The sequence below is a fragment of the Ostrinia nubilalis genome, chromosome 11 (assembly GCF_963855985.1).
Source record: "Ostrinia nubilalis chromosome 11, ilOstNubi1.1, whole genome shotgun sequence".
NCBI classification, from domain to species: domain Eukaryota; kingdom Metazoa; phylum Arthropoda; class Insecta; order Lepidoptera; family Crambidae; genus Ostrinia; species Ostrinia nubilalis.
Window position 1 is genome coordinate 15,125,402 of NC_087098.1, and position 70,782 is coordinate 15,196,183.

The following is a 70,782-nucleotide window of genomic DNA, read 5'->3' on the forward strand; positions in this document are numbered from 1 at the left end:
TGATTTTCAAAGTAGCGTACTTACATAAAATTAGGTACTTGCTTATACAGGGTGTCCCAAAAACAATGGATAACCCTTCAGCCATCGATAGGCCTCGCCATGGTCTCCCTAACGTCCAATTTTGACCCCAGTAAAAATATCACCGTTTTCAAGATTTTTAAGTTTTTGTGCATTTTTAGAAAATTGTAATCAAATTATTTAGGTATAATAATAAATAAATACAAATCAAACGAGTCTAAACTCGATGGAATCGTTTAATCCCGGAGTTGCTATGGGGCCACTGGCATTCCAGCTCTACCATCAGATCAGCTCCATGTCATCACAATATTGCATTGTCACCCGAATTACATGTATATCCGAAATTTTAACTCAATCAATTGATGAAGGATTTCTAATAAAAAGACAAATACATTTTCAGTTTATTCTTCATAAGTGACACAGAGAGAATGACAATAGACAAAAGCAGAAACATTTGCTTTTTTAGGCCATAGACAATACTAGGTACTAATGCGTTCCAATAGGGATGATGCAGTCATCACCCAGTGGTAATGAAATCGAAATTCTATTTAGTCCGTCAGACAGATAATTAGAAAATATTAGACTCATATTTTTTAATTTTTTCCATAATCGAATAATTACAGTATTACATTATATTGAGTTGAAATGTCGCGTGACGTCACATTTGAGTAAAAATTCTACTCAAGCGTGGCGTATCGCGCCATTTCAACTCGATGTAGCACTGTTATTATTTAATTATGAAAGAAAATAAAAAATACGAGTCTAATATTTTCTAATTATCTGTCTAACGGACAAATAATTGAAATTTTGTCATCTAGTCTAGTTGTCGTCGGGAAGTTGGTCTAACTAATTCAGCTTGCAAGATTCATACATTTATGTAATTACCTACTTACATCATAAATTGCAAGCTAAATAAAAGCTTGTAATAAAGTCGGGTTTGTTCAAATTTCGAGAACGACTGAACCGACAAAAGCATTAGAAAATTTACGAAAAATAAAATAAAATTTTATCCCGTACAAAATGTTCATGGATTTTGTTATTTTTATTAAATACCTTTACGCCTGAGTTAAATGACACCGACATCAAGGTTCATCAATTTAAGTTTAAAATAATAGGCAGTAATGTATGAAGAAAGAGCTTCTATTCTGTATCTACCTATGCCCGTGTATTTTTGATCGGTGTCAAATCGGAGTTTTTGGTGCGGGGTACGCGGGTGTTGCTCGCGGCGTGAAGGTCAAACGCCCAAGGTCATTGAGGACTCTAATCGCCTTAAGTACCCTCACAATGTATTTAAAATCTTAATGAGTCAAAAATTAAAAATTAAAACACTAAATGCAAGCATGTTTGTGCCATACACGTTAGATTAATAGCATCCATTTTTTTACCAAATAAAACGTAAATTAGACATACCTAACAAGTTTTATTCATAATTATAAGCTAAGCTATACCCATCCTAACCCTACCTTACAACTCTTCCTGAATTCAATCAAGTACATAAAGAGGAAAGGAACGACACAAATTGATGTACCTAGTTACCTAGGTAGGTACCAGGGGCGTACCTAATGTAATCATTATAACCATTAAAATTACATCGTATCGTATTGCTCTAATAATTCCATATTTGCCAAAGCCAAATTAGACAGGATCGTGCTCCTGCAGTAGAAACTAAGACCGGCTGATGAGATGATTTTCAGATTCAGTGTTTATCAAAGAATTTGGTTAAGATTAAAGTGGACTTACCTGGTATCGATTTGTAGTGGACAGGTTTCACCGGCCTACCACGGGGTCCAGGCTTGCGCGGACCGCCCTGTTTACCTACGGACAACGCATATGTAATGATTTTAGAATTTATATTGTATTTTATACGATTATTGGTTACTTTTAAATAGTTATTGTAACAATTTTAGTATTTTAGAAGAACCCAAAAATCCATTATTAAATTAAAATACTTTATTTGATTACTTCCTAGGCATTTTGCAGACATTAGAATGATTTTAGAACTTATTGTGTATTACATCCAATTATTTCATATTTATTTTAATTATTTTAGATTTTTATTGTATACATTTTATTATTTTAAAAATTAAAAAACAGCTAATTATGAAATAAGTATTGCATTTGACTAGTTCCGGGGCATGCCGTCGATAAGTCGTTTTGAACCGGTCGACTTTCACTGATGGAAGGGGAAGTTACCTTATCGCTGGCATGCCGCTGGACAGTCAGTTCGATTTGAGCGTTCGAAGCGAGAGGTACTATTAGGTTGACGTCATAATGTCGGAATTGTGTAAATCAGTGGTGCTGAAATACAAGTTAAACAACCTACAAGAGTGTTTCATTTCACATATAACTTTCAATATATTAAAAGAGGCCTATCTTAAAATTTTTAGCACCCAACACATGGTCCATCTATATTTTTATACCTTAGTTTTAACATCAACCAATAAACTCTACATTCGTAAGTTCGTTCCAGCCGAAAGACTTCCACTGCTGGACAAAGGCCTCCCCCAAGGTTTTCCACAAAGACCGGTCCTGCGGCGCACCTCTACATTTATAGAAGCAATTATTGAATACAGTCTCCCTCGATTCAAATACAGCAGATACGTACTTAAAACTACGACAAACGGATAGTACCTACCTATCTACTCCCAATTTCCTACCATACCTGAAAATCCTTTTCAAGTAGGCTGAAGTGACAGGATAAAAATTTCAATAGAAGCGTGGTGGATTGAATTTGACGGTAAATTCCAATGTAGGGTAGGTATAATGAGAACTAATTCGATTGCGTGGACTTACCCAGCTGCTTGAAGTCGCCGCTTTGCCCATGGCTGGGTCCAGCTTGAATCGCATCGCCTCTGGGACCTACGGACAACGCAATTAAATAAATTAAATTTCAATATCTCTAAAGCAGTAAAAGTTTTTATCAGATAATATCAGCGTCGAGGTACTTCGTGCCTTGGCATATGCTGAGCGAGGACCTGTTTGGTACAATTTTATTTTTAGTTTTGTTTTAATTTGTAATTTTAATGTGTTGGGCCAAATAATTTTTTTTTAATTTTATAAGCCTACCTATTTGCAAAAAATAAATTAATTTTATGAATTTTTATGCTCTCTTATTTTTCTTTCGTTTTTTATCCTCAATTATTTCTCCCATTTGCTATAGGTTAATTAGAGAGGGTCATACTCCTGCAGTGCTGACTATTACCTGCAGATGAGGTATATTATTTCGAGATTCATTGTTACCAAGAAGTTAGCTATAATTTCGTTTGTGCTCACCTGGTTGCCAGGCGATGATGCTGCTCTGCCGCCGATGGCTGGGTCCTGGCTTGCTAGCATCGTCCTTGGGAGCTACGGACAACGTAATTAATTAATAAATAACTTTCAATTAAGTACTTAAAAGAAGCCTCTACTCTTCTATTTTTGCAGCATCCAACAAGGCCCGTAATAGGACGGTAGGTAAAATTCCATATGGGCAAAATCCCTCATTTGCAAATTAAGTAGAGAGAGTCCTCCTTTTGCAATGGTGACTAAATAACCTGATGTATTTCGAGATTCAGTGTTCAATGAACCTACTCTTATATTTTTGCAGCATCCAACAACGCCCATTATTAGAACAGTAGGCAAAATCCCCCATTGGCCACAAGTAAATTAGAGAGAGTCCTCCTTCTGCAGTGGAGAATAAATTACCGGATGGTGTTATTACGAGCTTCATTCATTCATGCTATACTTAGTTGGTAACTGGGTTTGGGCTTACCTGCTTGCTTGGAGACGCCGCACTGCTTCCCAGAGCTGGTTCCTGGTTGGCTAGTATCGTCCTTGGGATCTAGGGACAACGTAATTAATAAATAAATAACTTTCAATTACTTAGAAGAAGCTGTGGCAGCCGCCACATACAAACCTTGAGCATTACGATTTTGGAGTCCGACTATTATTGAGCACCCATTCCCCGCACAAAGCCTTCTACTCTTCAATTTTTTCAGCATCCAAGGCCCGTAATAGGACGGTAGACGAATTCCGCATTATAGGTAAAATCCCCCATTTGCCACAAGTAAATAAAAAAGAGAGACATCCTCATGTAGTAGAGACTAACGCCCGTATTCACAAACATTACCGAGAGGTCTCACAGTGCGCGTGGACGCACAGAACAATCACAGAGCTCTATTTAAACTGTGCGTCCGGTTTGCTGCTTCACTTATGCAAGCATCGTTTGCGAATACGGGCGTAAATTACCTAATGATCGGGTAGGTATATTTCGAGATTCGGTTTTCAATGTTCATGTTATAGTATTAGTTATTGGGTTTAGGCTCACCTGGCTTCTTGGTGACGCCGTTCTGCTTCCCAGAGCTGGTTCCTGGTTGGCTAGCATCGTCCTTGGGATCTAGGGACAACGTAATTAATAAATAAATAACTTTCAATTATTAGTTAATTTATTTAAGTTACTGCGCCATTATTACTTAAGGTTCGGACAAACCAACACGATCACACGCGATCAACCGGCGTGCAGCGATGGCGATCAATGCATTTAGGTCTGGTCGCCATCGCTGCACGCCGGCTGATCGCGGTGTGATCGCGTTAGTTTGGCCGAACCCTTAGTTAGTTATTGGGTCTGACAGAATAATAATAAGTACTGGTTTAGACTCACCTGGTTGCCAGGAGATACTCTGCTTCCCAGTGCTGGGTCCAGGTAGGCTTAGATCATCATCGGCATCTACGGACAAATCAATTAATAAATAACTTTCAATAATACAAACATAAAATGATAAAATGAATAGTCCACAGCAAATAATATATTTCAAGATAGTGTTCAATGTTCATGTTGAATTACGTGTTACCATCTGATTCGATCAAGTTCGCGCATACTGTAACTGCGCCATTAGTTTATTGGGTTTATATTGGGCTCACCTGGTTGCCGGGAGATACTCTGCTTCCCAGTGCTGGGTCCAGGTTGGCTTAGATCATCCTTGGGATCTACGGACAAGGCAACTAATAAATAACTTTCAATAACATTTCGAGATTAGTGTTCAATGTCTATGTTATGGTTACCATCTGATTCGATCAAGTTCGCGCATAGGTAGGTACTGTAACTGGGCCATTATATTTAATTATTGGGTTTGGGCTCACCTGGTTGCCAGGAGATACTTTGCGTCCCAGAGCTGGTTCTAGGTTGGCTTAGATCATCCCTGGGATCTAAGGACATCGCAATTAATTAATATACTTGTTTCGAGATTAAGTGCTCAATGTCCATGTTATAGTGTGATATTAAATTACGTGTTTACCATCTGATTCGATCAAGTTCGCGCATACTGTAACTGCGCCATTAGTTATTGGGTTTATATTGGGCTCACCTGGTTGCCGGTATATACTCTGCTTCCCAGTGCTGGGTCCAGGTTGGCTTAGATCATCCTTGGGATCTACGGACAAGGCAACTAATAAATAACTTTCAATAACATTTCGAGATTAAGTAAGTGTTCAATGTCTATGTTATTGTTGTAAGATCATCACTGGGGTCTACGGACAACGCAATCAATTAATAATATTACTTTCAATGGCTTAAAAGAAGCCTCTTCACTTATTTTTATATCTTCGTCCAATAATAAGGAATTTTGCCTACCCTCCTAAGGACAGGGCAAAATTCCTCATGGGGTGAAAAAATACAAAAAAAATACAAAATATTTTATTCATACAAACAAGTCACATAACAAAGTTTTGGATCTAATCCTTTTAAGTTTTATCAACTTGTGTTAGGATCAGACTGCTCTGTCTAAATACAATAATGAAAACAGACTCGTTGAAATGACGTTAAATGTTACTTAAATAATGTTAAACCAGTTAAACTTGAGTTAATGTTATATGTGAGAAGTAGAATTAAATAGACATATAAGTAAATAGATATATAAGTAATTAAATAATCTATACTAATATTATAAAGAGGTAAAGTTTGTGTGTTTGTATATTTATTAAATTGCAAGGGGCAATCACGGGATCTACTGAACCGATTTTAAAAGTTATTTCACCAATAGAAAGCCACAAAATTGCTGAGTGTCATAGGTTATATAAAAAACCGAAAAATTCCATTTCCGCGGGTGAAGCCGCGGCACAGAATAAGTAATAGTACAGGTACAGAAGGATTACTCCGCAAGACGATTTAAATAAATGCGAGTCTTGCTACGACGCGATACAGTGGAATTCAGCTCGCACAGCACTACGTACCTACAATTTTATTCACCTACAAGTTTTGTCTCTTTCTATCGCGTGCCTCTGAACTCTTCTTACGCTGTTAGGGTTGCTGTCTAGTGAAAAAATAATTAATCTACTTATTTGTAATGAGGTACGTATGTACTTAGGTAAGTACGCATTCATTATGGAAAACCTTGGGAGAAGCCTTTGTCCAGCAGTGGACGTCATTTGGCTGAAACGAACGAACGCATTCTGAGCAGTAGTCATGGTAGGTTAGGTTCCTATACCTACTATCCTAAGAATTATTGATTACCTACATGGCCAACATACCTTTCAGCATCTTTGAGAAGCGAAAAAAAAAGATAAATCCGGTAGATTTATTTTCGAATTTAAACACCCGAACGCCGCACAATATTTCTTTCTCTATAAGTCCATTTTTAAATAATACTTCGATTATAGAACGAAGACTTATCCCCCATTTGAATGAATGAATGACTTATGGCATTAAGCTCGCCTTTTTGTACGGAACATTGTTATGTGTGTGCAATAGTCTTTAAATAAGTAAATTTGCCATGAGTAAAATATAGAATCGTATTTGTGTTCCTGCAGTGGAGACTAAATGACCTGATGGTGAGGTAGGTAGGTGTATAAGTTATAGTTAGTTATTGGTTAGGTTAGTTACAGGGCTCACCTGGTTGCCTGGCGACGATGCTCTGTCGCCCAGGACTGGATCCAGATAGGCTTTCATATTCCCCAGTTTCTAAAAACGCAATTAATAAATAATTTTCTATATCGTAGAAGAAACTTTCCCAATAGGTTTCCTAATTACCTGTCTTATCCTACTGTAATATCAATCTACAATTCTACATACAGACGACAACACGTCAAGTTATGTGGCATTTCAGTTTAGATTAGAATCATAAAAACATGCAACAGAAATCATTAGTGATGATGAGATACAACATTTCAAGATTCAGTGTATCAAAGTCAATTTTATGATTGCATTTGGAATTTTGGACTCACCTGGTAGAAAAGATAGTCTGCTCTGCCTCCCAGAGCCAGGTCCAGTTTGACTAGTGTCGTCGCCGGGATCTATGGACAACGCAATTATAACATTTAAACGTGTTTCATAAATTTAAAAAAAATCCTCTCATTCTCCCTCGCAATTCATTCAAATTATGTGGGTAGGCTATTATTACGTGATCTGTGGGTACTTCGATTTACGTAGGTACTTGTGTCAGTTTGACTCCCGCCGCGATTCGAAACAAACACGATACGACAAAGCGACAAAGTGATCATACTGCCAGTGTTGCCACTTTCTTAATGAATAAAAATGGCCATTAATTCTCCGTTTTCTTGTTTTTGGCAAAAATATAGCAAATTATAAACATCTGTCTTGAATTTTGGATAAATTTTAAAACCCTACTAAAATAAGCCTGCCCCCCTAAACAAAATGCACTTTTTGATCGAATCGAAAATCGAATCCGTCAGAACTACATAAAAAAATGGCTTTTCGACCACTTTTCAAGTGGTTTACGATTACAATGTGCAATTTGTCTAGCTAGACCATAAGCTAGACCCACTGATGCTCTTTCATCACTGATATTATTTGAAGTTTTCGATTTCTGAACGACTATTCTTTGTAGACTGTGGCCGATGTCATTTTGACATTGACTGACAGAAGTAACGCTAACCCTCCTTGGCTAATCGTGTTTGTGTTGAATTTATTTAAAATAATGATATTTAAATAAAGTAAAGTAACTATAATATTGCTAGTGATTTTAAGTAGATAATTAATTGATATTTAAAACCGTTCACAAAAGTATAAGACCATGGCGGACGATGTAATCAAGCATTCAGTTCACACCTTGGTGTTCAGATCTTTGAAGAGGTCTCACGACATGTTCCTATCTAACCAGGGACTTCTACCGCCTATAGACGAAAAAGCGTAAGTATCTGTGTTGTAATAATACACTCACGAGTGTCTTAATTCATCATATTTCCTCATGACGCTTATACAAAATCTCGTCAAAACTAACCTCCGACACATCTATTTTGCTGGTTTATGATAATTATTTTAGACTCATATTACTTCATAAATAAACACTAAATTATTTTTTTCATTTCTAGCCCATTGTGAAGTCGGTTTTGCTCATGATTGTCAATCATTTTAAAATATGAATCATTCTAAAACATGCAATGGTATTTTGCCATACAAATGCATTCCTAATACGTGGTATTAATTTATATAGCAAAGCACTCCCTAATAGTACGACTAATCATCAAATAAAACATTAGTATAAATATAATGGGTCTTGTTTCAGAGAAAAGATACTGAAAACAGTAAAAGCAAGAGACAGTTATGGACAAGTGCTGGCAACTGTGCAGCAGGCACAAGCTGTCAAGCAGCAGGAGGCCATGAGCCGGCCGGAGACTCCACATGACATGACAGGTATGTCACATTTGTTCACATACTAGATTGAAGCTCTATAAGTTAACAATCGCTGTTCTATGTCTTATTCTTAGGCTGAGTTGTTACATTTTACTTTAAGTTTGACAAACATCAAAAATCTGTCAAACTCCATACAAAATTCACCGGTAATCGTTATTGTTACGGTTACAATAAGGTGGTGCAACTCAGCCTTATTGTTTTTTGTGATTAATAATAACAATCATTCAATTTAATATTGGCAAATGAGATTATAACAATATATCTCATTTTCTAATTGCAAATAGAATTAATAACACTCTAAATTCTGTAACCAAAAAGAAGTCTCTTAAAATTGCCACATTGAAACAGCATTCAATGAAATGCTAAAGATACTATCCAATATCTAAGACATAAAAAATCAATGGAAGACTTTTTATGATTTCATCATTCACCATCACTAGAATGCTAATCATCAGCCAAAAACATACATTATTAAATCTAATTCCAACCGTTCCAGAGATGGCAGAATCAGCAGCGCTCGGCTCAGAGACAGCCATGCTTCCCTATACTGGCCCAGCACCATCGCCTGCTCCTCCGGCGGGTGCCCTCACGGCTCTGCCTCGGAAGGCGCCCGCCATGCCCAAGCCCAAGTGGCACGCGCCCTGGAAACTGTTCAGGGTCATATCTGGGCATTTAGGATGGGTGAGATGTGTGGCAGTTGAGCCGGGGAACGAGTGGTTTGCTACCGGTAAGTGTTGGGTTGGATAAAGATGACTAGGGAATTTCAATAGCTTTGATTTAATTACTTTAAATAAAAAGGAGTCGTAAAACTTAAAAAAAAACTTATAAAACTCATTTTATTTTTTAAAGTAGGCTTTTAAAAAGCACTAAGTATTACTGTTACATAAAAAAATAACTTTTTTTATTTAAAAGATAGTGTACAAAAATGGTTGCCTGCTTAATGGTTTTCGTACAGGAAATTCACTTACAGTAGGAGCCATTTCACTAATATTTGGAACACAATTACATAAAATTACACGTCTATCTGCTACCAGTACCGGGGGTGAAGTGAAGTATGTGAGCGGCAGGGAAGTGACGCGTGGCGGACGCGCCGCGCCTCAGGCCGATTGCTATAAACTAGTATAAACCGGTTTAAACCATGCGCGGGACGCGCCGCGCCTCAAGCCGATTGCCACTCTACACTATCGGTGTGCACTCACACAAATGCAATTCTCAGCTTAAGTTGAGAGGACTGTACTTAGTTGTTCAGAAATTAATTCATCAGATAGTTATAACTATCCCATAAAAAACTACACAACAGAAAAGAGAAGACTACCTATCAGTAGAAGAGGAAAGTCTTCTCAGTATTGCACAAAATATTGGCATTGCATGGAATAACTCTTTTTAAAACTGCTTGACAGAATAAAACAATTTAATTTCTTTTTTACCAGGTGCTGCTGACAGAGTTATAAAAATTTGGGACTTAGCTAGTGGAAAACTAAAAGTGTCACTTACAGGACATGTTAGCACAGTCAGAGGTATGTATTTTTTGTTAAAAATTGATTACAATTTGATAAACAAGCTGATAGGTAGTCTAAATAACTGCTTTGTTCTTTTGCAGGGTTGGAAGTATCATCAAGACACCCATATCTTTTCAGTTGTGGAGAAGACAGACAAGTTAAATGCTGGGACTTGGAATATAATAAGGTAAGATTCTAAAACAACAAGATACTATTTGACTACATCGTTCGTGATCGAATCAGAAATGAGGAGATCCACAGGAAACCAAAGTGACCGACATAGCTCGCAGAATTGCTAAAATCAAGTGGCAGTGGGCGGGGCACATAGCTCGTAGAGACGATGGCCGTTGGGGCAGAAAAGTTCTCGAGTGGCGACCACGGGCTGGAAGACGTAGCGTGGGCAGGCCTCCTACTAGGTGGACCGACGATCTGGTAAAGGTCGCGGGAAGAGCCTGGATGCGGGCAGCGCAGGACCGTGCATTGTGGAAAACCTTGGAGGAGGCCTTTGTCCAGCAATGGACGTCATTTGGCTGAAACGAGCGAACGAACATCGTTCTACCGCGTGAAAACTTGCACGTCGTGGGCCGATCGTTGCATTAGCCACATCGTAATATGCCCAGGCAGCCGGGCACATCGTGATGCGCCAATCGATCGCGCCACGACATACGCAATGCGGTAAGCGTGGCTCAGTAATCGATGACGAACTGTCCCCCCGCTGTAAGGCACAAGATGGCCGCTCTACCATTTTTGCGATGTGATGCCGGCAGTACACTGTGATTTGAGTTTGATGAGCGAGAAGAGAAGAGATGGAGTGTAATATTATGTAATTTTAAAACCTGTAAAGTGCCTGGATTCGAAAATATGATGTCATTAAAATAGCGACTGCTGTATAAACCTACATGACTGTAACATTTTGTGGAATATGGTATACTGATTGACTAAATAACACATAATTTTGGTATGTTATATTTTTTTCCGGTATGTAGCTAGCTCCTAATAATTCGTAGAATCCACACAAAATTTTGTGTTGTTTTGAGCACTTAAAATGTTAGGTGCCATCAATACGAATAAAACGAGCCCCTACTCGATGGGTTGTGTCGTTTTATTGCGGAGTTCCTATGGCTACCTTCCAGCTCTATCATCAGATCCTGGTGACCTTATAGGATTAAAGTTCTCGTCAATACAAATCAAACAAGCCCAAACTCGATGGGGTTGTGTCGTTCTATTGCGGAGTTCCTATGGTCACCTTCTAACTCCATCATCATAGCCTGGTGACCTTATAGGATTAAAGTTCTCGTCAATACAAATCAAACAAGCCCAAACTCGATGGGGTTGTGTCGTTTTATTGCGGAGTTCCTATGGCCACCTTCCAGCTCTATCATAATTGACGAGCGCAGACTCAATGGGCTTGTATCGTTTTATAGTAGAGTTCCAATATTGGTCACCTCACCTTCCAGCTACATCATCATATAAGCTTCATTTATCATCATAATATTGCATTGCAACGCAATTTACACATGCATGTAAAATGTCAGCTTAATCGGTAACCGGGAAGTGGATCAAATTTAACTTGAAAGATTTGATTATTTAGCGGGACAGATGAAACTAAATAAACGCTTGTTAAATTTCCTTCTGGCGCAGGGTAAAAAGAACCTGTAAACACTCTAAAAAGGATGTCCAAACGTAGTTCCAGTATTTAATAAACGAAAGTTTCACAATAAAATACATTATTATCAAAATTGGTCTTAAATTCTAGTGAAACGAGATAAATCTAAAATAGGACAAGGTCAGTTGAGCAGTTGTCTCTTTCTCCCGCGTTATAGCATCTGCGAATCCGCTCAATAGGTTGTCCCTTTCCCACGCGCTGCGGTTTTTGCGAACCCGGCTGAGCGGCTGTCCCTTTCCCACGCGCCGTGGTACTAGCGAACCCGACCAAGTTCTTCTCTTCCTCACATGCAGCGCGCATTTGCGAATTCCAGGAACGCATTCAGACAGATATTGATTTGGTTTTCGCAGAATTATATTCAATGTAAATGTAAATAACCTGTTGACGTAGATCTTGTAGAGATGAAACCTCAATTGTGTTCAATGCACGATATTCACTATTACATACATACGAATTCGGAGAACGCAACCGAAAATAGACTTTCACAGTATTCAACTCAATGCGAGAAACAAACCCTCTTACAAATAAAAAGTTACAAGCGTTGAACAATGAACATAGTTTAAAATGTAATTTCCAGCAAAAACGTCACTATAAACAAGTGTTCAACAAGTGTGTAACTATTCCCACTTCTCGTTCTCACTGCTGCAACTCCTGTGTAGCCAGGATCTGCAGCTTGACGAGAGCTTGTGTCACTTTTATTAGCAAGGAGTATTTACCTCGATCTTTCACTGCAACCTCCATCGTCTTCTAATACTCGAGTATATTCGCAGGTGATCCGGCACTACCACGGGCACCTGTCAGCCGTGTATACGCTCGCGCTTCACCCGAGCATCGACGTGCTCGTATCGGCGGGACGGGACGCAACGGCGCGCGTCTGGGACATGCGCAGTAAGGCCAATGTCCACACGCTGGCTGGGCACACGAATACTGTAGCATCTGTTGCGTGCCAGGCGGCCGAGCCCCAGGTAATGCGATGAGTTTTTTTTTTCTAGCAGTAACTGGCCAGGATCACATTTTTTTAGGCTAAGATCAGAAAACATACAGCCTAGTAATAGAATACCGTCGTTTCGGTTGCGTGCCAGTCGGCCAAGCCGCAGGTAATGCGATGAGCTTTTTTCCAGCAGTAACTGGCCAGGATCATAAAAAAGGCTAAGATCAGAAACCATACAGCCTAGTCATTAGATTGGTGGGTTTCTAATTTCAAATCTGCAGCTGTTCCCGAAGTTCTGGAACAGAACACTGATTTTTTTTCTTCTTTAAATATGGCTTTAGTGGACATGCCAGTATCAGTAAGGCCGATGTCCCCAGTCCACACGCTGGCCGGACACACGAATACTGTGGCCTCTGTTGCGTGTCAGGCCGCGGAGCCGCAGGTAATGCGATGAAGAGGAGTATTTATTTGTTTCTTTTTTCCAGCAGTGTGGACAGGATCATATAAGGCTAAGATCAGAAACCATACAGCCTAGTCATTAGTCTTGTGGGTTTCTAATTTGAAATGTGAAGCTGTTCCAGAACTGTCTTTTTTTCCCCTTCTTTATGGCTTTAGAGGACCTGCCAGTATCAGTAAGGCCAATGTCCACACGCTGGCCGGACACACGAATACCGTGGCCTCTGTTGCGTGCCAGGCGGCCGAGCCGCAGGTAATGTGATGAGTTTTTTTTCCAGCAGTAACTGGCCAGGATCATGAAAAAGACTTAAAATCAGAAACCATAGTAACCATACAGCCTAGTGTTTAGTCTGGTGGGTTTTTAATTTCAAATCTGCAGATGTTCCAGAAGTTCTGAAACAGAACACTGTTTTTTTCTTTTCTTCGTGACTTTAGAGGACCTGCCAGTATCAGTAAGGCCAATGTCCACACGCTGGCTGGACACACGAATACTATGGCCTCTGTAGCGTGCCCGGCGGCCGAGCCGCAGGTAATGGGATGAAGAGGAGTTTTTTTAATTTTTTTCCAGCAGTAACTGCCCAGGATCATATAAGTTATGGCTATAGAAGGCATGCCAGTATCAGTAAGGCCAATGTCCACACGCTGGCCGGACACACGAATACTGTGGCCTCTGTAGCGTGCCAGGCCGCGGAGCCGCAGGTAATGGGATGAAGAGGAGTTTTTTTTAATTTTTCTTCCAGCAGTAACTGGCCAGGATCATATAAGTTATGGCTATAGAAGGCATGCCAGTATCAGTAAGACCAATGTCCACACGCTGGCCGGACACACGAATACTGTGGCCTCTGTAGCGTGCCAGGCCGCGGAGCCGCAGGTAATGGGATGAAGAGGAGTTTTTTTTAATTTTTCTTCCAGCAGTAACTGGCCAGGATCATATAAGTTATGGCTATAGAAGGCATGCCAGTATCAGTAAGACCAATGTCCACACGCTGGCCGGACACACGAATACTGTGGCCTCTGTTGCGTGCCAGGCGGCCGAGCCGCAGGTAATGGGATGAAGAGGAGTTTTTTTAATTTTTTCCAGCAGTAACTGGCCAGGATCATCAATGATAAGGCTAAGATCCGAAACCATACAGCCTAGCATTAGTCTGGTGGGTTTCTAATTTAAAATCTGCAGCTGTTCCAGAACACTTTTTTTTTCTTTATGGCTTTAGAGGACAGGACAGGCTAAGGTCAGAATCAGAATCCATGCTGCTTAGTCATATTTTTTCATTTTCCAGCAGTAACAGGGTAAGATGATTGACCTTAACATAGCATAAAAAATAATCTAGCTGCTGGGTTCCAACAGTAACAGGCTATGATCATAATAAAAAAAGGCTAAGGTCAGAGATTATTCTGCCTAGTCATTGGGGAGTTTAGAATTTCAAATCTGCAGTTGTTCCAGAACACGTTCGTTTCAACCGAATGACGTTCACTGCTGGACAAAGGCCTCCAGAACACTGCTTTTTTTCTTCATGTGGTTTTAAACACTAAATATCAGGCTTTTTTATCCGTGGGAGAGCCACGCTTCGGCATGAATGGGCCGGCTCGACCGGAGTGATACCACGGCCTCACAAAAAACCGGCGTGAAGCAGCGCTTGCGCTGTGTTTCGCCGAGTGAGTGAGGATACCGGAGGCCCAATTGGGGGGGAATGGGATTTAAAAGGTTGGCAGCGCACTTGTGACTTCACTGATGTTGCGGGTGTACATGGGCGACGGCAATTGCTTACCATCAGGTGATCCGTCTGCTCGTTTGCCTCCTATCACATAAAAAAAAAAAAAAAAAAAAAAAAGGCTGTAAGAGCACAGGCCCAAGCAAATGAATTGAGCGACCTGCTTCAAGTAATGATAAGTTTCTCTTACCAAAAAGTAAACTTAAAGTGGCATAATATCTTTCTAATTTCCAGATCATAACCGGCTCCCACGACTCAACCATCCGGCTATGGGACCTCGCCGCCGGCAAATCCATGTGTACACTGACCAACCATAAAAAGTCAGTCCGCTCCGTGGTCATCCACCCGTCGTTATACACGTTCGCGTCCGCTTCCCCGGACAACATCAAGCAGTGGAAGTGTCCGGAGGGCAAGTTCATCCAGAACTTGTCCGGACACAACGCGATCGTTAACTGTATGGCTGTGAATCCCGAGGGTGTGTTGGTTAGTGGAGGGGATAACGGGACCATGTACTGCTGGGACTGGCGGACGGGGTATAACTTCCAGAGGTTGCAGGTTTGTTGTTTTTTACTAAATAGAAATGTATAATTAATTATGTAATGTGAAATTTTGTGATAACATTGACCACAAGTAAACCATGTGCATGTGGATTGAGTGATCCTTGCTTCAATCTTAACAAAAATCGAGGAAGTTTTACTTAAAATATGTTAAAACATTGCGATGAAGTTTAAAAATTTGTTAAACCTAAGATAAAAATGTTATGGCCACTAAATAGGAGCACTCATACCGCACGCTTTAAGAAAACGTCAACATGTTATTTTCAGAAAATAAAGCCTTTCCACTTCTTTTTATAGTATTGAAAAATTGTTAAGAATATGTTAAAACTATTAACAAATTCAGAAATTCCTTGCACGTCCCGTTCCAAAGTTATGACGATTATTTAGGATCACTCACACCGCACACGGGCCGTACGAGTGCTCTTCAAAATAATGACTTTTTATTAATAAATACGTTTTATTTCTGTTGGGAAATGTGTGCAAACTGACGAGCGAATTTGTTAAAGAATAAGTGTGACAAAACTTAAAAGCTGAAGGAAGAAATTAACCTTTATTCTTTCCTCCAATATGCCGTGTGAGTGATCCTTACTTTTACCTCTATCTGCTCATATGTAGTTCGTAGGCAGACTGAGATAGTATCTAAAATTGTTAATTGTTTTTAACAATTATTTGGCATATATTTTGCTTTTATTAAGGTCATAATTTAAGAAATATCAGGCTTAGATGATTCCTAAAGGAAAATGTTGATTAGGGTACGTATGATTTTTTATTTTGAGAGACTGTTTCGATTCATCAGAAGTTTTCCTAAGGACGTTTTATCAAAAATAATCCTAAAGGAATTATTTGAAAAAATCTGCTACTAGCAGCATTTTTTAAATTTGGTGGCGCCCGCGGAGACAATAGGAGGTCGCAAAGTTGAAATTCGTAAAGAGCACATCGAAATCTATACATTTCTAGATGCCTGCCGTGTGTAACCTGTACTTATAAACCTACATCCTTAATTTTATATGCAGCCTTTCTACATTGTTTATCATGCCATATAGCATGACATAAAGAAAATTACATCAAAAACATAAAAAGTCATGAAAGTCTAACATGAAATTTGTTTTATTCATTTACATGTGAGATTTAATAATATTATTTTATCGTATTTTATAGTCCAACCATCGACGACGAATCGGAACAGTTTTTAATAAAACGTCCTTAGGAAAACTTCTGATGAATCGAAACAGTCTCTCAAAATAAAAAATCATACGTACCCTAATCAACATTTTCCTTTAGGAATCATCTAAGCCTGATATTTCTTAAATTATGACCTTAATAAAAGCAAAATATATGCCAAATAATTGTTAAAAACAATTAACAATTTTAGATACTATCTCAGTCTGCCTACGAACTACATATGAGCAGATAGAGGTAAAAGTAAGGATCACTCACACGGCATATTGGAGGAAAGAATAAAGGTTAATTTCTTCCTTCAGCTTTTAAGTTTTGTCACACTTATTCTTTAACAAATTCGCTCGTCAGTTTGCACACATTTCCCAACAGAAATAAAACGTATTTATTAATAAAAAGTCATTATTTTGAAGAGCACTCGTACGGCCCGTGTGCGGTGTGAGTGATCCTAAATAATCGTCATAACTTTGGAACGGGACGTGCAAGGAATTTCTGAATTTGTTAATAGTTTTAACATATTCTTAACAATTTTTCTATACTATAAAAAGAAGTGGAAAGGCTTTATTTTCTGAAATAAACATGTTGACGTTTTCTTAAAGCGTGCGGTATGAGTGCTCCTATTTATTGGCCATAACATTTTTATCTTAGGTTTAACAAATTTTTAAACTTCATCGCAATGTTTTAACATATTTTAAGTAAAACTTCCTCGATTTTTGTTAAGATTGAAGCAAGGATCACTCAATCCACATGCACATAGTAAACCAGTGTAGGGCTCTCACTTCAAGGCTTTTATAACCCACTGACCATGGGCTCATGCATTACATGCTTATTAGTGGAGGAGTCTGTCTTCTTACTTACAAATATGTAGGTTATACTTTCCTGTTTTTGTAGGGTAATAATCGTCTTTAACTGTCAAAATGCATCTTTCACATTGCTGTTTACAAAAGAAAGCTGTGACGTCAATACATTCGGAACTCACTCCAATCACAGTTTGACTTTCCCCTGGGGCACACTTGGCCTTCACTGGTTGAGTTGTTGGCGGTCAATCTGTCAATGAGGGTTTTCGCGATTGAAAAATCCGCCAGATAGCAATACGTAGACGCGAGGTCCAAATGCTGCATGATTGGTTATTTTTGACATGATATTGACAGATATGTCAAAATCCACCAATCACGCAGCATTTGGACCTCGCGTCTACGTATTGCCATCTGGCGGATTTTTCCATCGCGAAAACCCTCATTCTGGCTACATAGGAATTGCAGTGATGGGAACGAGAGGGAAGTTAGAAAGAAAGGTAATATAGTCCCAATCAGTGGCGTAACTATAGGGCTCGCAAAATGGCAAAAGCCACGAGCCCCCGACCCAAGGGGGCTTCGGCCCAAGACCCCAAACGCACCCCCCACTCCTGCTTCAAGGCGATGGTCCCGGGGCCCCCCTGAAAAATACCTAGAAAAAACCCCTGGATACGCCAAAGGCCCATTTGCCACGAGCCTCGGATGGTATAGTTACGCCATTGGTCCCAATAACTAACCTTAGGCGGTTATCACACTGCGCCGCGGTCCGCGTGATTTCATATAAAAAATCCCGCGCGCGGACGCGTTATCAGTGTGTTGTGCCGCGCGTGTTTTCTATACAAACTGAGGTACTTGCATACAATGATTAAATAATAAATAAATAAATCTTAGGACAATTTCACACAGCGCCAGCTAGCCCCAAAGTAAGCAACTTAATGCTTGTGTTATGGGTGCTAGCTTAACGGATATACTACTTACATACTTTTTTTTTTTAAATACATAAATATTATACATAGTCACACCCAGACCCGTCACAGAAATTAAAATTCATCATTTCAATTTCTGCCCGACCGGGAATCGAACCCGGGACCTCTCGGCATAGTAGTCCGATCTGAACCACTACACCAAACGGCCGACTTAAATCTGTCGTCCCGCGTACCGCGGCGGAGCGCGGCGCAGTGTGATAATCGCCTTAACCGTTTTATGTTTTGTTTGCAGTCGGCAGTGCAACCAGGCTCCATGGATTCCGAAGCGGGCATCTTCGCGATGTCGTTCGACCGCTCGGGCTCGCGCCTCATCACGGCCGAAGCCGATAAGACCATCAAGATCTACCGCGAGGACGAGGCCGCGTCGGAAGAGACGCACCCCATTAACTGGCGACCAGAGATCTTGAAGAGGCGGAAGTTCTAAATATACGAGTTTATACCAGTCTTGTGTTTTATTTTGGTCAACGTTTCAGACTACCAGTGGCCTGGCCTAATTCACGTATGTATTTTGAAACAGTCAAAATGTCGTTGACGTTTAGAAGTCGTCCTATTGAAAAACAGTCCTAAATCCGTATTCACGTGGCATTTAGATAGAACGATTACTCAATATGATCGCATAAAAACGTAATCGAAAAAAAATCGTGAATACGAAAAGTAATAAAAAACAATCAAATCGCTTGTATGTCGTTGAAGTTTTGATAAGGTGAATTAGGTCACAGGCCTTTCTATAGAAGTGCACGAGACTTATTACCACTCTTGTATTGTTTTGGGATCAGTTGCCATTTCCTTAAGTAGTGGTACAGAGCACGAACTACGACTCCGAGACGTGATCTCCATTTTGGTAACCCTAAAAAATAGGTAAATTATTATAAAAAATCTATCAATTAACACTAAATTGGACCAAAAACTGTTATAAAAATCAGAGTAAAAACCCAAAAAAATAGGCTATTATTCCATTCTAACATGTATGTCATGTGACGGGTCTGGGTGTTACTTTATTATTATTCTGTGGTGTTACTATGTATGTGTATGTAACTACAGTATTTTATAGTTTTAAAGAATGAAAATTCGATAAATGGCTTTTTAAAATTTTAATGTTTTTAAAAAATAATATTTTATTAGACATAATTGAATTTTACAACCTAAATCAAACAAAGCTTGTCACAAAATGAGTATTTTACAATACATATCAGTCACGTGTGGAATGTGCTGTTTGTGTTTTAAAACATGTTATTATAATGCTTGATTTTTTCGTGATATTGCTTCGCAATTCGTGATGTGAATAGAAAAGTACAAAAAATATTTCGACATGATAAGTTTTTATACACATACATTTCCATTATCATGACAAACAATGTCTAAAATACATAAATACTTCCATTCTTCCACAATATCTTACATTCCTTGACTTATTATTTCTCAAATATATTCATTTCTCGCTGGCAAATATTAATTGAATATTTGGTTAGTTACTTTTTACACTAGAGTTTTAGTGCATTACTCTATTTTCTCCTCTTAGATAAAGATGTACCATCTTTCTGAAGAATAAACGTCCAATTATTCTTTAACTAATTACCAGCATCTCCATTCACACAATGCTCTCAATTTTTAAAGCCATACATTAGGATCAACTGTGTGACGCCAACTAAACACCAGCCTGCCAGCAAGCTTGCTTATTATAATAAAGGTTATTGCATTATTTCTGCAAATATATTAACGCTATATTTATTATTCCATGATTTACAAAACAATTACTCTGAGATTTATTTTTATCTCCTATAATTGCATAATTTATTTTCTTTGAAAGTCTATAAAAAATGTTTAGTGTGATACAGCAGCTGAAGCATAAATGCAAAAGACACAGTCTCAATGAGAGTTAAAGCAAAACCTAATCGAGTTCTACTCTATAGTTTTGATTGTCCATAGCAGTTTTGTGATTAATTTAATTATTGATTTCTGCTCAAAGCATTCAAATATTTTTATGTAAAAAATGGTTTTGCACCGCTGAATCTTTTTAAAAAATAATAGAGGCTGCATGATTATGCACAGACTGATTAGTCTGTGCTCAAGACAAAGCTGCTTGAGGTTTTAAAATAGATTAATAGGTGATAAGGTAATGATTCCGTCTGCAAAGGTCTAAGAAACGAGCAATATTTTAGGACAATGTCTTACTGAAAATATTAGGAGACTTTACCTTAATATTTCGAGTCTTGGAGCAATATTATCAAAAAATCGTGCTCGTTCTAAGGTCCTTAGGGGCCGTTGGTGAATTAGCGTGATCAGATCTCGTCGTCCAGGTCGAACTCTTCGACTGGGAAGTCTCCCACGGTCACGTACACGGGCTTGACGAAGCCGCCATATTTGGGCGGGCACGTGAAGTAACGCTTGCCGTTGACACTGAAAAATAATATTTTTTTGAGAAACATTAATTAAAGGAAGCAATGTCTTGCACTGCATACAGGAAGAAATATACTGGCCACCGCCGAGAAATACGATTACCCTCCCGTCATTTATCGCTTTCGCTCTCAGCACGATCAATAAGGTCGCTTTGGAACATTACGAAACAAGTCGTTTCCTCGTTCTTCCCGCGCGGATCTTCGTACTGCACGCCGATTCAGAGCCCTTTAGCGCCATCTAGCAGCCCGTTGTAGCGCAGGGCGGATCATTTAGACCACGGTAAGATGTTATTGTTATGCGTGTCTTAGTTTGGCATATTTTTACAGAAGTACCTGATGCGCTGTCATCAGTACAAATTACTAGGTGTAGATAGACAACAAGACAGTACTCACGAGCTATCGTTCTTGCCTCGCGGCTCGTCATAATCCACGCTGATCCACAACCACTTTGCTCCTTCTAGCGGCCCTTTAGCGCACAGCGACGGGGCTCACTTATACCACAATAACATTTCTGATCGTATTTAGCCCCCTGAGTAGATCGATGTATCGCCGTTTGAACACATGTTTCGCGCGTGTGACGCGCATCCTAACCGTTTATCTCGATGTGTTGCCAAGCAAAGGGCAAGGTACTCACGAGCCATCGTTCTTCCCTCGCGGCTCGTCGTACTCCACGCCGATCCACAGCCCCTTGGCTCCCTCCAGCGGCCCGTTGTATCGCACGGCGGCGCGACTCACTTATACCACAATAAAATTTCTGATAGTATTTAGCCCCCCATGCATTACGAGTTACGACATCTAGATACTAAGGCAGTACTCACGAGCCATCGTTCTTCCCTCGCGGCTCGTCGTACTGCACGCCGATTCAGAGCCCTTTAGCGCCTTCTAGCAGCCCGTTGTAGCGCACGGCGGATCATTTAGACCACGGTACGATGTTATCGTTATGCGCGTCTTAGTTTGGCATATTTTTACAGAAGTACCTGATGCGCTGTCATCAGTACAAATTACTACGTGACACTACGTGTAGATAGACAACAAGACAGTACTCACGAGCCATCGTTCTTCCCTCGCGGCTCGTCGTACTCCACGCCGATCCACAGCCCCTTGGCTCCCTCCAGCGGCCCGTTGTAGCGCACGGTGGCGCGGCGCGGCGGCTAATTTATACCACAGATTTCTTATCTTGATGCGCGTCCTAATCCGGCAGATATCCATAGGAGTACCAAGATACCATTGTTTACTTCGATGTACTGCCAAGCAATTTAAAAGTATAAACACTCACGAGCCATCGTTCTTCCGGCGCGGCACGTCGTACTTCACGCCGATCCACAGCCCCTTGGCTCCCTCCAGCGGCCCGTTGTAGCGCACGGCGGCGCGGCGCGGTAGCTTATTTACACCACAATAAGATTTCTAATCGTGACGCGCGTCCTAATCCGGCAGATATCCATAGGAGTACCAACAAACCATTGTTTACTTCGATGTATTGCCAAGCAATTTAAAAGTATAAACACTCACGAGCCATCGTTCTTGCCTCGCGGCTCGTCGTACTCCACGCCGATCCACAGCCCCTTGGCTCCCTCCAGCGGCCCGTTGTACCGCACGGCGGCGCGGCGCGGCGGCTGCTGCGGCACGCGCACCTCGCATCGCGCGCCAACCACTACTGCTGCTGCCAACCTGAGGAGCACCAGTTCAAATTCAAATTCAAAACGTTTATTGCATGTCACATTACAATTTATATGAATAGAATAGAATAGAATAGAATATATTTATTTGTAATAAATGTGGTACATACATAGGTGTTTTAAGTTTAATTGAGCAAATATGTTGTTGCAAAATAGAGGTAGGTATACATGTGACGCCCTACAAGGGCACAGCAAAACATCAGAGTTCTATTGTCATCATCAGGTCAAAGGGCCTGCGCTAAAGTCTATTAATGCAAGCTTGCGGCATAAACCCGCCTCCCGACGCGCGTGTGGAAACGCCACAGTTGCTTACTCATACTACTTTTCAACACAGAAAAGCGCCCGAGTTTTGGCGTTAGACGATTATCACACTGCACCGCGCTCCGCGTGATTTCATATAAAAAATCCCGCGCACAGACGCGTTGTCAGTGTGTTGTGCCGCGCGTGTTTTCTATACAAACTGAGGTACTTGCATACAATGATTAAATCTGTCGTCCCGCGTACCGCGGCGGAGCGCGGCGCAGTGTGATAATCGCCTTAGTCTTCCAATAGCACCCACTCTGATTTACCAAAGGCAAATAGAGACTTTACTCTGCACTAGGAATGTAATGAATATTCGAATTGTGAATATTTTGTGAATGAATTTTAACAAAAATGGAATTATTCAGATATTTTTTATTATTTTAACTCTACCAGTATTAATATTATTATTGATTTAGTCTAAATTGATATTGTTAATTAAATATAAATAAATAAATATAAATATCCTTGGATATTTTACACTGAAAAATTATTGATATACTATTTGTTTATAAAATAGCAAACCTGGCTTCGTCCTCCAATTCCTTCTGTTGCTGTTCTTTGAGTTTGTTCATCTCTTCCTCATTGTACTTGCCGAGCCGATTGCGCTGCAGGAATGAGCGGAGTGTGTCGCCTTTCTTTTCATACTCTTCTTCTGACAGACGGAACCTGGAACAGTGACAAATTAAATATTACTTACATCAATTTAATCTCAGGTCTAAAAGCCAACTCTTGTTTGTAATGATTTATAAAATGTGTATTTTTGAATGTTTGCCACTTTCCTATTCATTGCCATGCTTTTCAAGGTGCATAAGACACTAAATTACATGTATGCATTTTGTGTACAAATAGCATAAGTGCCAGCAGTGGTCAAAATTGAATAAAATATTTTTGATTTTGATTTGATTTTAAATAAATTGATTACCTCTCAGCACTGTCTGTGCCAGCAAAGTCAGTGACAAGAGTAAATTTGTCAATAACGTGTATCCTCATTCCATCGTCGATGGGGTAGGAGCCCAAAAGAGCGTTGTCATTGTCAATGTCACAGACGAAGTTGTTCTTGCTATCGTAGAGCTTGAGCTTCATTGTGGTCGCTGAGCCTCCAGTCACCAACTCCAGTTTTGTCTGGTAAAGTACGATCACACTGAATTTTGAAATATGTCTCATCAATAACATACAGTAGAATCTCGATTATCCGGACTTTGATTATCCGGATATCCGATTATCCGGACTCATTCTTCACAGTTTCTAATTACCGATTTAGAGTCTGGACCCATAAAAATGGACGGCGCCGCCACCGTAACACGGTATGGACTTCGTCTTAGTTCATTGTTAAAAGAAATGGATTCATCCAATGGTCTAAAATTTACATTTTTAGACTCTAAATGATGTATTGAAAACCCTTTCTATCGTAAAAAGTTAATTATTGTTTGATTTTACTTTGAAATCGATTATCCGGATTTTCGATTATCCGGAACACCCCTGGTTTTAATTGATCCGGATAATCGGGATTCTACTGTAAGTACAGTAGAATCCCGATTCTATAGCCCTCAGAAAGTAGGTACATTCTACATAGGTATAAAACATGATCTCATATTCGCTGCTTCTTGTTTTATAAATATCGAAGGAGTATTAATTGCTTATACCTATAGCAATTTAAAATGATCAAAACACATAAATGATAACAACAATAAGTTAGTCATGTAGGCAACGCAACCTACGCAACAAAAACTACGTCGTAAAAGTTATTTCTTACGTAAAATTATGATAATTTATCATGAAAAGAGCACTTCAATTATTGTATAGTGGTTCTATATTAAATAATAAGTTAAAAAATATGAAATAAATATGCAGATGTGAGTCATCTAACCTTAAACTCGGCCACAGCGATTCCCTTCTTGAACCTCCTCTCAATGGGGGCCGCATCTTCGGCGTCTGACTTCGTGATATGCACATTCACATAATCCTGAGTGATAACTTCAATACCTTCCATAATTTTAGAGTAAATTTTTCGCCGAATACAAAGAAGAAAATGCGACCTCACACAATCACAAAACAATTCTGACAGACAGTGTCACTGTCATAAGAAAATTGACAGTAACGTCTGTCAAATAACGATAGCCATATAACGGGCTACCGTTACCGATTCACAATAACGTTATTTCGTTCCGACTCGAAACCTCGTTTCCACTCTAGATGGCGCTATTTATGATGCTAGTTTTCGCCGATAGATGGCGTATGGTACGATGATAAAAGCTGTACCCCTGGCACGAAAATCTCGTAACTTTGTAAAGCGTTCGACAAATTAATTATTTAATATTAAATGGGATGTAGGTAGGTATATAGCTTTAAGTATGGATCAAACAAAACAGAATGATTCTACAACTCAAAGTAATAACTTTTCCAAAGTCATGGAAGTTCAAATCTTACAAAAATATTTACCTGTATACAGGCTGTCCCAAAATTAGCACGTTACACTGACACCAGAGGTAAATGAGCTTAAGACGCATCTAACAAGTATATTTTATTAAGTCCATCATATTTCAAAACTCATTAAATTTTTCTATGGAAATGAATAAATAAAATCTGGGGGCAATCCCCACCAAGTCGAGCAAAAAAGCGGCACGGCCGTACCATCCTTTTCTCGAAGCAATTCAGGCCATTTTCGACCGCCTGTAACTTCGTTGTGGATAAAACTAGAAGGCTGAATTTTCATTAGCTATGCAGGCATTGTAAAGACACGGTATATTTAAAATTTCATTTAATTTGAACCAGTAGTTTAAGAATTATAACGGGTCAAAGTTACTTAATTTTGTCACTCACTGACTGACTCACTGACTCACCGATCATCAAAACTCTAAGGCACTTCTAGCAGACCTAGAAGCTTCAAATTTGGTACAAAATACAAAAAGAAATGATATTTGGGGGCACGGTAGTGCAACCGCCAAGTCGAGTAAAATTTTTCAATTTCGGTCCAGTTTTCTAGATACATAACTGCTGTCTACAAAATACAAAAAGAAATGAGATCCCATCAAAAACAATACTTGTCAAAAAAACCAAGTCTCGCAACTCAGTTGTTCTACGGTAAAAAGTTGTGAGATCCATGTAATACCAAGTCCAGGCCAGGAAATCTTTAACGTTTTACATAAATATATTGACTTGGCCATCGCATGAAAACACGTGTACCTAAATTAAATTATTTAGTGCGATGGCCAAGTCAATAATTTATGTAAAACGTTAAAGATTTCCTGGCCTGGACTTGGTATTACATGGATCTCACAACTTTTTACCGTAGAACAACTGAGTTGCGAGACTTGGTTTTTTTGACAAGTATTGTTTTTGATGGGATTAGTCATGTCTTAAAAGTTATGAAACTTTTCTATGGACATAAGCTACCTCCAGTGTCTACGTGCTAATTTTGGGACAGCCTGTATAAAAATTGTCATCAACAATGGGGACACGAGAGTAAGTTTGTTAAATCCATTTTTATGTTTTATGCATTTGAGCAGTAGAATCACTTTGTGAGATTCATACATAGCTGTTACAGTCAAAACTCATAAATTGGTCTAGAGGTGTATTTTTTTGCAATATTAATGTAGTGTTTTTCCCTTTGATAAAAGGGAGAGTAGCTGCACTAGGAAACGTTTTAAGTTTTCAGAACTTTTACATCTTTTCAAGATGGTTCCTACAGAATACATGTTCTGAATGGAACATGATACACGATGAGGAGCCATTTTGGTTAAATAAATTAAGTGCAATTTAAATTGTGTAAAACTGTTATGTTAAACTATTTTTCTTTTTTCTAAGTTTTAATTAAATATACTTTTATCAAAATCAGTTCAGCCATTTTAATCTGCAACTTTATGAACATGACAGCAAGGCCAGTAATATAATTAGTAGCATCATTAAAATAATGAACATTTGGGAGAAAATATTAAATTTATAAACTATTGATTTTCGGATTAAAGAACAACGATTTAAATGTTATAGGTGTTAAGAAAAACAATTCAGGCATTTTAATTTAGATGTCATCTCTGAGCGGGTCACACTACGATCGTATTTCTAGTCAGCCGTGTCTAATCTGGCTGGCTCATCTATCCATCCGTGGACTGAGTGGCGCTCCGTGGGTCCCAAGAGCAGCTGCAATTCAAACAATACACAAGCAAAACTAGACAATGTGTGCAAAAGGGACCACGCCGACTGATGCCAACCTTGCCAGTGCTAAAACTCCCTTTACAAATAATAAAAATGTAGATAGACATTTTGAATTTTTTATTGAAGCACAAATATGACAGAACATCGATGCATGCAATTAAATTATAAATTCCTTATCTACACAATATCGTGGGCCACACCTAAAAACTTGTTCAAAATTATGGTATAGGTATGTAATCCCTAACTATAAAATAAAAGCCCCACATATAGTTGAATATTTGTAAAATATGTTACATATTAACATTGAACTGTTTAAATCTAAACAATGTGCAAGTGCACGCGAAGTACTTTCAATGTAAAATATTTTAACTTTATACTCCAACCTATCTCTATGTGATGGGTATTTTGCTAGAATACTAAACTCCTAAACATATAAAACGTGTTAGTAGTGTCTATCATATAGATTAATATAGTGCTATCATTTTTAAATCTCTTCCTACCCTCACCAATTTTACAAGATAAAGCTAAATCAATTCTAATCGATGAATGAATAATGCAATTTATTTAATTTGGAAGCTAATTTCCAAAATTAGCCTAAGATCCATCTAAACTAAAGTTATACAGATATATTAATGAAATTATGATCTAATTGAAGTAAAAAAAAAAAATAGAAACATAACTAAGATGGCCGACGTCGGCTCGACATCGTGTCAAAATGGAGGATTCCGTCGCTTGAGTCTTGCGTTGTTTCCTTGTAGTCATTTCCAGGGCCGATTCGGGTGACGCGCGCCGCGGTGTTTTGCACACATTGCTAGTCATATTATTAGTGTTGAAATGGAGATTTTATTTAATTAATCAACAAAATTTATCCATTTAATTATTTTATCATAAGTACTATTTAATCATTACGAATCTCCATTTCAACATCGGCAAATACAATAGAAAAATACGCACGCCGAGTACAACGGTGCAACTCAAAATTGTAATAGAACTTTGCAACATGTTACTGGAAACGCGATGGAAATCAAACAGGTGTTAAGAGCCGCGTTTACACGAGCAAGATGCCTTGATAACTTTGCTGAAATGACAGACAGTTTTAAGGTTAAGTACAGGCTTGACTTGGGATGCAGGCAAAGTGTCTTATGCTCGTGTAAACGCAGCTTGGTTTTGTTGCGTGCGTGTCGTGCGATTGTTCTCGACGTGCGCGGACGTACCTGGCCCGGGTCGCTCCACTTGAGCGCCCAGGCGCGTTCCTCTTCTGCGGCGCCGGAGCAAACAAAACACCACTTCGGTAACCAATAAGGCACTCGTATATTTCATATTTGATTGCGTATAAAAATCTTTGGCGTCGTCGCGTGCCGCTCCGCCGCGCTCGTGTGGGGCTCCACGTCAACAACAAAATATACATTTCATTCTTATAAAACTCTGCGATATAACATCTATAAGTTTCGTGAGCGGTATATAAATTTAAACATTTATAGTCGCCCCACCCGCCCACAAATTTATAGCGGCCGAGCGGGTGTCACCCGAATCATTTCCACTGGAAATAGTCCACCTTCCACCGGCGCCGGTGTCAGGCGGCTCCCTCGCGGCTCTCCGCGGGCTCGGGCTCCCTGTCCCGCGCCTCGTCGAATATGTCCTTCGAGCTGTCGGCTTCCGTCTCAACGGGCATCGCCTCCGCGACCGGCTTCGGCATCGGGAAACTCGCGACCGCTTCGCTAGTGTCGTACAGATCGCTCAGCGCCGGGTGTTCCTTCGCTTCCTCCCTTTGAACCGGTTCGATATGATTTTGTTCGCTATAATCCTGACTAGCACACGACCGCTCCTCGCTCTCCGGCTGCCGATCCTCCTCGTTGTTAAACGCATCCCTCTCTCTCTCGACGGGCGCGAACGGCTCGCTCGCTTCTTCCCGCTCGGACGGATCGCTTTCTGTTTGTTCCCGACTCGCGTCGACGTTTTCAGCGTTATCACTAGTTATATTTGTCTGGTTCTCGGCGATATCTTGTACTACGTCCTGGCTCTCGGCCGGGATCACGACGTCCTCGGCGGCCCCCCACCTCGACTTTCTGTCTCTCTCTCTTCTGGTGTTTCTCTCCTCCTTCGGCGCCTCCTTGGGGGCCTCTTTAGGGATCTCCTTGGGGGCGTCGTTGGGCGCGTCTTTGTTATCTTTGGAGTTGTCTCGCGCGTCCCGGGGAGGTCGCGGCCGGTCGTCGAAGTTCCTCCTGCGGTCGTTTCGGTCGCGGAACCTGTCGTCGAGCTCCCGCGGCCTGCGGTCCCTGCGGCGGTCGTCCCACTCGTTGTTCCTGCGGTCGCCCCAGTCGCGGTCGCGGTCGCCGTTCCAGCCGCGTTCGTTGAACTGTTCCCGCTCGTCGAATCGTCGGTTGTTTCTGTCGAAGAACTCCGGCGGGCCGTCGAACTGTCGCGGGCCGTCGAAGGGCGGCTTCGGGCCGTCGAACGGAGGCCGCGGGCCGTCGAACGGAGGCCGCGGGCCGTCGAACGGAGGCCGCGGGCCGTCGAACGGAGGCCGCGGGCCGTCGAACGGGGGCCGATTCATCCCGTCGAACGGCATTCGGTTGAACGGCGGACGCTCGAACCTCGGCGGGCCCTCGAATATGGGGCCCCCCTCGAAGGGCGGTCTCTCGAACGGGGGCCTGTTGAAGGGCGGGGGCCCCATGCCGTTGAACCGGGGCCCGAAGCCCGGCCCCGGCCCTCCCGGGCCGCCGGGGCCTACCGGTCCTGGGCCCGGCCCGTCCATCCACGGTCCTGAAAATAGATTCGTGCATGTTAATATCTGCGAGGGCAGCATAACCCCTATATTATGGATCGGTTTCTGTATTCTCCGAAGTGTTGCAATGATTTGATAATGTTTGGTCTATCGGTTTCGGCCACAGTTCGCGAGAGATACCAATAACATGAATTCGTTGCAACACTTGATTTGATACAGAAATGGTGGTAGAGGGTGTAAATTTCGTACCTGCCATTCCCTGTCTAGGAGGCCCTCTCATTCTCAATTCTGCAAATGAAATATTTCTTTATAGAAAAGTGATTTTAATTACGGTATAATAACTAATTTAGGTGTTTTAAATTATTACGAAAGTTTTACCGTAGAGGTACAGGTTGTAATATGTTATTTATGTATTGTAGTTAGACAGGAGAGAAAAATATTAAGGAGAGTAGCCAGTTAAAGATGTAAGACAAGACACTTATACTACCGAGGACCACAACCAAAGAATTAAAGCAGGGTGAAGTTAATCGAAAACGTTAATTTTTAGTTCTATCACAGAGCTATTATGTAGGAGTTAGTACGTAAAATCACCAGCACATCAGAAAATATCTAAAAAAGCTCCCATTACAACCGCTTAAGATGCTTGACGTTAAGTTGCTGGTGTTGATGAGGCCATCAAAACCAGCAACTTAACGTAGTCGGACTGACTGTTTGTGGTAGCTAAGTGTATTCGTTATTTGAATACAGTAGTCTTAGGCTGGGTTGCACCATCTTACTTTAACCTTGACAAACGTAAAAAATCTGTCAAACTCCGTACAAAAAACGCCGGTTATCGATAAAGTTACGGTCAAAGTTAGGTGGTGCAACTCAGCCTTAATCTAGTATTGGTTGTTTGTGTTTTGTATTCAAATATTACATGTACTCATGTTCGCCTCAACTTTCATTGAGCGACCTATACGCGATAGTAGTAGTCTCCGTCTCCAGTACATTCATGAGATAAAACGTTTTTATTGCAAAATAGCCCCTACTAAGGTCGAGTGCTTAACTTGAGTCCGTGCCTGTCTATACCTCAGTCGGTATGGGAGGGGTGAGATTGACATAAATGACGTGACAGAGCATACAAATATGAAGCACATTTGAAGTCTCTCTGTCGTTTGACGTCACAAAAACACTCCCGTGTCGCTTCCATACCTCAAGCGCTGACTCAGTGCGCTAGACCTATACAACAATATAAGCTATAGTCTGGTCCGTGAGCACGTAGAATTTTGTCCAATGACCCCAAGGTACTGTTACGAGGTGGGTCGAGGTCTTTTTAAAAAAAAACTAAAGTTACTACACTTGAAAAATTTAATAAACTAAGAAAGCAAATAATAAAAATTCCCCGAATAAATGTTGCGCGCGCGACGGTCCATCGACGGTCCATTATTGCTCACGCGTAATTATGTTGCTATCGCGCTCGCACACTCACTGCGGGTGCCAGTCGCACAGTCGCGACAGCAATATAATTACGCGCGGGCGATAAGGATGTGCAGCTTGGGGTCATTGGACAAAATTCTACGTGCTCACGGACCAGGCTTTAGCGCTTAACATATTCCGTGCCTGTCTGAGGTATATTACCAGCACGGGAGGGGTGACATTGATATCTGAAGTCTCTCTGTCGTTTGACGTCACAAAAACTCCTTTGCCGCTTCCATACTTCAGGCGCTTACTCAGTTAAGTGCTGACTATCAAGTGTTAGGCCCTTTTCACACGTCCCGGTTGCCGGCTAACCGGCGCCGGGTATCCGGTGGTGAAAAGTATGGGCATGGTACGTAGCTTTCACATGTTCCGGCGTAATTAATCCGGCATGCCCATACACTTTACCACCGGGTACCCGGCGCCGGATAGCCGGCAACCGGGACATGTGAAAAGGGCCTTAGGCTAGCACTCACCAGCTCGGAAGGGCGCGCAGTGCGGCGGCGGCATGCGCGGCAGCTGCGTCCAGCCGGCGCCCGGGCCCGCGGGCCCGCCCGGCCCGTTGTCCGATTCTGCAAAGAATTTAAGGTTAAGCGGTTGTCGCGAGACGATTGGCTCATTCGTTTCAACCAAAACATATCCACTGCTGGACAAAGACAAAGTTTATCAACGATAGCAGCCCGACGCAAAGTACCGTATTTGTGGTGTCAAGCCCCAATAGGGGGAGAATTGACTATGAGAAGGGACATGGATCAGAGAAAATTGTAGGGAGTCAAGCAAAGCGCCCGGGGAAAAGAGCCCAGAACAAGTACCCGCGCGCTCTCCCGAGATTCGGTTCGTACGCCGTGAGGCAGGAAGAACCATGGCTGGTGGTGGGTTATGCTGGACAAAGACATCGCTCAAGGGTTGTCAGTTCACAACGACCGGTCCTGTGCTGCCTGCAATAAACTGCTTTCCGCGACCGATACTAGATCGTCGATCTACCGTGTGGAGTGGCCTGCCTACAATACTACGTCTATAATTTTGATTAACTATTTGGAAATGGGTAGTTCACTACCCCAATAATTACAAGACTAAGTTTCACAGACAAACACTTCATTCTAGCCCTGAAAACAGTGTAGGTTTTCTAGGCGTGAGAACTTAATAAATTGACAGAGCATTTGCATAATTTAGTATGGGTTAGAGCACCCATATCGTTCGTTCGTTTCAGCCAAATGACGTCCACTGCTGGACAAAGGCCTCCCCCAAGGTTTTCCACAATGAACGGTCCTGCGCTGCCGCATCCAGGCTCTTCCCGCGACCTTTACCAGATCGTCGGTCCACCTAGTAGGAGGTCTGGCCACGCCAGTCTTCTAGCCCGTGGCCGCCACTCGAGAGCACCCATATACTAAAACTTTTTATCAGCCAATAGTTTGGTCTTCTTCTAAGGAATTGGCCGACACCAAATGACTTCGTGCACATTTTCATACCGACTAAACTAGCTGACAAAGACTGTAGATTCATAGATTGCGTATCTTATGGGAACAAAATGTAGTAAATTTCCTTACCATCATCCATAAGCGGCGGCGCCATATCGTGCCTTATCGGCGGTCTATCCAACAGCGGAGGACGGTCGTTCCTCCCATCCTCCCTGTCATCCCTTCCTTCCCTTCCATCTTGGAAGTCGTCCCGGGGCTTGTCTTTGGCCACCACCCACAATCGTTCCTGAAGGGACTTATGGCTACAAAAAAGTCCTAAAATCACTCACCATCATCCATGAGCGGCGTCGCCATATCGTGCCTATCATCCCTTGCTTCCCTTCCATCTTGGAAGTCGTCCCACGGCTTGTCGTCGCGAGGAGCGGGCTTGCCGTTAGCTATAGTCGCTTCTAAGAGTCTTATGGCTACAAAAATGTCGTAAATTTCCTTACCATCATCCATAAGCGACGGCGCCATATCGTGCCTCATCGGCGGTCTATCTAACAGCGGAGGACGATCATTCCATCCATCCTCCCTGTCATCCCTTCCTTCCCTGCCATCTTGGAAGTCGTCCCACGGCTTGCCGTCGCGAGGAGCGGGCTTGCCGTTGGTTATAGTCGCTTCCAAGTCTTATGGCTACAAAAAATGTCATTAAAGCCCTTACCATCGTCCATAAGCGGCGGCGCCATATCGTGCCTCATCGGCGGTCTATCCAACAGCGGAGGACGGTCGTTCCTCCCATCCTCCCTGTCATCCCTTCCTTCCCTGCCATCTTGGAAGTCGTCCCGGGGAGCGAGCTTACTGTACGGGCGGGAGGCAGTGTTGTAAGGCACCGCTCCCGTGCCCGGGATATGCGGTCAGGAAGGGAACTAACTCCCTAGTGAGCCTAGAGTCCCTATTCCCTAAGACACTAAGTCCCTAGAGCCCTAGCCCTGCCTAACAATAGATACTTAGACATAATAAGGGTGTGAGAGGAAGGAGGCTGTGCCCAGGTCGCCCAGGGCAGCAGCGTTAGGACGGCAGGTAGGCGGCGGGGACCCGCTGCCAGCCCGGCAGACTCACCGGACTGATCATAGCGACGGCTAAGGGTGTCTTGGCCGCAGCGGGGGGAAATGAGACACAACGACGGACGGTTGATATCTGATTTATTGGTATTAACTATTGCTATTTATACATAAGTTATTTACTGTACGTACACAATGAAACGTATTTGCTAGTGTGCCGTCGGTGTAGAGTGCCGACGGTGCACGCTGAGGGTTCATGGGTCGCCCGGCGGTCGATGCTGACGGTGCAGCAGGATGTACGATCGTGCTCGTACACTTACCGTTAGCCATCTCTCACAGTCGCTCCTGGGAGTCTTATGGCTACAAAAAAATGACATAAAACCAATCACCGTCATCCATAAGCGGCGGCGCCATATCGTGCCTCATCGGCGGTCTATCCAACAGCGGAGGACGGTCGCTCCTCCCATCCTCCCTGTCATCCCTTCCCTCCCTTCCATCTTGGAATTCGTCCCGGGGAGCGGGCTTACCGTTAGCCATCTCTAACAGTGGTTCCTGGGAGTTTTATGGCTACAAAAAAGTCGTAAATTTCCTTACCATCATCCATAAGCGGCGGCGCCATATCGTGCCTCATCGGCGGCCTATCCAACAGCGGAGGACGGTCGTTCCTCCCATCCTCCCTGTCATCCCTTCCTTCCCTGCCATCTTTGAAGTCGTCCCGGGGCTTGTCGTCGCGAGGAGCGGGCTTGCCGTTGGCTATCTCCCATAGTGGTTCCTGGTATGGCTACAAAAGTCTTAAACCTTACCATCATCCATAAGCGGCGGCGCCATATCGTGCCTCATCGGCGGCCTATCCAACAGCGGGAGACGATCATTCCTCCCATCCTCCCTGTCATCCCTTCCCTCACTTCCATCCTGGAAGTCGTCCCGGGGAGCAGGCTTGCCATTGGCCATCTCCCATAGTGGTTGCTGGGAGTCTTAAGGCTACAAAAACGTTGTAAATTTCCTTACCATCGTCCATAAGTGGCGGCGCCATATCGTGCCTCATCGGCGGTCTATCCAACAGCGGAGGACGGTCGTTCCTACCATCCTCCCTGTCATCCCTTCCTTCCCTTCCATCTTGGAAGTCGTCCAGGGGCTTATTATCCCTGGGAGCGGGCTTACCGTTGGCCATCTCCCATAGTCGCTCCTGGGGGTCTTATGGCTACAAAAAAAGTCGTAAATTTCCTTACCATCATCCATAAGCGGCGGCGCCATATCGTGCCTCATCGGCGGTCTATCCAACAGCGGAGGACGGTCGTTCCTCCCATCCTCCCTGTCATCCCTTCCTTCCCTGCCATCTTGGAAGTCGTCCCGGGGCTTGTCGTCCCTGGGAGCGGGCTTGCCGTTGGCCATCTCCCATAGTCGCTCCTGAAGGGACTTTTCGCCAGTCTGTTCGGGGTTGCCGGGAATGCGAGGGGACTTCTCTCGGCTGCGGTCTCTGTGAGAATAAGTGGTTAGAGTATGTTCAATAAAATCTTAGTTATGTAAACTAGTTACTGAATCCGCGCATTTGAATGGCAAAGTATTAGTGGGTGGGTACATAATAATGATTTACAAAAGCTACACTCATGCGCCTAAAATAAATAATCAAAACGGTGGCGCGAAAAAACAATGTAATTTTAAATACATTTTAGTGAAATATTTTTTTTCTTATAGTCTAAGTTGCAAAATATGCTGTACCATAATGTTACTATGACCAGTCCCCCTAGACAAGTTGCACTTTTTGATCGAATCCATCATAGAAACAAATCCGTACAAAAAAAGGCTCCGACCATTTTTCGACTGGTTTGCGATTAAAATGAACATTTTGTCTAGGCGCACAGCATTGAAAATATACTCACCCGTTGTTATTATCCCGGGCACCGAACCGGTCCCTGTCGGGTCTTTCCCGGTCGCGGTCCCTGTCGCGGTCGCGGCGGTCCCGGTTGCCGCGGTCTCCCCGCTCGCGGTCTCTCCTTTCGTCTCGTTCTCCCCCGCGTTCCCTGCGCAATAATACAATCTTTATCATACTGCCACTTCTAGCATTTAAAGAACAAACAACGACACTTCAACTCGGACACTGGAATCTTATGAAAGTCGATAATAATGATGTGCTTTAGATTAGCTGTTCAAGAAAACAAGAAAGTAATTTCAACTACCCGGAGACAGGGAATTTGTAATATTATACGAAACAGACACCATTCATTTATGCTCACGAATTCTGGATAAGGTTTATTCATCATCATCATCATTTCAGCCATAGGACGTCCACTGCTGAACATAGGCCTCCCCTAATGCTTTCCACGTTGATCGATTGGTAGCAGCCTGCGTCCAGCGCTTCCCTGCTACCTTTACGTGGCCTCTCACTATAGGCCTTATACAGAAGCTCAAAGTCGCACAGCGTGCTATGGAGAGGGCTATGCTTGGTGTTTCTTTGCGAGATCGAATCAGAAATGAGGAAATCCGTAAACGAACTAAAGTTGCTGACATAGCCCGACGGATTAGCAAGCTGAAGTGGCAATGGGCAGGGCACATAGTACGCAGAACTGACGGCCGATGGGGCAGCAAGGTTCTGGAATGGAGGCCGCGTACCGGAAAACGCAGCGTGGGACGTCCACCTACAAGGTGGACTGACGACATCGTAAGGTTTATTAGGACAAATAATTTGATTAATAATGAGTCTAAATAAATAAAGATCTTATAAACTTTTACGAAGTACAGACGACAGCACATCGGACTACAAGTTGTTGTTGCATAATAACACTTATTGCAAACAAAGTAAGATGCTACATGCGGAAAACGCAGCGTGGGACGTCCATCCACAAGGTGCACCTACGACCTCATAAAGGTAAGCAGGAAAGCGCTGGTTCAGGCCGCTACTAACCGGGTGATATGGAAATTATTGGGAGAGGCCTATGTTCAGCAGTGGACGTCCTGTGGCTGAATTGGCTGAAATGATGAAGATGCTACAGAGTTTAGCTCGATGGGTCGTTGTCAGTACCTACATAAAAAATTCTAAATCGACATCCTAATATATTAGAAAATAAGACACAATCATTAAACTCACCTATCCCGATCCCGTCCTCTATCTCTGCCACCGCGCTCTCTATCCCTGTCCCTCCTGTCCCGTCCGCCGTCCCTCCTATCCCTGTCCCTGTCCCGATCCCTGCGGTCGCGGTCGTTCTTGCGGTCGTCGTCCGGCTTGTCGTCAGGCGGCGGCTGGGACGCGTTGAAGGGCGGCGGCTCGGACAGGTTGAAGCCGGGTGGCGGTTCGGACGCGTTGAAGACAGGAGGTGGCTTGGACAGAAGCGCTTGTAGCTGGTGGGGAAACAATTTAAATTAGCAATCATTTACTGCATCTATAATGAACTTAAAACAACCATTATGGGCTCGGCAATGAGGGCTATCGTTTTTATACTTAACAGTTGGCACCACTGGCGATTGACAGGACCTTACTCTACAGTAGCGCCATCTTGATGAGTGCAAATACGATAAGTCCTCCTACCATTTTAGCGCTCACAAGTTGGTGCCGCCACTGTCTTCGCTACTAGCAAGTGACAGGACCTTACTCTACAGTGGCGCTAACTGGTGAGCGCTAAAACGATAGCCCTCATTAGGGGACGTGGACCTTTGATTAGCCGGAAAAAAAAACTGCAAGAAATTAGGGCTTGTACCAACGGGGAAACATTTTATACTATGATGTTTATAATGTAGGGTTTGCAGCAGGGTTCGAAAATATCCGATATTTATTATAAATATCAAAATATCGGATATTTATGATATATATCCGATATATATCAACTTTGATATATATCAATTTTGTATGAAAGCCATAGTATTATTTTATTGTATTATTCATGAATACTATTGCATATGTGTTACATAAACATGTTTTTAATGTTTTTAAAACTTAAAATCAGACAAATAAAGCAAAAACATAAAATATCTTTGAAATACGGCAAAATCAACTAAAAAAATAAAAATCTTATGTCAAAAAGTACAAATACAGTAACAAATTTTAAAAGTTGATATATATCATCAAAACCGGCTTGATATATATCGGATATATATCCGATATATATCTTGATATATATCCCTTGATATATATCCTCGAACCCTGGTTTGCAGCGTGGAGTATATGAGGATAGATTAAAGCCGGGTGGCGGTTCGGACGCGTTGAAGACAGGAGGTGGCTTGGAGAGAAGCGCTTGTAGCTGGTGGGGAAACAATTTAAATTATAAATCATTTACTGCATCTATAATGAACTTAAAATAACCATTATGGGCTCGGCAATGAGGGCTATCGTTTTTATACTTAACAGTTGATTGACAGGACCTTACTCTACAGTAGCGCCATCTTGATGAGTGCAAATGCGATAGTCCTCCTACCATTTTAGCGCTCACAAGTTGGTGCCGCCACTGTCTTCGCTACTAGCAAGTGACAGGACCTTACTCTACAGTGGCGCTAACTGTTGAGCGCTAAAACGATAGCCCTCATTAGGGGACGTGGACCTTTGATTAGCCGGAAAAAAAACTGCAAGAAATTAGGGCTTGTAACAACGGGGAAACATTTTATACTATGATGTTTATAATGTAGGGTTTGCAGCGTGAAGTATATGAGGATAGATTAAAGCCGGGGGAGGCTCGGACGCGTTGAAGACAGGCGGTGGCTTGGATAGAAGCGCTTGTAGCTGGTGGGGAAACAATTTAAATTAGCAATCATTTGCTGCATCTAACATGAACTTAAAATTAGACAGTAATGGGCCATGTGGGGCACGGCAATTAGGAGGGAGGACCGACCCCTCGATTAGCCAACAAAATAGAATTTGATGCGAGGAGTATATGAGAATGGATTAAAGCCGGGGGGAGGCTCGGACGCGTTGAACATAGGAGGTGGCTTGGAGAGAAGCGCTTGTAACTAGCGGAGAAAGATTACAACAGACACATGAAGAATACAGTTCGATAGGCCTTGTTTCACTTAATACACTGGTACATTTGTATTGCGTATTTTACAGTCAAGAAGTAATTAAATCCGGGAGCATGTAGGAAACAACTGCCCCTTTCAAGCGCATGAAAATCGGGTTTTGTCTGACGTGTTGTGTCGTGACGCATCAAAACGTAATCGGTTTCATCATCATCAAACCTCAGTTGCATCACCTTAACTTTATCCGTAACTATAGCTTTAACCGATGTTTTTGTATTATGTTTGACAGACTTTTGATATTTGTTATAATTAAATAAGATGATGCAACCCAGGGAAGTTTAGTATTTAAACTAAAATGTTATGTCCAGTCGTGATTGCTTTTGACGCGACTATGAAACCGATTTCTGTCGAAGAGTGTTAAGTTTGTGAGTAGTTTATCTCTCTGGAGGGTCCCACTATAACCGACAGAACTGAATATAACCCTAAGTCAAAGTTATAGCTAATTATATAAAGTTTAAGTAAATTTAGATACCCGCCTTGTTATGCATAAAAAAAGTTATAGTTATTTTAGGTATCATTATTTGTATTTGTATTAGGCGGTTATCACACTGCGCCGCGCTTCGCCGCGGAGCGCATGATTTCATATAAAAAATCCCGCGCGCGGACGCGTTGTCAGTGTGAAGTGTTGCGCGTGTTTTCTAAACAAACTGAGGTACTTGCATACAATGATTAAATCTGTCGTTCCGCGTACCGCGGCGGAGCGCGGCGCAGTGTGATAACCGCCTTACTGTTGGTTTTCCAAATAAAACAAAATACAGTCAAACCTGGATAAGCGAGAGTTCAAGGGAGCACAATCTCATTCTCGCTTATAGAGGTTTCTCACTAACCCGAGTTTCTCGCTAATGCAGGTACATGGGTGGCGTTTCTCTCTTATAGGGGTACGCAGCAATAACAAATTCCTTCGCAATTGAAAACTATAAACTGAGTAAGTCTGACAAACAGGACGGTACACAGGCACGTGTCCATTTGAAAAGAATGCGATAAAATAACAACAATAAAGTTATATTTAGTTCCACGAAATAGAATAGGAACAATATTGAGGAGAATACAAAAACAATGGTAGGAAGTTCCACGAAAGTTAAGAATGAGTTATAAAATAGCACATGTTAAATTTGTAAATAAAGCTCGACTGTCGCTTATAGAGGTAAAGATAAGTAGCAGTCTCACTTACGGAGGTCTATGAGGGAAAAACGATTCTCTCTAACAGAGGTTTCTGTTTCTCGCTAATAGAGGTTTTGGGAGCTTAAAATGACGGGTCCTGGCTATTACTCTCACTTATAGAGTTTTCTCACTTATCCAGGTTTGACTGTAATAATAAAATTAGTTACCTGGTCGGAGAGTAGCGGCGGCGCGGCGGGCGCGTCGGCCGGCTCCTCGCTGTCCAGCTCCATTGCGTCGTCCGCGTGAGACACGTCGGGCCGAAGCTACAGCTGTTAGTTACCTGGTCGGAGAGTAGCGGCGGCGCGGCGGGCGCGTCGGCCGGCTCCTCGCTGTCCAGCTCCATTGCGTCGTCCGCGTGAGACACCTCGGGCCGAAGCTACAGCTGTTAGTTACCTGGTCGGAGAGTAGCGGCGGCGCGGCGGGCGCGTCGGCCGGCTCCTCGCTGTCCAGCTCCATTGCGTCGTCCGCGTGAGACACGTCGGGCCGAAGCTACAGCTGTTAGTTACCTGGTCGGAGAGTAGCGGCGGCGCGGCGGGCGCGTCGGCCGGCTCCTCGCTGTCCAGCTCCATCGCGTCGTCCGCGTGAGACACGTCGGGCCGAAGCTACAGCTGTTAGTTACCTGGTCGGAGAGTAGCGGCGGCGCGGCGGGCGCGTCGGCCGGCTCCTCGCTGTCCAGCTCCATGGCGTCGTCCGCGTGAGACACGTCGGGCCGAAGCTACATCTATTAGTTACCTGATCAGACAGTAGCGGCGGCGCGGCGGGCGCGTCGGCCGGCTCCTCGCTGTCCAGCTCCATTGCGTCGTCCGCGTGAGACACGTCGGGCCGAAGCTACAGCTATTAGTTACCTGGTCGGAGAGTAGCGGCGGCGCGGCGGGCGCGTCGGCCGGCTCCTCGCTGTCCAGCTCCATTGCGTCGTCCGCGTGAGACACGTCGGGCCGAAGCTACAGCTGTTAGTTACCTGGTCGGAGAGTAGCGGCGGCGCGGCGGGCGCGTCGGCCGGCTCCTCGCTGTCCAGCTCCATTGCGTCGTCCGCGTGAGACACCTCGGGCCGAAGCTGCTGGGCTTGTTGTTGCTGGAATAATAAACATATTTTACTATTTATTTCTTACTAGCTTTCCGCCCGCGGCTTCGCCCGCGTGGAATTTTGTCTGTCACAGAAAAATTTTATCGCGCGCGTCCCTGTTTCAAAAACCGGGATAAAAACTATCCTATGTTCTTTCCCGGGACTCAAACTATCTCTATGCCAAATTTCATCAAAATCGGTTGCGAGGTTTAAGCGGGAATGCGTAACAGACAGACAGACAGACAGACAGACAGACAGAGTTACTTTCGCATTTATAATATTAGTTGGGATCCTATTAGGGGTCATCCATAAAGTACGTCACACGTAAAGAGGGGGGGAGGGGGTTGACAAAGTGTGACATGGTGTGACAAGGGGTGGGAGGGGTCCTAAGTTTCGTGACATCACATTTCAATTGTTTTAAATATTTGATATAATGTTGATTTCATAAAAAAAATTACTTAATTTAAATGGAAATAAAACTAATTTCGGAACTGCTGTCAATTTAATAATTTTTCGATGTGAAATTGCAAAACATGTGACGTCACACTAGGGAGGGGGGGTCTCAGAAATGCGACCACCTGTGACAAGGACGGAGGGGGGGTCAAAAAATCATGAAATTCGTGTGACGTACTTTATGGATGGCCCCTTAGTACGAGAGGGGACCGTATGAAACCCTACGTCATTTGATACTAAGTTAAGCTCCATGGCACACGTTCAGAAAAGTTGTGCTAAGTTTGGAACAATTAATTGATAAACTCCCATTTGGCCGAAAGTGAGCTTATCTTGTATCAAATGACGTAGGGTTTCTTACGGTCGAAATGAATCAATTTTAGTAGTAAATAAGCTCAAGGTATTAGTTCAGAGACATATTTGTTGTGATAAACTTGTTTGCCTTGGCTTTAAGTTACGGTTCATTCCGTCTTCCGTCAGTCTCTGTAGTTAGTGAAAACACCTACTACAGACCCAGAAGCCCCGGGTTTAATTCCCACAGGGGGCAGATTTTTCTGTCGGAGTTGGTTGGTGGTAGGGCTTGTTATAAGTTCGCGAGACTAGCTACCACCGTCTGACCTTAATGAGGGCTATCGTTTTAGCGCTCACCAGTTAGCGCCACTGTAGAGTAAGGTCCTGTCACTTGCTAGTAGCGAAGACAGTGGCGCCAACTTGTGAGCGCCAAAGTGGTAGGAGGACTATCGCAATTGCACTCATAAAGATGGCGCCACTGTAGAGTAAGGTCCTGTCAATCGCCAGGGGTGCCAACTGTTAAGTATAAAAACGATAGCCCTCATTTCATACATTTTGATTTGTCAGCGCCGACGATCAGCGAGCGGTCAGCGCGATTCTAAAACCAGCCTTACGATGTCATCGGTCATTGTGGGTGGACGTCCTACCACAGAATAATAATAAGTACTACGTACGGAAGTTTGACTTCGCGAAGGTATTTAAAAAATGTATGCTCAATGTCATTAACAATATGGTGTAATTTAGCCTGTCTCAAGAGTCAAGCACCATTTTGTTGACAAACGTCAGTGATCGGCACTGCGCCGAAGCTATAGGGCTGACTTCGGTAAAATGATGTGACGTGAGGTGCCAAACTGCGGAAAATGGCGGAAGAAATACATGATTTAGCATGAATTATCATGAATAATATTAACTACTTATTTACCTCTCAGTGTCTTGAGGCAACTTAAAAAAAGTACATTCTGTGTTTTTATTATTATTTAGGCAGTTAAATACTGCACAGTATTTAGTACACCAGTTTCTTTATTTTCTTCCATCATACACAAGAATACGCGTGCGTGAGTCAATGTTCGCTCGTATATGTGGGCCATCGTGCGTGTTTTGTTTTCGATGTAAACTCGCGGAGATGAACAGGCCTGATCCTACGTTCATAGCAAACTATTCTCTATTCCAACTACACAAGGTTGGTTACCTGGTGCGCGGGCGGCGTGTGCGGCTGGTGCGCGTGGTGCGCCGGGTGCGCCGGGTGCAAGTGTGGCAGCGCCACCAGCCCGCCCACGCCCAGCAGCCCGCCCAGGAACCAAGACTAGAACTCACCGGGTGCGCGGGCGGCTGGTGCGCGTGGTGCGCCGGGTGCAAGTGTGGCAGCGCCACCAGCCCGCCCACGCCCAGCAGCCCGCCCAGGAACCAAGACTAGAACTCACCGGGTGCGCGGGCGGCTGGTGCGCGTGGTGCGCCGGGTGCAAGTGTGGCAGCGCCACCAGCCCGCCCACGCCCAGCAGCCCGCCCAGGAACCAAGACTAGAACTCACCGGGTGCGCGGGCGGCTGGTGCGCGTGGTGCGCCGGGTGCAAGTGTGGCAGCGCCACCAGCCCGCCCACGCCCAGCAGCCCGCCCAGGAACCAAGACTAGAACTCACCGGGTGCGCGGGCGGCTGGTGCGCGTGGTGCGCCGGGTGCAAGTGTGGCAGCGCCACCAGCCCGCCCACGCCCAGCAGCCCGCCCAGGAACCAAGACTAGAACTCACCGGGTGCGCGGGCGGCTGGTGCGCGTGGTGCGCCGGGTGCAAGTGTGGCAGCGCCACCAGCCCGCCCACGCCCAGCAGCCCACCCAGGAACCCAAGACTAGACTCACCTGGTGCGCGGGCGGCGTGTGCGCCGGGTGCGCGTGGTGCGCCGGGTGCAAGTGTGGTAGCGCCACCAGCCCGCCCACGCCCAGCAGCCCGCCCAGGAACCCAAGACTAGACTCACCTGGTGCGCGGGCGGCGTGTGCGGCGGGTGCGCGTGGTGCGCCGGGTGCAAGTGTGGTAGCGCCACCAGCCCGCCCACGCCCAGCAGCCCACCCAGGAACCCAAGACTAGACTCACCTGGTGCGCGGGCGGCGTGTGCGCCGGGTGCGCGTGGTGCGCCGGGTGCAAGTGTGGCAGCGCCACCAGCCCGCCCACGCCCAGCAGCCCACCCAGGAACCCAAGACTAGACTCACCTGGTGCGCGGGCGGCGTGTGCGGCGGGTGCGCCGGGTGCGCGTGGTGCGCCGGGTGCAAGTGTGGTAGCGCCACCAGCCCGCCCACGCCCAGCAGCCCGCCCAGGAACCCAAGACTAGACTCACCTGGTGCGCGGGCGGCGTGTGCGGCGTGTGCGGCGGGTGCGCCGGGTGCGCGTGGTGCGCCGGGTGCAAGTGTGGTAGCGCCACCAGCCCGCCCACGCCCAGCAGCCCGCCTAGGAACCCGCCCACCATGCCTGGGGGATAACACAACGTTAATAAGGGCTACAATTGAGAATGTTACTAGGTATGAAAAATCACTTGAAACCTTTGTTACCGTTGAGCTTTTACATATACAAATACATTTGTTTTTATATCATTCAAAAATACCAAGTAGTTATGATTTTATAGGCATTCAAAGTTCGCTTAAATATCGAGTCCCGCCGACGGTCACGTGAACGCGCGTGACGTACATTCACAGTGTCCGCTCACTAGAAAACGGATATAAACATACTTAAATACACTTTTTTTGTGAATACATACATATTATACATATTAACACCCAGACCCATCACAGAAATTAAAATTGAACCAAACCCAAACTTGATGCGATTGTGTCGTTTTATTGCGAAGTAGCTTCCAGCTGCATCATCAGACCCTGATTACTATATAGAATTGAAGTACTCGTCAATACAAAACGAACGAGCCCAAACTCGATGGGGTTAAGTCGTTTTATTATGGAGTTCCTATGGCCACCTTCCAGCTCCATCATCAGATCAGCTCCATGTCATCATAATATTGCATGGTCATCCAAATTACATGTGTATGCGAAATTTCAGCTTAATCGGTTGTCCGGAAGTGGGTCTAATTTCAGCTTGCAAGATTCCACCCATACAAATTTGAGCTAGTCGCTATAATATGTCACGAGCATAAAATGGCGGGCCAGCCGCTGCCCGCACCTTTAAAATTCAATATCTTGGAAACTAATTGACGTATCGAAATAATTCTTTCACGTGTATTTTTTATTTTTAACAGAGAATACAGAAAGCTAAAAAACAAAATTAGTGAACATTCTTCATTGCGTACCTCAGGAATACGTATTTATGCGCTCCAAGAAAACGCCCACCATGCGGCTGGGGATACACAAGGGACATAAAAGCGAAAGGTCACTGACTGACTCACTCACTCATCACGAAATCTCAGAAACTACAAGTGCTGGGGTTCCTTTTACAACGTAAGTGCTCACTAAGACGGTATTTTCCAAAATTCAACTCCTAAACGGGATTCACGCGTACGAAGTCGCAAGCGGCCGCTAGTAGTAAAATAAACCGACCGGTTTAATACACTTATCTAAAAAAACACATTCTTAAAATCACAAGCTGAAGTCTATGCCTGACATATTGAATTTCGGAATAAGAACTGCAGTTATTTTCATTGATAAATTCACAAATAGGAAGTTCAGATGTTTTTTAAAGTTCAACCAAAATCAATTCAAAGAATTTATGCTTGACATAGAATCAAGTCATGGAATGAGAATCCAATTGACATAGCGATACGGTACACAACACAGGTATAGGGCTGCGACATGGACTGCCGTTCAACGAATCACAGGCTAGATTTATCTTGACCTGGAACTTAGTTTCGGATTATAAGCTCTATTGCCATAGCGATACGGTAGTGCACACGTACCGGGCTGCGGCATGGACTGCGGCTATTTTAGTTAACAATATAACACCAAAAATATGACCAGTTTTTTTTTGGTAAACCAAAATCAATCAAAGGAATATGAACTCTAAAATCATAGCGATAGGATACACAACACGTACCGGGCTGCGGCATGGACTGCGGCTATTTTAGTTAACAACATAACACCAAAAATATGACCAGTTTTTTTTGTTAAACCAAAATCAATCAAGGAATATGAACTATAATATCATAGCGATAGGATACACAACACGTACCGGGCTGCGGCATGGACTGCGGCTATTTTAGTTAACAACATAACACCAAAAATATGACCAGTTTTTTTGTTAAACCAAAATCAATCAAGGAATATGAACTATAATATCATAGCGATAGGATACACAACACGTACCGGGCTGCGGCATGGACTGCGGCTATTTTAGTTAACAATATAACACCAAAAATATGACCAGTTTTTTTTGTTAAACCAAAATCAATCAAAGCAATATGAACTCTAATTTCATAGCGATAGGATACACAACACGTACCGGGCTGCGGCATGGACTGAGGCTATTTTAGTTAACAATATAACACCAAAAATATGACCAGTTTTTTGTTAAACCAAAATCAATCAAAGCAATATGAACTCTAATTTCATAGCGATAGGATACACAACACGTACCGGGCTGCGGCATGGACTGCGGCTATTTTAGTTAACAATATAACACCAAAAATATGACCAGTTTTTTTTGTTAAACCAAAATCAATCAAAGGAATATGAACTCTAATTTCATAGCGATAGGATACACAACACGTACCGGGCTGCGGCATGGACTGCGGCGGCATGCCGGGCGGGAAGCGCAGCATGGCCGCGCCCGCGGGCGGCAGACCCGCTTCGTTTTGCAGCCCTGCGGAGTACATAATAATGTTATTGAAAGAAAGAAAGAAAGATACATTTATTACAATGGACATCACACAAATACAGACAATTACATAGACATGACAGTGGCACATAATAATGGAAGAAGAAAAAATAAAAACAAGAGTAAACTGAGCAGTGCCACCCATCCACCAACAAGATGCCCATTATTGATTATTGTTAAGGCTTACTCCTGGAGTAAAGCGGGTTTTCCACCGAGAGCCCATTAATGACTTCATTTACCTCACATAGTTAATATTCCATCGGAATAGAGCAACAAACAAGAGCTGTCAATCGAAACCGATTTTAGGATGTCATTTGTTTATCAGTTTTTAGGATTATTTCACTATTTTGTACAATAATCAATCACTGCATCAGTCAGCTCAGCACGTTTCTGTAGCACTATTTCTCATAAACATCCAAGATGAATCTGAAAAAATCTCAGAGCTCAAATATTCAGACCGTTCTTTCTCATCACGCATCTCTTTTTGCTCTATTCCGCTAAATATATTAACTTTACCTCACAGTACAAAAATGCATACATCTGTTTCCAACGAAATTGACAAAGAGGGTAAAAAGTGTAAAAATGAGCTCGCTCATCAAATTAATACTCCCGAATTCTTTCTCGGTGGAAAAGCAGTCCTATTTTATGTACACGATGACCGTTCCGCTAGCTAGACATCCATGATTAAGAGCCGATGTGAAGACTCACCAGTGTTCTGAAAACAAGTGAAGACCACACGGGAAAAACAATGAATGTCACCTTTTTTGTGAAACTTACTTTTTAATGCCATCTGTTAGCTTTTTAGGGAAACATTCTATTTCAAAAATCAGAATTGGGTAAAATCGTCGTGGTCAACTGTAATAGTTCAATTTGTGTTTGTTTGTCCATGGCAAAAAACGGTTATATTCTGGACCATAACTTAAAACTTATTTAAACAAATCGAGTTTTAGAAGTACAGGCAAAGCATATGTTAACACAGTAATAAGTTGTTTCAATATCTCACATAAAAAAGTCTAAAATGAAAGAAATATAGATTTTCAAACTACCTTTAAAAACTGTTTTTCTCTTAATTGTAGTTTTTTGACATTCTTTGTTTTTCCCGTGTGGTCTTCAAGTACGATTTTTTTTTTTTATGTGACAGGAGGCAAACGAGCAGACGGATCACCTGATGGTAAGTGATTACCGTCGCCCATAGACACCCGCAGACCCAGGGGCGTTACAGGTGCGTTGCCGGCCTTTAAGGTAAAGATACGCTCTCCTCTTGAAAGCTTGCAGGTCGTATCCGTCCGGAAACACGATGTGGGGTCACTGACCTGGCACTCCGGTGGGCAGGCCCGGTGGCCGGATGCCGGCGGGCAGGCCCGGGGGTAGTCCCGGCGGCAGCCCACCCGGCATACTGCGGGGAGAACAACAATAATCGTCAAACAATGTCACTTCAAATGTAATAGTAGTTTTGATGGAAATCATTCATTTGTGTAAAGAAAAACCTCGTCATTAAGCGAATAATATTCGGTTCACCAAAGCCGTAAAACTTATATTAAAAAAAAAATATATGTATATGTCACCGTAAAATTGTGAATTCCGTCAGATTATAATCTGACGTAGTTAAATTACAATCTAACCTAACCTAACCCACTGTTAGTTTACAATCTAACGCGTTATATTATAAACTGACAGAGTTCACAATTTCACGTTGACATAATATTCGGTTCGGTGTCGACGAGTGCCACTTGTATTTTTTTCTCGAAACTACGTAAACGGCGGCGTTAGGAAGTGTTCCAGCGAATGTAATAAGGAATCCGAGAGTTGAGGCTCTCAATACAAACAAAGATTTGAAGAGATGCGCTGACATAGAATTATCACTTCACGGGATTTATTGCAACAATATCTATTTTAACGGTAAATAAAATATTTACCCTCCCGACGTTTCGGCTCGGTTGCACGAGTCATGATCGCGGGCAGACTGAAACCCGGACACTGTTAGTGTAGTTTGTCGGACTGACTGTACCACTGACGAAAATATTGTGCAAATGCGGGTGGGTGAAGAAAACTCATCGCGCCGGAGCAGACGACGCCGCATCTCTTCAGTCTGCCCGCGACCATGACTCGTGCAACCGAGCCGAAACGTCGGGAGGGTAAATATTTTATTTACCGTTAAAATAGATATTGTTGCAATAAATCCCGTGAAGTGATAATTCTATAGTAAAAATGCAACATAATAGTTTAAAATATTAGATGCGCTGACATCTTGCGTAGTCGGACTGACAAGTATTTTCTGTCTCGTTCGCACTGGATATTCAACCACCGAGACGAGAGTTCTACATCTTTTGGGCTTAGGATGTGTTTGCCCAGCAGGCCTAGGATGCGCGCTGCGATAAGCGGTTATCACGCCATTTTATCGATTTTGCCCATACATTTTGACGTTGATAACAGTATATCACGCACATCCTAGCCCGGCTGGTGTAAGCTCCTCTTGCGCATCAAAGGTCCGCAGTCCGTGAGAATGTGTAGTGGCGTTTCATCTGACTTTGGCCACAGACGCCGGCATCGACACTCACCCGGGCGGCGGCATCCTCGGCACCCCGAGCGGCAGCGCGGCGGGCAGGCTGTGCGGCGGCATGGCGGGCGCCGGTATAGCGCCCAGCGGCGCCGGCATCGACACTCACCCGGGCGGCGGCATCCTCGGCACCCCGAGCGGCAGCGCGGCGGGCAGGCTGTGCGGCGGCATGGCGGGCGCCGGTATAGCGCCCAGCGGCGCCGGCATCGACACTCACCCGGGCGGCGGCATCCTCGGCACCCCGAGCGGCAGCGCGGCGGGCAGGCTGTGCGGCGGCATGGCGGGCGCCGGTATAGCGCCCAGCGGCGCCGGCATCGACACTCACCCGGGCGGCGGCATCCTCGGCACCCCGAGCGGCAGCGCGGCGGGCAGGCTGTGCGGCGGCATGGCGGGCGCCGGTATAGCGCCCAGCGGCGCCGGCATCGACACTCACCCGGGCGGCGGCATCCTCGGCACCCCGAGCGGCAGCGCGGCGGGCAGGCTGTGCGGCGGCATGGCGGGCGCCGGTATAGCGCCCAGCGGCGCCGGCAGCGGCTGCATGGCGCCCGGCAGCAGGCCCGGCGCCGCTGGCATCATCGGCATGTTCTCCATCATCGCTTTGGGCAGGATCTGTAGAGGTGAAGGTTTTATTTATTTATTTATTAGGTACACCAACAAAGTCACATACATAATACAGTTCATACATTTTAACATGGTTTAACACATGATACGTATATGACCTCAATTACAGGTATACACAGTATTTCTTTTTGCAATGTTAGGGTAGTGTATAATTACACTAGTAAAAACAAAAATCAATTGAATAGAGTCTAGAGTTTAAGCACCGAACAATATAAAGGATTTAGTAATTGTTCATTTTGTTCGGTGCCTAAGTCGTTCCGAATACAGGCTTGAGTTTTGACTTAAATTTAGGGAGGCTGTCACCGAAAACGTTAGCCACCGCTTTATTATACGTTGCACACAACCGGTTAAGTGGCGAGTTTTGGCCTAACTTAGTTTTGCACAAAGGGATGTGAAAGAGGTCTCTACAGAGATAGCGAGAACTTTGCCTTGGAACACGAAAACGAAGTTTTTCCCGGGGGAAAGTTATCCTACTTACTAGTGAACACACCTCTCACCCTTGGTGGCAGCCACTGCGGTAGTGTCTTCATCAACAACACCACCGTCTTCCAAAGCATCTAACGACAGCGTGGAGCGCCCAAGCCTGCAGCGAGCTCCAAGGAAGATCAGACACGCCCAAGGAAGGTAAGACACGCCCAAGGAAGGTAAGACATGCCCAAGGAAGGTAACTTAAGACACGCCCAGGTCTGCTTCCCAATAGTCTTACCACATCCTACCTAATGAACACACCTCACTCACCCTTGGTGGCAGCCACTGCGGCAACGTATCTTCATCCACAGCGCCGCCATCTTCCAAAGCATCTAACGACAGCGCGTTAAGAGCCCAACGGGCCTGCAGCGCGCTCCATGGTAGATTGGACACGCCCAAGTCAGCTCCCAAGTCCTTCCAGATCCTACTTACTACGGGATTCTCACCTCAAGTTCCCACCGCTGCAACACCTATGTACCCATCCAGTAAAGGTCAAGTTTGCCCCGGGGGAAAGTTATCCTACTTGCTAGTGAACACACCTCACTCACCCTTGGTGGCAGCCACTGCGGCAGCGTGTCTTCATCAACAGCGCCGCCGTCTTCCAACGCGTCTAGGGATAACGCATTGAGAGCCCAGCGGGCCTGCAGCGCGCTCCATGGAAGATAAGACACGCTCAAGGAAGGTAAAACACGTCCAAGGAAGGTAAGATACGCCCAAGGAAGGTAAGACACGCCCAAGGAAGGTAAGACACGCCCAAGTAAGATAAAACACACCCACAGAAGGTAAGACACGCCCAAGGAAGGTAAGACACGCCCAGGTCTGCTTCCCAATATTCCTTCAACATCCTACCTAATGAACACACCTCACTCACCCTTGGTGGCAGCCACTGCGGCAACGTATCTTCATCCACAGCGCCGCCGTCTTCCAAAGCATCTAACGACAGCGCGTTAAGCGCCCAACGGGCCTGCAGCGCGCTCCATGGTAGATAGGACACGCCAAGGTCCGCTTCCCAGTAGTCCTTCCATTCGCGGCCTTTTACGCCGCGCCCGGGCGCCCAAGCCACCTGCGAAGAAAAGCATTATAAAAACCGGCTTCATAAAGGGTTGTGATGGAGTTAATGACTTTTTGTCATTATAATGGCTATAAAATAGGTCAGTGTCATATTATGTATATTTCTATTAGGCCTGGTTTTCACCAAGGCGGAGCGGAGCGGAGACGAGAGGCGATGTGTGTATGATAACGTAGCTGTCAGTCTAAACACACACTGCACAACTCCGCGCCACACTTCTCCTCTCTTCTCCGCGCGATCCAGTTTCACCGAAGTGGAGATGTGGAAATAATGAAATCTGATTAGTCATTCAAAACACATCTCTGCTCCACTCCGCCTTGGTGGAAACCTGGCCTTAGCTGCGCGACAAAGGCGTTCATATAACATGCGGTAACACATATCAGTTGGGCAAAATCAGACATAGAGAATGGAGCTTTGTACGCCACAAGTCGCGCGGATCAACCGAATAGTGAACTCAATTTCCTCAAAATATATCAGACAAACATGATGCTTCGACATCGGGTTGTCGACTATAGTCTGGTCCGGGAGCACGTAGAAATTTGTCCAATGACCCCAAGCTACCCATCCTTATCGCTCGCGCGTAATTATATTGCTATCGCGACCGTGCGACCGGCGCCCGCAGTGAGTGTGCGAGCGCGACAGCAACATAATTAGGGATGGGTAGCTTGGGGTCATTAGACAAAATTCTACGTGCTCGCAGACCAGACTACAGGGTGTTTGGTAAATGGGTATATGAGCCGACACTAGCCCATGTTAACATGGGCATATAAATGGTACGGTGAAGTCAGAAATTTGATATCATCATTTTATTTCTTTAAATTTTCATACAAAATAAATTTAATAAAATGCGATTTGTATGAAAATTAATATAATTAAAATGAAGATATCAATTTTCTGACTTCACCATACCATTTATATGCCCATGTTAACATGGGCTAGTGTCGGCTCATATACCCATTTATCTAACACCCTGTATATTTTATACAACCGCATCACTTATCTACGGGCCCATTGAAGCTGTGGGTTCACTGACCGTGACCTTCTTAGAGTGCAGCTTGTGCTTGTTGAGCTTGGCCAGCGCCTTGGCGGGTGGCGCCCTGTCAATGAGTTTGGTGGGACAGTTCGGTTTAAGTCATCTATCAGCTATATTTTATGCAACCGCATCACTTATCTACGGGCCCATTGAAGCTGTGGGTTCACTGACCGTAATCTCCTTAGAGTGCAGCTTGTGCTTGTTGAGCTTGGCCAGCGCCTTGGCGGGTGGCGCCCTGTCAATGAGTTTGGTGGGACAGTTTAGTTTAGGTCATCTAAAGCCTGGTCCGTGAGCACGTAGAATCCCGTCCAATGACCCCAAGCTACCCATCCTTGTCGCTCGCACGTAATTACGTTGCTGTCGCGCTCGCACATTCACTGCGGGCGCGCGTCGCACAGTCTCGACAGCAATATAATTACGCGCGAGCGATAAGGATGGGTAGCTAGGGGTCATTGGACAAAATTCTACGTGCTCCCGGACCAGACTATAGTAGCTTATCACCACTGACCGTAATCTCCTTAGAGTGCAGCTTGTGCTTGTTGAGCTTGGCCAGCGCCTTGGCGGGTGGCGCCCTGTCAATGAGTTTGGTGGGACAGTTTGGTTTAGGTCATCTAAAGCCTGGTCCGTGAGCACGTAGAATCCCGTCCAATGACCCCAAGCTGCCCATCCTTGTCGCTCGCACGTAATTACGTTGCTGTCGCGCTCGCACACTCACTGCGGGCGCGCGTCGCACAGTCGCGACAGCAATATAATTACGCGCGAGCGATAAGGATGGCTAGCTTGGGGTCATTGGACAAAATTCTACGTGCTCCCGGACCAGACTATAGTAGCTTATCACCACTGACCGTGATCTCCTTAGAGTGCAGCTTGTGCTTGTTGAGCTTGGCCAGCGCCTTGGCGGCGTCGCGGCGCCGCTCCATGACCACGAAGGCGCAGCCGCGAGGCGCCACCACGTCGATGGACGTCACGCCGCCGATGGCGCCGAACAAGTCTGATAGTTCCTCTTGCGTGGCTAACTTTGATAGGTGGCCCACCCATAGCGTTGTGCTGCACACTGCGTTGAAGAAAACACATGTGACGTTTTGAGAATTTTGGGACATAAAATAAAACTTGCAAATGATGTAACATTTTAAACTTTCGCGTTCCATTTCAACTAAAATAGTAAGACACGGGTCTTAACGCGACGTTTATTAATCCGTAAACCCGTGTCTTACTATTTTAGTTGCAAATGGTGGCTGATGGGACAGAAAAGTTCTCGAGTGGCGATCACGAGCCGGAAGACGTGGTGTGGGTAGGTGGACAGACGATCTGGTAAAGGTCGCGGAAAGAACCTGGATGCAGGCAGCGCAGGACCGTTTATTGTGGAAAACCTTGGGGTAGGCCTTTGTTCAGCGTCATTTGGCTGATACGACGAATATTTAATGTAAGTAAAATCTATGAATCTTTGACACAACCAGGCGATATTGACGCCTATTGCCGCCATTTCGTCGTCACTATTCGGTTGAGGTATCGTAGCTGGGTCTGTTCGGTGCAATATGACCGAACAAACTGAATCAGCGCACTCGTTCGCGATGCATCGATTTTACTTCAAATAACTAATTAGTGCAAATCACGGAACCATCGTGACCGGGTGCGCTCAGAACATTTTTAACATTTCAACATAACTTTAACATTTTTAACATTACTGTGAAACATTGAATAGAACTATATTTTTAACATACAAAAGACTCTTTTAATCCAACACTCAAACCCTGAGCCGCAATAGGGTCTACATACACAAGACAATCCACCGCGCTTCGATCGCGCAAGGCACAATAACGACGTAACTACGGTATTGACACAATATTTTATAATTTGACAAGATTTTTGGAAACACACTAGACTAGACTGTTAATAGCAATAAAACTTTTTTATATTTAAAACTAGCTTTCCGCCCGCGGCTTCGCCCGCGTGGAATTTTGTCTGTCACAGAAAAACAATATCGCGCGCGTATTTGCTCACCGTTTAGACCTACCCTGGACTACGACAAACATTTTAAAACCAAAATCAGCTCAATCGACCCAGCCGTTCTCGAGTTTTAACCAGACTAACGAACATCAATTCATTTTTATTTATATAGATTTTCTCTTAAAATATTTTAGTAATGTGTCAAGGACACTAATTGAATTATCGCTGGCCATAAACCAATCTTTATTGACAGGAACCACAGGATTTTAATGACAACACATGGATTTATTTGATGTTACAACTTACCACTAAGGTTCTCTTTCTTTATCGGTGGTAATCCCTTCTTTTCTCTTTCCCTTTGTTTTTCTTTCTCTGCCTCCCTTTCTTTATAGCTTTTACTATCCTTTTCGCGGTCTCTATCCCTGTCCCTGTAACAAATTAAGATATTTTTATTTTATTTATTTTATTTTAATTACACATGATAAAATATGTCTTCTAATATTTAAAATATTAACTCCAGAAGTTCTGAAGAGATAACAATTAAATTAATAACTTCTCTTCTGACTATTTCGCATCTCTCTTATGTTTACCTACAACAACCCATGTCAGCTTGCTAGCTGGTTGAATATTTTTTTAGTAGGTACATGGAAATGGTTTTTATTTCTTCATTTAAATATTGGTTACATGAAAAAAGGCATTATAACTTTTTGATTGTTTCTAAATAGTCTAATGTGATGCTCTACCTCCTGGGCTTCGGCTTGACACTACTTTTTGGGACACCCTGTATTATCTAAAGATAGATATCTGTGCCAATTTCAACCAGTCGTGTGTCATGCGATTATTTCAACTAAAACTGGCTATTGAAAACTTTGTCCTTGACGAGTATAACTATGTTATTTACCTGTCTCTGTCGCGGCGTCGGCGCGGCGAGCGCGATCGCGAGCGGGATCGACGCCTGCGCTTGGGCGAGCGCGATCGCGAGCGGTGGCGACGCGACTTGGGCGACGGACTCCTGGGAACAAGGAGAAAACATTGATGTTAAATAGAAAGATATCATTATTTAGCTCTAAGAACTTTTACACATAAATATCCTAGATAACATGTACAAAAATAGACATCAGCTCAGTATATCCCGCTCCCAGCTCAGTATAGCTTAGTGAGAGACTGGGGGACACTTGCCTGTTTTCACCATCAATCCCTAATTTTTAAGTGACCCCTATGGTAATACATAAAAAAGGCATTTTGTTAGGAATTGATGGTGAAAACAGGCAACTGACTTTTAAGAAAATTAGCAAGTAAATTACTTTCAATCTAGGATACTGGAGGCCCCGCACTAACTTCGTTTTTAGGATTCCGTACTTCAAGTGGAAAACAATGAAACCCTTCCATCACTTTGTTGTCTATCAACTTTTTAAAGATTTAATTGAATGTGCCTCTCTTGTAGCAGCTAAGCTAACACTGTGTAGGTTTGTTTTCGACAGGACAAGAAGAACTTTTTTATTGGAACGCGTGGAGGTATCGTTTTGAAATTACCACCAAATACTTACGACTGCGCTGCGGTCCCTTGGAACTGCAAAAAATCAAGCAATTTAGATTAATTTTATTACATACCTAGAATCATTAGCATCTGGTATTTCTATAACTTGCGGTCCGGTTTCCACGAATTCTATGTCAGATTCATTGGCCATATCATCCTTGGACTCGCCTTGCTTTTGTTGGTCGTTTGAGTTCTGAAACAAACAAAACCGAACTATAATATCTGCAGCAGAAGACTTAAGTTACAAAGATTTGATGATAATTACCAAGAATGGAAGATTCTGGTTTTGGTTTTGTTGTAGTTGCATATCCATCATAGGCATTAGATTCTGAAAGCAATCATATTGTTTTAAATAAAGCATAGTACATAAAGTTAATTTTGACATACTTTTTGCAGTGGTCTTACAGGTATTTGCATGCCGGTCATAAGCTGCATTTGAGCCTGCAAACTTTGGAGCTGCCTCATTATTTCTGGATTTGTTAGTATACTGAAACAAATCATAATTTTATAAGTAACAAATTAATACAGAAATTACAGTAACAGTTTACCTAGAGGGATCGCCATGTAGGTACAAAATACATTGTGGTATTGTTGGAAATTTTAAAAATTTACATTTATACAAAAAAGCTAAATGACTTTTATGGCGTAGTTACATGCGCGAAATTGATCGAATTAGTGTAAACACGCAGTTCAATTCGTTTCGCTGTAAGTCGGCCAAACTTCCGTGCGCGTGGTCGCGCATAGTGTAACTGTGCCATTACCATTAGATGGGCGTGACAATATAGAAACCACATTACATTTAAACTTATTACCATGTATTATGTGTTCTATTGACATTCGGTAATTTGATTTATTTCTATTGTTTTTTATTTAATTTGACTTAATTATTATTATTTATTTATTTTATTTATTCATGAATAGAACGGTAGTACCAATTACACTATTCAAACAAGACGTAACAAATTGACATGCATGATTTATTTATTTATATTAGGGAAACAAACAATTTTGATATACAGAAAAATAATCATTCAGGGAGTGGGTAGTCAATGCGAAAAAACGCTCAACGGTTGGAATGTGCAGGTGTCAAAATTTCCATACGGACCGGCTGTTAGTGTGGCAAAAAGTATGAACGTCGAAATGAGCAATGGTTAAAATGATCTGAAGTTAAAATGTCTTCGAGATTATTCGAACAAGTTCGTCTTATTGTATAATAGCTAACGTGAACACATGTTTAAATGCATCAAGGTAAAAATGTCCAAAAAATCTCTTTATTGACTGGACTACAAGAACATTAAACATTTTGACATTTAATTTTATTAATTAAGGCCGGGTAGCAGAGAAAATGGCGAAAATGAGGTTTTCATTTTTCATTTTTGAGGTACTAAACAGTAAAATTAAAGGCTAAGATTTTTATTGGGCATAGTTGAGGATATTTTCTAGGGCTATTAACGGATGGAAACACGATTTGATAAAGTTGACTCGATAGAATAAATTCCCAAAGTTACCTCTATTCGTTTTCTATTTATGGTTTTATTTTTAAAATAAGCGATTTGAGATTCTAAATCTTTTACTAAACTAAAGTTCAGAAATAACTTGAGGGCTTTTAACGGATGAAATTTTTATATTGCGTCTTATTTAGTTACAATGTTAAAAAATGTGGAAAAAATCGTCCATGACGGCTTGGACAATCTCAATCAGTCGCGCGGTGGCGCTTACGGAGGACGGACGCGTGTCAGTTTTTTGGCCGTGACAGTTCGCGATTTGTCAATATTTTTGACAATGATGACTTTGATGAGTCACAGTATAATAATATCAGTGTTACTGGAGAAAGCTTAAATTTTTGATAATTAAGAATTATCAATTTTGTCTACCTATTGAAATTTAAATCGTTCGCATCCTTTTAAACGAAGACTCTACTCATGATACATAGTACCTACATTCCTCAAATATGAGACAAAACCAATGAGTTAAAATTACATTTTAATAGTACCTACATACAATCGTCTTACACTCTTTAGAAGAGCACACTGACACAAGTAAATAATAAAAAATACTGTCTAAGGTCTGTAGCTAAAGGTCTAAGCTGTAAGATAGAAGAATCTTCTAGCCAAAAACATCGCAGATGCAGCATATATCAACGGATTTAAGACTGGACTGGCACCACCTTGCAATGTCATCCTCTCATTGTTATCTGTAATGTAAATTATTTTTAAAATGTATTTAAATAATAAAATGTTCGTTTTATTATTTCAATAATCTGACCTCTCAACTCAAGTACACTACACAAACACCTTTGTTCGCAACTGTACTGACGAAACCTCGATATTATACCTACCGTTCATTTAAGATGGCAAGCCTTATGTATGGAACGGTCGCTTTTTTGTAACCTTTATAATTTGGTCGGCTTATAGAAGAATTCCTGATATTTTTTTGCAGTTCGATAACTTTCTTATAAGTCGTAATATAAAACTGAAATTAACAGGATAGCTTATTCAAGGAACATTTTAATTTGTCCATTGTATGCCATGTTCCCTTGTTATAAGGGAATCGCGTATTCGGCCACGAAAGTGCTTTTGCGCAAAGCCACATCATTTATATTTACTGTGGTTATAAAGGTGTACCAGGGGTACATGCTACACCTTTTTATTTGATTGTAAGAGTACTGGTTTACTCACAAATCCGTTTTATCTGATTTTCGAAATCTTTTAATTACACTGGTGTTTATCATTCAAATCAATGACTAATGTTTGAACTAATTTGGACATATCAAGGTCTATCATTGGTATTTTTTTCAAATTTCTGCGTTGAGCCATTTACGAGATCTGGGACATCACAAAACCTGTTTTGAGACAAATAAATACTTTCTATTCTATTCTATTCTAAAACATTACCCCAGCAAATTAAATTCTAAATAACTTGAGAACCGGAACACGAACAAATTTTGCTATTCGTGGACAAATTACTACGCAACAAGAGCTATCTATCCATGTATTTGGTTCCGGGATAGAACGACTTTCAAAAAAAAAATTTGCCAGGGTAATGTTTGAAACGTTACCCCAGCAAAATCTGTTTTTTCCTAATAACTTTAAAACTATAATTTGAACGAATTTTGCTATTAGTGGAAAAATTTCTGCTCACGATGAACTAATTATCTGCTATACTCTCGACTCTCTAAAGCACAACATTTATAAAAATTTTGCAACATTTAAAAACCGTGTGTGATGCTCATTGCTCATAGTGATTTTCGATACAGAGCCCCGTACATACGTTATACATAAATTATGGAAAGAGAACACCCAGACCAATACAAACAAATATGTATGCAATTTTAGTATGATATTTTTTATTTATTAATAAACAAAAAGACTGAACAAAATTGATGCGTGTACTGATTAATGTAATTAACCATCTCGCAAAGTTTCGTGAATTGCAACAACTATAATTTATTATCCAAGCTCTAAATAATCGCTACTACGAGTAACTGATCATAAAATGTTTTTCCAATCGCTCAAGCTCCCGAGGATCTACCGATAGGTCGGGTGACGTAATCTTGAAATTCTTTTAGCCGGCGCGGAACTTCCGGAAGGTCGGGTGACGCCACGCCTCTTTGAACCGTGTTTACTTTGGCAGTTATATTCTATATTTATTCGATTCTAAAATATATTCCCAAAAATTTTGAAAGTTGTTTTAATTTGTATCACTTGGATATGATTTGTAAGAAAGTGCTGTGAGTGTGACGCTTGAACGGAAGGAAGTCAACCTAACCTAACCAACTGCGTATTTCTAAACTGCGTATTTCTATACTGTGTAGCCGCGAGAGCTCTTTGGCGCGCTGTCTTCGGCGAAGTATTGCGCGCGCAGATTTTGACAGCGCGAAATACCTACTTTAGCAGAAATACCAAGCCTTAATTCATGAGCACAATATATCAGTTGATCATTTTATCTATCACACTTTTTGTTGTACTTGTATTTTGTGATGTGTACCATTTGTCACTAAACCATTGTAACCATGGTAATAATGTACATTTTGACACTGGGACTTTTTGACGTTCATACTTTTTGCCACACTAACAGCCGGTCCGTATGGACATTTTGACACCTGCACATTCCAACCGTTGAGCGTTTTTTCGCATTGACTACTCACTCCCAGAATGAAAATAATCACACAACCTATAATGATAACCTATTTATAATTGATCTTATAAGCGCTTTGGAATGTATGTATTCTGTAAGCTTGTAAGGTGTTTGAATAATAATAAATAAATAAATTAGCGACTTTAGCAGCGCGACTGTCGCGTGAGTCGTAATTTCATACTACATGACGCGCGGAATCCGTTGCTGCCGCGCTGCTGTCGCGTTTCTGACGCCGTAATGTGACGGCGGTCGGTTTGAACCAGCGTTGCCAGTTTTTTTTTTCGCCAAGTCGGGACTTTGGTACTTTTTGAGTGAAAATAGCGGGATTCTTCCGTCAGAAGCGGGACATAGTAAAAAAACGTATATAATCAAAGGTTTTCAAATATTTATCTTTTTATTTGACTTAAAATTACGTTTACGTGACAATAGATAGCAAAAGTAGCCATAAAAAATGTATTTTAACAAAAAAATAATGTTTTAAATCAGATTTTACTCTATCGTTAAATTCGTCTTTAGAATAAAAAAAAGAAAAAAAATTAAAAAGTTTTATTCTTTAGAATAATATGGCGTTTCAAACAATAGTCTGGTGAAGTTAGTGTCTCTCTCCGAAAAGCGGGACCGAGCCTGTCCCGCGCGGGACATTTAAATTTGATTAAAAAATCGGGACGTCCCGCCAAAATCGGGACGTCTGGCAACGCTGGTTTGAACCCTATTGCTATGAGCATAAGGTGTTATTTACCTGCCAAGCGCGTCGGCGGGGTTCTGCGGCGGCGGCGGCTGCGGCGCGGGCTCGGCGGCCGGCGGCTCGTCGTCGCTCTCGTAGTCGAAGTCGTTTAGCAGCTGGAAGTAAGGAATATTAATATTCGCTTCCTTTTCTCAGTTCTTGCTTCTTCAGATCACTTGTTGCTTGCTCAACTTTAACTTAAACTTCAATTAAACTTTAAATAAACTTGTCTCCCGGAGCGCCTCGCTCCGTATTTATAGGGCCCCGGGCTATATCCATCCCTTTCTCTCCCGATATTCCTGTCTCTGTCTCTCATGTTCTGGACCATAGTTCTGGAATGTTCGAAGCGAGAGGTCCGATGTTGCCGTCCCGTTTCTTTTTCTCTCGAATATTCCAGAAGTGTGTGGAAGAGTAATTGATGTGCAAGCGAGATGACAGATAATGTGAGAAAGAGATGGAATATTATTTATCTCTAATTGATTATTTTAGTACATTTTCTGATTGTTAACGTTAACGTTGGTAATCAATTCTAATTAATAAATTAGCGTATTTTCTCGGTTGACGTCGCTAACAGTTACAACCAAATTGCTCTAATTTAATTATTTTAATTTTCATACAAATCGAATTTTATACAATTTATTTTGTCTCTCTTTCCTTCTCTTATTGATACTCAAATAAAAAAAAATTGAGAAGAAGAAAATCATTGAATGCAATTCTTTCTAGAGATGAAACGGATATCCGGCAACTATCCGGTAGGCCGGATATCCGGCCTAAATTTACTATCCGGCCGGATACCGGATAGTAACTCACTATCCGGCCCGCTGGATACCGGATATTAAAAAACTACAACAATTTCCTATTAATGAAATGAAATACTTTAATGTTAGAGGTAAACATCAATAAAATGGCTTATAATAATGACGGCTTTTATTTAAAGTCCAAAAAGTTACAAAAAGCCATAATATTAAGGCCTTTAAAAAAACTAATTTCTTTTTCTGGGCTATTCACTCTAATGACGAATACATAAATAGTAAATACAGTGTGAGTCACGTTAAAGTGTACATATGAAAATAGATGAAACTAGACCTATTTTTATCGACAAAAAAGAGGTCAAAAAATTTTTGAGATTTTTTTTTTAATTTTTTATAGATTTTTTTTTCTTCCAATTACTTGTTGTAAAGAAAACGTAATAACTTTTAAACTAAGCGGTATATCCTGATAAAATAAAAACAGTAATAATGCTAAATAACAGGCGATACTAAAAAAATACATAAACTTCACAAAAAATGCCAACAAATAATAAAAAACGACACTTTTTGAAAAAAATCTGCTTTTAAATTCGTGTTTTTTTGGTTATTTGATAAATTTCTCCAAAAAATGCCCCTATAACAGGTAGTTTTTATTACTTTGTATTATTCTCTATCGTATTATCTTTGTAAAACAAAAAATCGCATGTCTCTATCCCTATCACAATATTTGCTATGATCGTTTGAACAAAAGCCTGCCACAATATTATACAGGTAGAGACAATTTGAATTTTAACTAAAATGCTTATTTTACTTCTAAATCTTTTGTTTTTATTTGAAATCTAACTTGTCTTTATCAAAATTACAAATCTAGAGCCATTTTCAGTTTCGTTGTTAACGAAGCGTTGAATGGCGCGCCCGGAGAGGCTTAGTTCAAACGATCATTGCAAACGTTGTGATAGGGATAGAGATATGAGATTTTTGGTTTTACGAAGGTAATACGATAGAGAATAATACAAAGTAATAAAAACCACCGGTTATAGGGGCATTTTTTGGAGAAATTTATCAAATAACCAAAAAAAACACGAATTTAAGAGCAGATTTCTTTCAAAAAGTATCATTTTTTATTATTTGTTGGCCTTTTTTGTGTATTTTATGTATTTTTTTAGTATTGCCTATTATTTAGCATTATTACTGTTTTTATTTTATCAGGATATACCGCTTAGTTTAAAAGTTATTATATTTTCTTTACAACAAGTAATTGGAAGAAAAAAAATCTATAAAAAATTAAAAAAAAAATCTCATAAATATTTTGACCTCTTTTTTGTCGATAAAAACAGGTCTAGTTTCATCTATTTTCATATGTACACTTTAACGTGACTCACACTGTATATGTTAAGTAAAAATATTGCCAAATAAAATAGGCGATAATTTTTCACTGATGGTCTGATGTCATGATGCAGTTCGGTCAGATTACGCAGCAAGTAAACTAATTTAATTTTCGCTATTCAATCACACACTCACGAAGGCAACCGAAATCGCCCGAATTTACTGCCCCCTAGACAAGTGGCAAAATCTGACATTCTATTCGGACTGATTCGATTTTCGAAAAGTGTGACTGTGTGACTAGTCTAGTCTACTAATAGACCCACTGATCGCGTTCGAAGCACCTGTGCGGCGCTAAACTCGTCACGACATGCAACGAGACAATGTGCCAACTATCCGGCCGCCGGATATCCGGCTATCCGGCCTAGCAGCTGGCCGGATATCCGGTATCCGGTATCCGGCCAAACTACTATCCGTTTCATCTCTAATTCTTTCTTTAAAAAAATAAAGGAATGTTTTTTTTAAGTAATGTAAGGCTGGGTTGCACCATCTTAGTTTAACTTTAACAAACGTCAAAAATCTGTCAAACTCCATACAAAAAGCACCGGTTATCGTTATACGTTACCGTTAAAGTGAGGTGGTGCAACTCAGCCTAAGAGTACTTTCCCTTCAGGTGGCTTTACAAAATTTCACCCTATAATATGTTAGTGTGGATCATTTAAAACCACAATACCTGATCGCCCATAGGCGTCGACGCGTGCGGCGAGTGCTGCGCCGGCGCCGGCGACTTGCCGTCCGTAGTGTTGTGCGTCGCGTTCAGGCTGCTCCCTGGAAACAAATACGTTCTTGCTTAGCTGGCAGAGTTCGAAATTATCAAGATAATTACGCTTCATGATAATTATCAACAGTACAAGATACATTTGTATTGTTTCATAAGAAATTCTGATTGCGAATATTGCTTTATGTTTTCGGTAGCTGATTGTTGTCAAGTTATCCATCGCTAGTCGCATAAAGCTTGGAAAATAGATAAATATTTGGACGCTAGATAAATAGATAGATTTTATAACTATCTATGTAGATTAACGCCCACCATTAGGCGCAAGTGCAGAAATACACAGTCGAAAACTCCGAACACAGTTCATTTTCACGAGAGCATTATTTTGTCGTTAATTATCCTTCTGTTATTATCACGATAATTATCATGATAATTATCGTAATAATTATCCTTTCGAACCCTGTTAGCTGGAGTACAGTTTGCAAGATGTAAGCTGAGCTTTGTATTTGTGTGAATGCACATGGATAGTGTAGTGTCACAGTTGGCTTCGTGTGACAGGTCAGTACTATTTTAAATAGCTTGTGTTATCACAAGGAAGAAACATTATTATGATCAATAGGCAAAAACTTATTGGAATATAAATTCTAAGCAATAAGCCAGACTGCCCCCTTGTGCGACACTGGGTGCACTGCAAACTCAAGTGCAGGTACCGGCTGTCCCACAGGGAGGCAGGTATCTGAATTGAATTTGTATTGTAATTTAATTTTTAATTCTTAATTTAATTATTAATTTAATTTTTTTCATTTAATTTTATTTCGATATTTATTAGTTTTTTGGATGTTTTAATTTAATTTATTTGTCTGTCTCTTATTTTGTTTGATTTAATAAGATTTTAATTATTTATTTTATGGGCCCTGGTCTGAAATAAATGAATTTTATTTTATTTTATTTTTATATTTATAAAGTGCCTTGTCAATCTTGTCATGCAAAAAAAAGTTATCATTAATTTTAAAAAGTGTTGTCTATGACATAAACTATGTGAAATTCCGTTACCATTTGCGGTGTTGTTCTGCTGCTGCTGTATCTCCTGGTGCAGCGGGTGGTTGGGGTCGGCCATGTCCAGCAGCGGCTGGATGACTTGCGGACTGAACACGTTGTTCTTTTGCCACAGATTCAAAACTCGGATTATATTTCGCTGAAATGAAAATAAAATGTAACTATCTAGTAATCTCTTTTTAGCCGACTGCGCCAGACGGAGGGTTATGTTTTTCGATGTATGTGTATCAAAAAATACATATCACAAATAAAAGAATTAGTCATTGATGACTCTGATGAAATGAAATTTTTACACAGTTGGGTTTTTGTTTTTTCAATAATTAATAACATATTATAATCTAATAGTGTGATTGGAGGAATACTACACAGTAGAGGTCACTCACAGTTGGAACTCAACAGGTGTTCGAGTAGGCGCACACCGTTGATTTTTAGTTGGCCGATAGTTGTGTAGATTGTATGAAGAATCGGCCAAATCGAATCGGCATAGTGTGCGCACTACCATATATGCCCATACTGATCAACAGCCCGACGAAAAATCAACAGTGTGCGCCTACTCTTATTCCAATGATTTGAGAATATGTTTTCCACCATCAAGGAAAAAATGGAATGAGGACAGGCAGATAAGAATGATTTGGTTAGAGCTAGATAATCAATACAATCAGTTTACTACACATAATAAATTAAACTTTGTTGATATGTGAAAGACACCAAATTATTTATGATTTTAGTATTACTGTAGGTAGTGTAGTATCACAGGTATTTGCATGTTATTCATGACTTCAGTAAAACAAAACATTGGTTTTAATACACAACCTAAAAAGATATCACTAGTATTTGATAAGAAATGTTTAGATTTGGCTATAAATCTTAATTATATGTATAAATAACGTTAACATTATAAAGATTTATAACCTAAAATGGCAATTTTATGTAACAAACCTTATCTTCAGGAGGGCATCTGAAGAGGTTAGCAAAAGTCTGCTGCATATTCTTGGCAAACCGTGGAGCAAACACATCCTTCTCTTGTCCGAATTGATGTCTAGATTGCCTTACTATCGAATCTATCACGTAAAGACCAGGAACTTTGTATTCTGGCTTACACTTTTGTATGAACTTTTCCACACTGTGCACTACGTGCTTGTAGAACTTTATGGCCTTTATAGCACCTCTAGTGATAGCACTCATCTTCGCCTTCGATATAGGCGGCTTGTTATCGTACAACCCGGATAACTGCAAGAAATTCATAGTTAAAATGATGCCACGATAAAATTTTACATATCACAAAACTGACACTAATATTATACCTCCGCGTTGAACGATTTTACTTCCGACATATCCATTTTGTTATTTGTTATCTAGGGACTAATTATTCTATTAATTTACACTCGTAAAATTAATGTAACGCGTAAGAAAACTCATTTTCGTTAGCGAGTCAACATGCCCAAAATTACAAAATGGCGAGCGTGCATCAGGGTTGCCAGCCCTAAACTAAATTTTCCTCAAATAATTATGCTGAATTTAATATTGTAAAGTTAAAACAATTTTTTTTTCATTTTCAATTAATTATTTTAATTCAATTATTAATTAATTTTAATACAAATAAAATATAATTATTTGTCAAACTGTAAGGCGTGTAGCCTATTTCCACCAAGGATAATAAAAATGCTACGAAGATGATGTGTGGATGTGGAGTGAAGTCTGAAGATGACATTTGTAACAAAGCTGTAAAACGGTGAGGATGTTTCCACCACTCCAGCCAGAGATTTATGCTTAGTGACGGATGTGTTTTTGGATAGAATCAATAGAATCATTTCTTTTACCTTACCTCGCTCGGTCAGTTTGACCTTAACCGGCTTCAGGAAGAGACAGGCTATTGTACTACAAAATCATAGAATTTTTAAAACAAGGTCTCAGTCCTTTCAATAACCCCGAAGCTAGGTCCTCTTCATGAGAATGGAATTGAATGGAACTCTTCAGGGGTGGTCTAGGAGTCCTTGCTTTATTTTTTACCCTCAGTCTTAGGAAGTATTTTTATTTATTTAGAATGGCAGCCCTGGCTTAAAAAAAACCGCGACAGAAATTTTGTCTATGTCTTTATCTATGGATTAAAAAAAAACATTTGACAACTAAGAATAGTGTCGTTAGTTATACCGGTATACCGGTTTTAATCATTTGGTCACAGAGCACGTAATAGCATTGGGTTCTATAACCAGAAAAAAAGTAAAATGAAAAGGAAAAACAGCTCTTTAGTAAATTAATTACACTTTTCACTACAAAATTCATAACTTTTAGTTTAATTATTGAAAAATGTATTTTTTCTGTGCGTAAATGGTAAAATAATATCCACTGTCAGTTTGACCAATAATGACATCTGAAAGAAAATGTCAAATTATTTTGATTTGAGGCGATTTGTTTTGTTTTGAGAATTTTCTGAATTTTATATCGTCACGGGAACTAGTTTTTAAGAAGTAAATGGTAATCATCAATAACATCATCCGTAAAGAGTAAAAAATAACGCTAAACCTGCAAAGGATTAATCTCACTCATTTAACCTCTAACTTCATCATCTGTACAAAACAATGGCTGATGAATATGCTGCTGTAAAACGAGGAAAACTTATTCTGAAAGGAGACAAACCCAAGTAAGTAATGAAGATATTGTTAACCTCTTACCTACGGGAGGCACCTATAGTTGCCAAGTCAAAAGTCACTTCTCAATACGGGTGGCATCTATTGTTATTTTGGCAAAGCCAATACTAAATCACGGTTTACGACAAAAAACAATAAAATTGCAAATTAAGTGTAAAATGCGCTTGTAATTATGAAACTACATTAGTTGCAGAATATAATATTCCAAATTTAAATACCGTAAGTCTCATACTTTTTAAAATATCTTGATGTAAAGTGGAGCAAACAATTTTATAGGTTAAAATACCCCGTATTGAGAGGCGACTTTGGGTTTCCAAGGGCCCGTAGGTAAAGGGTTAAACCCTACAGAATAACAATAATTTTGTTTTAAATCATAATCAAAATCATTGATTTCAGAGCTAAGAAACGCAAACACAAGAAGACAGAAAAAGCGGAGGTTTCAGAAGTGGACGTAGATTCCATGAAGCACGGGGGTTGGTGGACAGTCTCTAGGATTGAGGATATAACTGGGTCGATATCAATAGAGTTTGGGAACAATTCTTATATCTCTGCGCTAGACAATGGCCTGTTTACTATTGGTGCTCCCCACGGTGACGGAGAAGGCCCGTCTCCTGAGGAGATATTCACAGCCTTCCCGGCAGGAGAGAACAAGTTTGCGCTGAAGTCTGGCTATGGGAAGTACTTGGGAGTGTCCAAAGACGGCTTGGTTATTGGGAGGTCAGACGCAGTTGGACCTATGGAACAGTGGGAACCTGTGTGGCAGGATGGTAAGGCTTAATTATTTTCACACCATGAACCTAAATGTTGCATTTTAGTGAAGATTTTAAGTATTTTTTGTTAAAAATTTTACAAAAGATCTCTGCATTTTATTTACTTCCATCTTATATTTGGATAGTTGGCACCATCAATCACAATCAGTAAACAAATTCTTAAATAACTATCACATCATGACACATAATGTTTTTTATGTAACTAGAGATAATATTCAAATTCCTAACAATCGGGATCTCACTTATAACACTTGCACTTCTTTAAACCCAAAGTGATAACCATTACAAGCTATTAAATTGTCCTTTGATTCGACTGTGAAATTGACAAAGGTACGAGTAAAATATGTTGTTTTTTCAGGTAAAACAGCAATACTGAGTTCAGTAAATAAGTTCATATCAGTAAACCCGGAAGACGATTCAGTAGAGGCTCGGAGCCTGACCGCTGGCACGGCGGAGTTCTGCAACATACGAAGCAATAAAAGCAAAGAGGTCAACAAAACCACTCTGCCTGCTGAGGAGGAAGGGAATCTGACTGAAGTTGAGATTAACTATGTGTAAGTACTTAGAATATTGTCCTGTAAATGTATCAGACGTCTGGGTGTCAAAGAAATCGCGCAAAACATGTCCAACGTGTGTTGTTGGGGAAAAAAAATCCCATCCAGTCACACCCCTACTTGTATTTTCTTACTGTAAGCTTTAGATTACTTAATTATTTTTTATGTATTTTGTACATTGTCTATTCATAATGAAAGCTCTTATATCCTGATATTAAAGGTACATATTTAATGTTTGCGATCTGTACCAGTGTCACTCTGGGAATTTTTTTCCCAATGTTTGGGTGTGACTCATTGAGAACAAGTGTAATGTTGTGCTCTCAGTCATCTTCATTCATACTCTCAAAACCTGTTAAAGCCCGGTCCGTGAGCATGTAGAATTTTTGCCCATCCTTATCGCTCGCGCGTAATTATGTTTCTTTCGCGCTCGCACACTCACTGCGAGCGCCCGTCGCACAATCGCGACAGCAATATAATTACGCGTGAGCGATAAGGATGGGTAGCTAGGGGTCATTGGACAAAATTCTACTTTTCTCACGGACCGGGCTTTAACAGGTTTTGAGAGTATGAAGATGACTGAGAGCACAACATTACACTGAACTGACCAGACTATAAAATAAAAGAAAGCCTCACGGCGTGTTGCTATCACTATCAGTCGTCCTCACGAGCCCTGTCTCGTTCCAGCAAGAAGTTCCAGAAGTTCCAGGACAAGAAACTGCGGGTGAGCGAAGACAGCGTCATCGAGCTGCGGCGCGCGCGCGAGCAGGGCGCGCTACACGAGGCGCTGCTCGACCGCCGCAGCAAGATGAAGGCCGACAGATATTGTAAATAGGGCATTAGGGCTCCTTCAAAATGGGTTCCCTACGTTTTGTCGAAGCCTTTTCATCGAATGGTCATAATCTCGAATGTACAAAACATCGAATGCCGTATCATCGAAAGGTATTAATCGTGACATCGTCTTCTTCTTCTTCTTCCCACCTTTATTTTCTTCTTTTCGTGCTGTTCTTCTTCTGCTTTTCTTTGTCTCATCTTCTCTTCTTGGGGTCTCTCAAAATGGGGTCAGGGAAAATAACATGAGAAAAAGAAGAGACGAAGAAAAACAGAAGAAGAACAGGAGACGAAAAGAAGAATTATAGCAAGTAAAACCTTTCGATGATTCGTACATTGGAGAGTATGACCATTTGATAAAACGACATTCGATAAAACGTAGAGAACCCCTTCAAAATACCTTGGTTTTAAGCCGCATATCCACTAGAGGTGAGGGACGAGGAGGCCGCTCGGCGCGAAGCTGCCGCTAGTGGATACGCGGCTTTAGAATTGCACTGGACGCACGCTAAAGGTATAAGTCCAGATGGCTGCAGACTGCAACCGCAAGCGACAATGCAGTTGACCGCAGTGAAAAAGCAAAAGTCAGAGAAGTCTTGCAATTTGCGGTCTGCACTCCACCATCCACTTATAAAAGCGTCGGCGCTGAGCGATCAGCGTCACCCTATCCGTCCCCCGGACACGGCCTGAGCCGAGGTCCGAGCTTACCGTGGCGCCCTCAGGCCGCGTCCGTAGTCCCCTCGATCGGGCCCACTAGAGTGAGCCCGCCGTAGGCTGGACTTGGGTCCAACACCGCGGTGGGCAACCCTCTAGTTGGGTTCGCCACTGATCGAGCGCCTTATGCGCTCGATACGGCCCGATCGCGAACGTCGGTCTGCGACCGACGCGGACGAGCCTGGGCTTCACTTCGCGAAGCCCACACTCGGCCTCGTCGGCACGCGCACCGACGATCGCCAAACGGCTAGAGTACCTTTTGTACTCGCCACTCTGCCCGGTGAAGCTGGAAAAGCTGCTCAAGCTACAGCGCGCGTCCCTTCAAAAAAAAAAAAAAATCAGCGTCACTCGAGAACGTTTCCTTGACATATTAATCTGTCAGCGCTGACGATCAGCGAGCGGTCAGCGCAATTCTAAACTCACGTTAGACGATATGACCCGGACATTAGTCGCCCGTTTGCTGGACTACACTCGAAAAATTGTGTGACGACGACATAAAAAATGGTACATACCAACAGTTGGTTGTAGGTAAGATACTTGCAGTTTTTGCAGTCTTGCCAAACACACTACTGATGTCCTGCTCAAAACGTCTAATTTGAAGTTTCAGTGTATAAATTCGTGTACAGAATGGATGGATGCTTGGAATTGGACAATGTGTGGTTTGGTGCACTATGCTGTTATATTGTAATAAACTTAGATTTAAGTAAGTTTTTCGTATTATTTTTTATCTTTGCTTATTTCACAACAACTAAGACTTGGTTTCCACCAAAGCAGAGAGGAAAACTGTGTTTTTAATAATCACTAGGATAATGTGGAAATGACGAAAGTAATAATAAAAAACTGTAGGTATCTTACAAAATATTATTTGACACTAGTGATTTTCATAAAACAGTTTTCAATATGAGGGTAGATATTTTTTTA

At 42.1% G+C, this 70,782-nt stretch overlaps 5 protein-coding genes and 1 long non-coding RNA gene across 8 annotated transcripts; 2 read left to right on the forward strand and 4 right to left on the reverse strand.

The window, feature by feature from the left end:
• Positions 1–2,827: 2,827 nt before the first annotated feature.
• On the reverse strand, positions 2,828–3,840 carry LOC135075921 (uncharacterized). Its single transcript, XR_010258158.1, has 3 exons — positions 3,770–3,840; positions 3,292–3,363; positions 2,828–2,877 (listed from the first exon to the last, which is right to left on the reverse strand). It is a non-coding gene; the product is annotated as an uncharacterized LOC135075921 (long non-coding RNA).
• Positions 3,841–7,876: 4,036 nt separating this feature from the next.
• On the forward strand, positions 7,877–18,860 carry LOC135076319 (pleiotropic regulator 1). 2 transcript variants are annotated; one of them, XM_063970803.1, is made up of 9 exons: positions 7,877–8,140; positions 8,517–8,644; positions 9,141–9,371; positions 10,075–10,161; positions 10,245–10,330; positions 12,580–12,702; positions 13,378–13,449; positions 15,140–15,460; positions 18,651–18,860. In XM_063970803.1, the coding sequence occupies exons 1-9, from the start codon at positions 8,025–8,027 to the stop codon at positions 18,840–18,842; spliced, it is 1,356 nt and encodes a 451-aa protein (XP_063826873.1). In that variant the 5' UTR covers positions 7,877–8,024; the 3' UTR covers positions 18,843–18,860. The 2 variants fall into 2 exon arrangements, with proteins under 2 accessions (XP_063826873.1, XP_063826872.1); XM_063970802.1 differs by lacking the exon at positions 13,378–13,449 and having other exon boundaries at positions 12,580–12,774.
• A 634-nt stretch (positions 18,861–19,494) lies between these two features.
• On the reverse strand, positions 19,495–24,850 carry LOC135076320 (tubulin-folding cofactor B). Its single transcript, XM_063970804.1, has 5 exons — positions 24,661–24,850; positions 23,716–23,915; positions 23,316–23,459; positions 22,324–22,482; positions 19,495–20,815 (listed from the first exon to the last, which is right to left on the reverse strand). The coding sequence occupies exons 1-5, from the start codon at positions 24,781–24,783 to the stop codon at positions 20,698–20,700; spliced, it is 744 nt and encodes a 247-aa protein (XP_063826874.1). The 5' UTR covers positions 24,784–24,850; the 3' UTR covers positions 19,495–20,697.
• A 2,197-nt stretch (positions 24,851–27,047) lies between these two features.
• On the reverse strand, positions 27,048–40,017 carry LOC135076322 (eukaryotic translation initiation factor 3 subunit A-like). The gene is made up of 7 exons (XM_063970805.1): positions 39,916–40,017; positions 36,672–36,922; positions 35,467–35,607; positions 34,816–35,063; positions 31,602–31,697; positions 29,920–29,958; positions 27,048–29,708 (listed from the first exon to the last, which is right to left on the reverse strand). The coding sequence occupies exons 1-7, from the start codon at positions 39,976–39,978 to the stop codon at positions 28,519–28,521; spliced, it is 2,028 nt and encodes a 675-aa protein (XP_063826875.1). The 5' UTR covers positions 39,979–40,017; the 3' UTR covers positions 27,048–28,518.
• Positions 40,018–49,308: 9,291 nt separating this feature from the next.
• On the reverse strand, positions 49,309–65,823 carry LOC135076338 (SR-related and CTD-associated factor 8). 2 transcript variants are annotated; one of them, XM_063970827.1, is made up of 13 exons: positions 65,655–65,823; positions 65,290–65,580; positions 64,348–64,489; positions 63,253–63,347; positions 60,463–60,563; positions 55,992–56,073; positions 55,852–55,914; positions 55,661–55,779; positions 54,951–55,061; positions 54,356–54,477; positions 52,948–53,156; positions 50,872–51,063; positions 49,309–49,520 (listed from the first exon to the last, which is right to left on the reverse strand). In XM_063970827.1, exons 1-13 carry the CDS (start codon positions 65,688–65,690, stop codon positions 49,341–49,343), a joined length of 1,743 nt encoding a protein of 580 aa, XP_063826897.1. In that variant the 5' UTR covers positions 65,691–65,823; the 3' UTR covers positions 49,309–49,340. The 2 variants fall into 2 exon arrangements, with proteins under 2 accessions (XP_063826897.1, XP_063826898.1); XM_063970828.1 differs by lacking the exon at positions 55,852–55,914 and having other exon boundaries at positions 55,974–56,073.
• Positions 65,824–66,564: 741 nt separating this feature from the next.
• LOC135076323 (protein FRG1 homolog) lies at positions 66,565–70,568 on the forward strand. Its single transcript, XM_063970806.1, has 4 exons — positions 66,565–66,991; positions 67,395–67,765; positions 68,127–68,322; positions 69,007–70,568. The coding sequence occupies exons 1-4, from the start codon at positions 66,930–66,932 to the stop codon at positions 69,152–69,154; spliced, it is 777 nt and encodes a 258-aa protein (XP_063826876.1). The 5' UTR covers positions 66,565–66,929; the 3' UTR covers positions 69,155–70,568.
• The last annotated feature ends 214 nt before the right edge of the window (positions 70,569–70,782 follow it).

Coding starts and splice junctions, on each gene's coding strand:
- LOC135076319 (XM_063970802.1), top strand. CDS start 8,025: ATGGCGGACGATGTAATCAAGCATTCAGTTCACACCTTGGTGTTCAGA. Junction 9,372..10,074: donor GAACGAGTGGTTTGCTACCG/GTAAGTGTTGGG, acceptor CTTTTTTACCAG/GTGCTGCTGACAGAGTTATA. Junction 15,461..18,650: donor ATAACTTCCAGAGGTTGCAG/GTTTGTTGTTTT, acceptor TTTTGTTTGCAG/TCGGCAGTGCAACCAGGCTC.
- LOC135076323 (XM_063970806.1), top strand. CDS start 66,930: ATGGCTGATGAATATGCTGCTGTAAAACGAGGAAAACTTATTCTGAAA. Junction 67,766..68,126: donor GGAACCTGTGTGGCAGGATG/GTAAGGCTTAAT, acceptor TTGTTTTTTCAG/GTAAAACAGCAATACTGAGT. Junction 68,323..69,006: donor GAAGTTGAGATTAACTATGT/GTAAGTACTTAG, acceptor GTCTCGTTCCAG/CAAGAAGTTCCAGAAGTTCC.
- LOC135076320 (XM_063970804.1), bottom strand. CDS start 24,783: ATGGAAGGTATTGAAGTTATCACTCAGGATTATGTGAATGTGCATATC. Junction 22,483..23,315: donor GAATTGGAGGACGAAGCCAG/GTTTGCTATTTT, acceptor GGTGCTCCTCAG/GTTGGCAGCAGCAGTAGTGG. Junction 20,816..22,323: donor CGAGGCAAGAACGATGGCTC/GTGAGTGTTTAT, acceptor ATTATTTTTCAG/TGTCAACGGCAAGCGTTACT.
- LOC135076322 (XM_063970805.1), bottom strand. CDS start 39,978: ATGGAGCTGGACAGCGAGGAGCCGGCCGACGCGCCCGCCGCGCCGCCG. Junction 31,698..34,815: donor GCCGCCGCTTATGGATGATG/GTAAGGAAATTT, acceptor AATTCTTTGCAG/AATCGGACAACGGGCCGGGC. Junction 29,709..29,919: donor TCCTAGACAGGGAATGGCAG/GTACGAAATTTA, acceptor ATCTATTTTCAG/GACCGTGGATGGACGGGCCG.
- LOC135076338 (XM_063970827.1), bottom strand. CDS start 65,690: ATGGATATGTCGGAAGTAAAATCGTTCAACGCGGAG. Junction 63,348..64,347: donor GCAGAACAACACCGCAAATG/GTAACGGAATTT, acceptor ATTTGTTTCCAG/GGAGCAGCCTGAACGCGACG. Junction 51,064..52,947: donor TGCACTCTAAGGAGATCACG/GTCAGTGGTGAT, acceptor TTTTCTTCGCAG/GTGGCTTGGGCGCCCGGGCG.